The sequence below is a fragment of the Canis lupus genome, chromosome 2 (assembly GCF_003254725.2).
Source record: "Canis lupus dingo isolate Sandy chromosome 2, ASM325472v2, whole genome shotgun sequence".
NCBI classification, from domain to species: Eukaryota; Metazoa; Chordata; class Mammalia; order Carnivora; family Canidae; genus Canis; species Canis lupus.
This window is the reverse complement of record NC_064244.1, coordinates 77,356,453-77,419,944: the sequence shown is the minus strand read 5'-3', so window position 1 is coordinate 77,419,944 and position 63,492 is coordinate 77,356,453. Positions and strand designations below refer to the sequence as shown.

The 63,492-nt window shown below is 46.4% G+C and overlaps 2 protein-coding genes across 5 annotated transcripts; one reads left to right on the top strand and one right to left on the bottom strand.

Moving 5' to 3' along the window:
* Positions 1-6,061: 6,061 nt before the first annotated feature.
* OTUD3 (OTU deubiquitinase 3) lies at positions 6,062-37,668 on the top strand. Of its 4 annotated transcripts, none has more exons than XM_049106424.1 (8): positions 6,062-6,323; positions 14,560-14,708; positions 19,069-19,181; positions 23,608-23,730; positions 29,360-29,491; positions 29,991-30,087; positions 31,423-31,607; positions 32,595-37,668. In XM_049106424.1, exons 1-8 carry the CDS (start codon positions 6,169-6,171, stop codon positions 32,769-32,771), a joined length of 1,131 nt encoding a protein of 376 aa, XP_048962381.1. In that variant the 5' UTR covers positions 6,062-6,168; the 3' UTR covers positions 32,772-37,668. The 4 variants fall into 4 exon arrangements, with proteins under 4 accessions (XP_048962381.1, XP_048962375.1, XP_025302860.1 ...); XM_049106418.1 differs by having other exon boundaries at positions 6,062-6,389; positions 31,429-31,607; XM_025447075.3 differs by having other exon boundaries at positions 6,062-6,389.
* Positions 37,669-43,575: 5,907 nt separating this feature from the next.
* On the bottom strand, positions 43,576-46,458 carry PLA2G2E (phospholipase A2 group IIE). Its single transcript, XM_025447836.2, has 4 exons — positions 46,419-46,458; positions 45,571-45,709; positions 45,349-45,455; positions 43,576-43,718 (listed from the first exon to the last, which is right to left on the bottom strand). Exons 1-4 carry the CDS (start codon positions 46,456-46,458, stop codon positions 43,576-43,578), a joined length of 429 nt encoding a protein of 142 aa, XP_025303621.1.
* Between the last annotated feature and the right edge of the window lie 17,034 nt (positions 46,459-63,492).

The window sequence follows — 63,492 nt, the reverse complement described above, 5'->3', positions numbered from 1 at the left end:
TGGAAAATACTCCTGGCCACAGGGGTTTAAGCAGCCAAAATGGAATTTGGATTTGTAACAATCTGACCACTCCCAGACTCTTTTCCTTTTGGTCCACCATATGCTAAGTGAGTGAGACAAGGGGGCCAGAAATCCGGAGAAAGATGATAAAGTACAGGTGGGGAAGCAGGACACACAGAGGTGGGCAGTGGGACTAACTCCCCCCTGAGGGCAGGAGCCAAGAACAGAAAAAAAGACAGAGGAGTGACAAAGCTCCCCCTGTGTGCGTGTACCTATGCTCATGCAAACACACACACACACACACACACTCACACACAGAAGGACAACAGCATAAAATAAAAGATGCAGAAACAAAGAATGACCGAGAGAAAAGAAAGACTTTTGTTGAATAACATTCTTCCCGCTGGCCTATTACAGGACTGCCACAGGATGGAAACAAACTGTGTTGCATTTTCACATGGGTCTGTACAGGGGATGAAGTTAAAGACCTGCCTTTGGTACCAGAGACTCCCCACCCTGCTTTGTCCTTCTCGGAGGCTCTGCTAGTCAATCAGCTGGCATCAGTCGTCCTCAGCCAATCACAGCTCCTATCCTGACCCAGTTCACTTGCTCAGTGGTTCTGGGTGGCAGGGTGGGCTGACGCTCTTTGTCCTGAGTATTTGATGTCTATGTAGGTCCTCTATGTCCATCCAATAGAGTGACATATCATTAATTCAAATTCCAGTCCTACATAACCGGTGACAGCTTGGACATGGTTGAGTTGATACCTCATTTAGCTTAAAAGCCCTGTCATCACTGGAAGAGCAAATAGACAATAAAAGAAGATGGATCTGAGGGTGATTTGGTGACAGAGACAAGACAGCAAGATGCCAAGAACTCTAAAGACAGGAAATACTTCTTGGGAAAAGCAATATGCTTATTACAAATTCATGCCAGCTAATAAAGCAGATCCCCAAAAGAATTCTATAGGGCTGCATTTTGAAGGAAAGAATAGATTTTGTTAGTCCAGTAAGAATAATTTAATTAATGTAATTATATGCATCCTACACACACTGTCCTAATATATATATTAGGTTTCCTGAGTCTTTATCTATATATATTATATATAAAGATAATATATATAATATATATTAGGTTTCCTGAGTCTTTATATATATAAAGATAATATATATAACATGTAATATATAATATATATAATATATAATATATAATATATATAATATATAATATATATAATATATTGTAGTATATATATTCATTATTATATATAATGAAAAGGTCTCTTTCACTCTTCCCTCCCTCCTTATTTCTTATCAATTTGGTATTTATCTTTCCAGACCATTTCTTACAAGTTTAAGCCCATATAATACCTGCAGAAAACGTAGTTCTGTTTTGTTTTATGTTGCTTTTGTGTTTTAGGTAAAGGTTACTTGGAATGCCTTGCTCGGCCGCATGGTTTTCCATTAGACCACATGTTCAGGAGAGCTGTTTATGTGAGTTCTAGACCAACCTCATTTCCCTCCACCTCATCCTCTTAAACTGTTTCAAAGTATTCAATGGCTGCCTTATAATTTAAGAAGAAATTTTCCTGTGAATAGTTATATTGTTTCTAATTATTGGCTTTTTACCTACCATGATGCCTTAAACATCCCTGGGTATACCTCTAGGGGCATGTGTGCAAGATTTGTTTTAGAATGGGTGGTGAGATGTGGTATCTCTGGGCCATCAGGTATTTAAAATGTTACCAGAGCCTGCCCCATTGCAGTGGCCGGACTCCAAAGCTGCCAGACTAGTGCCCCGTGTGAGATTCCTTATTTTCCCACACCCTTTATGGTACATTCTGGCAAGTAAGTCCTAAAGCTGCATTTCTTCACTAAAAATCTAATCATTTTTTTTTGGGGGGGGGGACTAATTTTTCACAGTTTCAGTTACCTGTGATCAACCCCAGTCTGGATCCTCTTGATCCTCCTGATGATGTTAATGGATTGTCAGAAGGTAGGTAGTAGCCTAAGGCTATGTGCTATGCCTGGTCATTCGCCTGCACCTCACTACATCTCATCACAGGGCATCTTATCATCTCAGGTCATCACAAGAAGAAGGACGAGGACAAGATAGCCTGAGAGAGACAAACTACATTCACATAGCTTTTATTATAGTATCTTGTCATCATTGTTCTATTGTATTATACATTATATTTACACGCTGTACTATATACATATATATACTATTTTATACTATATATACTTAGGGTAAAGTTTAATTTACAAATTAGGCACAGAAAGTGCTAATCTCTTTCTTGCCTAATCTGAAAATTAAACTTTACCCTAAGTATGTACGTATAGGGACAACATAGTATATTTAGGGTTTGGCACTATCTACTGTTTCAGGCATTTGCTGGGGATCTTTGAATGTGTCCCCCCTCAGAGAAGGGGGTCTCCTGTACTACATGGCACTCAGTGAGGTTTCCTGAGTCTTTGAACTAGATCTGATGAAGTTGGAAGAGCAACTGCTTAGTGTACAAGTCCTCCTTCCCTTTGGCCTTTCGATATAACACAGAAGCAGCCTTTGTTTGCACTCAAAGGGTGACATTGTCTAGCAGAGGTCTCTGCTGAGAGAAGAGCAATGAGTTCCTTCGAAATTCTAGGCATGGCCCAAAAGGTCATGGGCCTTTGGAAGAAAAGAATTTTACAAGAAAGGCAAGCGTTTGTATTTCTGTCACTGTTTGCACATGTTCTGCATTTCCATGTTTCGCGAAGACAAGTCTTCCTCTTCTGGTTTCTGAAGTTTGCAACGCCAGGCTTTGCCTTCGTCCCATGGGCTTTCCACCACAGAGGAAGGTTTCAAGCAACTTTGTTAAGCCTGTGGGTCTGGGGCTTTGTGTTTCTATTAATGTTTAGAACTCTCCCTCCTGTCCCTACGTTGGCATGGACATTTGACAGAATAGCAAACTGAGGTTCAGAAGTGAAATCACTCACCTGAGGTGAACCCAGGATAGAAATCCAGGCCCACCAGGCTCTAAATCATTGTGGTCTGCTTTAACACGGAAAAAGTTAAATAGAAAATCAGACAACGGTGATATGTGACAACAGGGGTAGAAAGACTGTATCAGCAATAATATGGGATGCATGGGAGAATTAATGATGAAATAAATGAAATAAAATGAAATAAAAATGAAATAAATTCAGGTGTTATGTAGAGTTTTGTGCAGTTTATGAAAAGTTATGTGTGTAGTTTGATACAGTGGTTCAGAGCATATAGTCCTGGGACGCCTGGCTGGCCTAGTTGGTAGAGTGTGTGACTCTGGATCTCAGGATCGTGAGTTCAAGACCCATGGTAGGTGTGGAGCTCACTTAAAAAAAAAAAAAAAAAAAAGAGTATATAGTCTGGAGTGAAATGGCCTGGCTTCAAATCCTGGCTCTGTCACTTTGTGACTTTGGGCAAGTTACTTGACCTCTCTGTGCCCCAGACATTACATATTTCATTAGGTTGTTATAACAATTAAACAAGATAGTACTTGCAAAGCAATAAGAACAGTGCCTAGCACAGAGTAACACCACAGAAGTTTGTCATTACTGTCATTACTGTTGCATTTGGTCTTTGCTGTTTTCATTGCTAATTTCCAGATGAACAACAGGAACTTGGCAGGTGGAGGAACTAACCCAAGATCATGGAGTCTGAAGGTGATAGATCCGGACCAGAACCTCGGTCTCTGCCATGCTGTCCAGTGGGTTTGCACTCCCAGCACTGCCCAGCACCCTCCCCTTACTAAACATAACAGAAGGGGTCATCTAAAGCCTCAAAATGTCTGTGCAAGAAAAGGCAGGTCCAGGAACAATTCACACTCATTCTTCCTGAGAACAAAAGAAGGATCTGTAGGGGAAGAATTTCAGGAACTTCAGTGAAGCATGTGCAACATTCCAAGACAAGTCCAATTCCCTTCTAGGCACTTGTATCAGCATGTTAATCTCTCTTTCCCATTTCCCTCTCTCCCCCTCCACCCCGGACTTAGCATCACATCACCATCATCTGTCTTTGGACATCTACAGGAGCCTCCTATGTGGCATCTGCCCTCAGACCCATTCTCCTCACCAAAGCAGAAGACATGTTTCTAGACATACACCTGATCATGTATGTTCCCAGGATGGGCCCCCACAGCTCTAAGGGCTTGGGCTGAGCCCCTTTATATGCCCTATGAGATTGGGCCGGAGCTGGGCTTTCCTTCCACTTTCTGCTCAAGCCCCCTAGTCCCGTCAGACGGCACTTCCTTCAGTCTGCAAAACGGACACACTGTCCCCTCCCTCTGAACTTTCAATCTGCCCAAGTCCTTCTCATCCTTTCAGATTCAGCTTGTCACTCAGCTCTTCCCAGAAGCCTTTTTGCATCTTTCACTCCACTTTTTCCCCCCGTGGCACCCTGTGCCTCTTCCTATAGCATTTCTCATGCAGTATTATAATGGTGGTGTCCTTGCCTATAGGTCCCACTAGAACCTGGGCTTCCTGAGGACAATCCCCCTGTCTCTTTGGCTCAGGGTGATGCTGGTTACCTGACACAGAGCCCAAGATGAGAGTTACTGATCGAAGATAAATACAGATGCTGGTTGAAACTGAGCATTCGGATGCTGCTTTTGGTCATAACCCAAGAGGAACTTGTAGGTAGAGGGAGGAGATAGTTATTAAAGGCAGAAACATTAGGAACATTTCCAGAGATGGTGAGATTGCTTTAGAGGGCCATGAGGAGGAGAAAGCAGTAGCATGACTATGGGAAGGGGAGGAGTTAAGAAAGAGGGACTGAGATGAGGGAGGAGAGGATATTAAGGTAACTGAACGAGGAGGCCATTAGACCGAGGTGGCTCGTAACTACAGAATGCCTTGTAACTACAGAAGCGCACCAAACCCTAAGCCAGAGTCAGTGCACTCAAATCCCAGAAAATGAAGCTTAAGAACCAAGCACAGTCAAATAGGGTTTCCCAAGTACGTCAACTGCTCATGCTACAGCCAATCAAATAATTTCCTTGCTTGAGTTCCTGTCTTCTCTATAAAATCCTCTCCCCTAGCTCCTGTTGGAGGAGCGTCTCCAACCACCTTGGGTTTGGCTCTGCTCCATTCTAATGATGCATGCTCAAAATAAACCCTTGAAAATGTCGATGGGGTACCCGGGGGGCTCAGTGGTTGAGCATCTGCCTTTGGCTCAGGTCATGATCCGGGGTCTTGGGATCAAGTCCCACATCAGGGTGGGAGCCTACTTCTCCTTTTGCCTGTGTCTGCCTCTCTCTCTGTGTCTCTCATGAATAAATAAATAAAATCTTAAAAAAAAAAAAACAAGAGAAAATGTTGATGTGTCTCATTCTGCCTTTGAGCTAAGGGATTACTGCAGGAGAGAGGGGGGTTACAGTTGGGGTTAAGTTCCAGAACGGGCGGGTGTGAAGCAGAGTGACCCAACGACCCTGGGTCACCAAGGACTGCAAGCCCTGCGTCCCAGGGAACCCTTAGTTCACTGCAAACCTGGGTGGGTCACCCTAGAGTGGAATCCAGATTCCCAGAGTTGCCACAAGTTTTGAACGAGGACAGCCTCTCCCTTGAGTTATGAGGATGGTAGAGGGGTCGAGAGAGGGGCTGACTGAACAAACAAAGCGGATGGGCTTTGGAGCCTGCGCAAAGCTCTTCTTGCAATTCCTTAACCTCTCCGATCCTGTTTTCCCCTAATACGGGGATAATTAAACAAGATTGGGCCATGTGAGCGCGCCCACCCCAACTGTAGGCTCCCGAAGCGAGTTCGGTTTTTAGCTCCCTTTCTCCCCTCGTTTCTGTCGCTGCTCTTGCGTCTCAGGTCACTTCTCCATCCTCCTCCGTTTCTCTGCTTTGACCTTCCCGGGCTTCCCGGTCTCCGCAGCCACCCGCTCCCCGCGCAGAGCACCACCCGCCGCCGGGGGCAGAGCGGAGCCAACGGAGGCGGGGCCCCTCTAGCCCTCCGAGGCGGGCTCTCTATGGTGCCTGCCGCCGGAGCCGCGCGGAGGGGGGGCGGGGCGGGGCCCCGTCACGTGACCCGGGTGCCCGGCGCCCGCGCAGGCGCGGTGGGCGCGTCGCCGTCGCCGGGCTCGGTCGCCCGCGCTGCTTGGCTCCGGCGGCCCGTGAGTCCGGCGCGCGGCGGGCGGCGCGTCTCGCCGCGGCCATGTCCCGAAAGCAGGCGGCGAAGGGCCGGCCGGGCAGCGGCAGCCGGAAGGCCGAGGCCGAGCGCAAGCGCGACGAGCGGGCGGCACGCCGGGCCCTGGCCAAGGAGCGGCGGAACCGGCCGGAGTCCGGCGGCGGCGGCGGCTGCGAGGAGGAGTGCGTCAGCTTCGCCAACCAGCTGCAGGCCCTGGGGCTGAAGCTGCGGGAGGTGCCGGGGGACGGGTGAGGCGGGCCGGGCGCGCTGTCCCCTCGCTCCCCCGGCCGGCGCGGGGGGGGCGGGGCGCGGGGGCCGCCCCCATCCCCTCGGGGCCCTCGGGGCGCTCGGGACGCTCGCGGCCCCGCGTGACACGCAGCCCTGGAGCCGGGGTCTCCTTACGTCGTGCCCGGGAGGGCGTCCCCGAGAGGTGACGTCGAGCGGAGACGGACCGGAGGAGGGGGCGGGGCCGCGAGTGGGGAGCCCCGGGGCCGCCGACGCCGGGCCCCTCGGAGAGCGAGCTGCCGCCTCGGGCTCCCGCTGGGGGCTGCCGCCCCGCTCCTCACTCGTGGGGACTCGGTCTTCGCCGGGCTGAAGGGAACTCCTGCAGCGCTCGCCTGCTGGGGCCTCAGTTTCCCCGCCGAGGCTTCCCCGAGCTTGTGCCGGGGCTTAGACTGCAAGCTAGGCCCAGTTTGCTCGCATTCATTCATTCACTCTGCATCTAGGGCCAGTTTTATTTATTTATTTATTTATTCATTCATTCATTCATTCAGGAATCTAGGGCCAGTTTTATTTATTTATTTATTCATTCATTCATTCTAGAATCTAGGGCCAGTTTTATTTATTTACTTTTTCATTCAGGAATCTAGGGCCAGTTTTGTTTATTTACTTATTCATTCATTCATTCATTCATTCAGGAATCTAGGGCCAGTTTTATTTATTCATTCATTCTGGAATCTAGAGCCAGTTTTATTTATTTATTCATTCATTCTGGAATCTAGGGCCAGTTTTATTTATTCATTCATTCATTCTGGAATCTAGGGCCAGTTTTATTTATTTATTCATTCTGGAATCTAGATCCAGTTTTATTTATTTATTCATTCATTCTGGAATCTAGGGCCAGTTTTTATTCATTCATTCATTTATTTATTTGTGGGGAAGTGGGGGAAAATGCAAGCTAAATAAGTGGGGTAGGGGATCCCTGGGTGGCGCAGTGGTTTAGTGCCTGCCTTTGGCCCAGGGTGCGATCCTGGAGACCCGGGATGGAATCCCACGTCGGGCTCCCGGTGTATGGAGCCTGCTTCTCCCTCTGCCTGTGTCTCTGCCTCTCTCTCTCTCTCTCTGTGACTATCATAAATAAATAAAAATTAAAAAAAAAATAAGTGGGGTAGGAGGGAGAAAAAAATGGGGAAAGGGAAGAGGTTATGGATCCAGGAGCATGGATGACAGAAGGAAAAAGAGGAAAGGGGCTCATTGCAGGGGTTAGGGTAGGTCAGAGGGGGGGTTCTTGTTGCCAGAGCCTGTTGCTCCGGAAGAGAGAGTGTTAGTTAACAGCCTGGCTGCCGTCATTCTTCCCTCCATTTGAGGGCTCAGAAAGGGCAGAGGGAGGAATAAGATGAAGTCAAAGGCCAGATAGAATTAATTGCTTTACTTACTAAGTGTGGAAGAAAGGGGAAGCACATGTTTTTTGGATTTCACATTCGGTTGTAGCTTATGGATTGAGACTATTTATGAACTAAGGCCCTAATTTATCTTTCCCACCTTTCCTGCAGATCTTCAGTGCTTAGACACATGGCCTTACTTAGAGCTCGGTTGCATTTCACTCACCACCACCTAGCATAGCGGCTAGTACATAGAGGACATTCAGTGCATTTTTGTTGTATGAATAAGTGGTAAAAAAAAAAAAATATTGTGGAGGCCAACTAGACCCTCAGCAAGGCTGCTGAAAGGGAGGTTTTCTTAGTGGAGTTGCTACAAGTAGAGACTCGCTTTGCCATGTCTTAGTTTTAGCCTGGTACCTTGATTCTGTCAAATATAGTTTATTCACTCTTCTGGGCCTTACTTATCCTAGTCAGACTGAATAAGCACAAGACACTGCTGTATAAACCAGAATACTTTACAGCTGAATGCTGCACACTTGGGTTGAAGCGGGGCTGTTCCTAGCAAATGATTGGATTGCTTGTGTCCGTTACACTGGATATGATATTCTCAATGTCAGGGTGTCCAGGAAACCGGAGTACTCAACAGAAGGTTGCTTCTGAGCAGGAATTGCAGCGCAGGGGACTGTAAAATCTTGCAGGAGCTTTCATTTTGGGTGTACTGCCTCTACTCTGCCCTACCCCCAAAGGAACATACTTCTTTAGTTAATTCAGCAGACATTGGTTGAACAAGAGCTGGGAATCCATTGATGACTAAGGTACTTAAGGAGTTCACAGCCTAGGAAGAGACAAATGTATAAGCAGGCTCAGACGTTTTGGCCTGGGGGCCCTTTATACTCTTAAAAATTACTGATAACTCCAAAGAGCTTTTTTTTTTTTTTTAAGATTTTATTTATTTATTCATGAGAAACACACAGAGAGAGAGAGAGAGGCAGAGACACAGGCAGAGGAAGAAGCAGGCTTCATGCAGGGAGCCCGATGTGGGACTCGATCCCGGGACTCCAGGATCACACCCCGAGCCGAAGGTGGCGCTAAACCACTGGGCCACCGGGGCTGCCCAGAGCTTTTGTTTATGTGGGTTATGGCTACCAATAGTTACTGTATTTGGAATTAAAACAGAAAAATTAAAAACACGAGAATACAGGAGCACACATTCCATTAACTGTCAGAGTGATAGCCCTTATGTATCAGGTGGGCTTTGAAAGTTTCCACTGTACACTCGTGAGAGAGTAAAAGTGCAAAACATAGGTAACATCTTCGTTTTGAGCTCAAGAATACTCTGAAAGGGTCTCAGAGCTACCTCTCCCTCCCCAAAACTGGGCCACACTTTGAAAATGGATGATGTAAATAATTATAGTTTGGTATATATAACAATTAGTGACTGATTATAGTCCTATTGAGAAGGAAGCAGCCAGTACCCCCTGACGCGATCAAGGAGGCCTCGTTCGTTCAGCCAGCGTTCAGTGAAACTTACACTGTGCCAGGTGCCTTTCAGAGGAAGTCATACCCAGACTAGGTCATAAAGGACCAGTAGGAATATGCCAAGAGAACGTTCCAGGCCGAGGAGTAATATATGTAGAGGCGTAGGAGTGCATTATTTTTGAGAGAGCCACGAGTTGTTTAGGATGACAGGAGTATCGGTACAAGGGTAGACCAGTGGCAGTGACCGTGCAGAGGCCAGAGGCCAGAATGTTCATCTCTCTCCCTTCTGAGGTTCTTATTCTTGAGACAATGTTAGATAAAATGATGATAATTCCTTCTCTTTGGGTTCCATGAAGCTCACCTCTCTCTGTTCACACATTCTTCCCATGGGTACCATGAGATGGGCTGTGGCCCAGCCCTCTAGTACTGTGGCGCTTTTGGATATGATGATGACAGGCTTTGTTACTGTGCAGTGGATGGTGTTTCCTGTGTATGTGATTGTTTACTTAGTAAGTATCAACAGATTCTTTATTAATATTTATTGTGTACTCTTGGTGAAATATGATAAAGTTTTGGTAATGCCGAAAAGTTGACAGCCTCCACTCTTGTCTTTCCATTCTGGTCTGATTACAATACTGAGTAGCCTGACATAGCATCTCGCTATGGAGGCATATTGATTGTAGGCGGTATGGTACTCGTAGCATCCTGGAACCTCTGGGCGCTTGGGGATAAATTAGCTGGTATCCTCTAATGTAGCCTTTACATGAGTTGAGTCAATTTAGCATAGATTAATCACAGAGCTACTTACGGGCTTTTGTCATGTGTCATGGGCCACCTTCGTGTTTGTCATGTTGACTGGAGGTGGACCCATACATAAATTAGATTCAGGTTCAAAACAAGAAAGAAACATTCTTTTTTTTTTTTTTTTTTTTTTAAGAAATAAACATTCTAACCTTGGTGTCGTCCTTAAAAACATGATTGGCTATAGCGTGAAAAGAATCTCTAATTGGATCGCGCAGTACAATATCAGCATCTCTCTGAACTGTATCCAGTTGCATCTTACTAAATGTTGCCCTAAGTTACATTGCTAATTACATTACTAAAAACATTAAAGAATCACTAATTTTAACCATTTATCTCTATGCTAAACAAGTTATATTTTGACTTTAGTATCATAGAATTTTAGTGCTGGAAGGGTATTCACACATCATCTTGTGTAATTATCCATTAGTACCTGCATCCTGTGTACAGCAGCCTTGTGTCTAGCTCAGTGGTATTCAACCTTGCTGGCACAGTAGAATCATTTAGGGAACTTTGGGAAAAATAGTATCTGGCCTTTCCTAGATCAGCTATACTAGAATCTCAGGCAGTGGGACTTGGTTATTGATAATCTTTAAAACGTCCACTGGTGATTCTAGTGTGCAGCCATACTGGCAAGCTACCGAGTTAGAGTCTAGATTCTAGGCTAGTGTTTCTCAAACTTTAGAATGCAACAGAATAGTTTGGAGGAACTAGTTGCTTGACTTTAACCCCAGAATGTCTGACTCAGTAGGCCTGGGTGAGGCCTGAGAATTTTCATTTCAAAGTTTTCAAGTAGTCAGGGATCATACTTTGAGAATCAGTGGTCTAGACCATTGCTGGTCCAATAGAAATAAAACAGGAGGCAGTATGTAATTTAATGTAATTAATTTTTTTTCCATTAGCCACATTGAAAAAGAGGGGTGCCTGGGTAGCTCAGTTGGGTAGATGTCTACCTTTAGTTCAGGTCGTGATCCCAGGGTCCTGGGATCGAGCCCCGCATTGAGGTGCCTGCTCAGCAGGGAGCCTGCTACTCCCTCTACACCCCGCTTGTGCTCTCTCTTGCTTCTCTCTCTCTCTCTCAAATATGTAGAATCTTTAAAAAAAAAAAAAAAAAAAGAAACAGGTGAAACTAATTTTAATATATATGTAAGCCGTTATATGTTAAAATACTATCATTTGACATACAATCAATATAAACATTTTTAATGAGATATTTTACATTTTTAAAAATACTGTTCAAAATCCAGTATCTTATTCTTAAAACACACCTCAGTTTTTTTTTTCTTCACACCTCAGTTTTGATTAAACACGTTTTAACATGCTCAGTAGTCACATGTGGCTATTGGCTACCGTTGTGTACAACACATATGTAGACAATTACTGGGGATTGCCAATAGATAGAAGTTTACAAGATCCTTAGTTTATAATCTCATTCCATAGAGCTAAAATTTCCTTTCATTTGCTCGAATCTGTGTCTCTGGAGCTCCCATGTTTTAGTTTAGTTTTAGTTTTATTGTACAAATACAGCATCCCTTTCACTGTGACACATAGTTGGACGTAGCTCTCATGTCCCACTGAGCCTGCTTTAGGTTAAACACTAGTTGCTCATGCTCTTCATATTATGTAGTTTAAAGCCACTTCCCATCTGAACACATCTCTCGTAAAATGTGGTAACCAGAATCACATCTAGTGCTCTAGCTGTGGTCTGACCTCAAAGAGGACAAAACCTGTCCCTCCCCCCACCCTGCCCTTTCTGCACATTTACTACTATTATTGCAGCCTTGGTGGCCATTAGTCCTTTCGGTGGCTGTTACGATATTGTCTCCTACTAAGCTATTATTGAGCACCCAGAACTCTTCCTCTATTTACGTAGTTGCTTATTTTTGTGAACTCAAATACAAGACCTTACATATAACTTGGTAGTGCAGTGGTTCCCAAGTGGAGATGATTTTGTCGCCCCCAGGGGACATTTGGCCATGTCTGGAGACAGTATTGGTTGTCCCAACTGATAGGGAAGGAGGTGGTGGAGGTGCCATTGGCATCTAGTGGGTAGAGGCCAAGGATGCTCCTGAACATCCTGCAGTGTACAGGGCAGCCCCCACAACAAAGAATCATCCCCAAATGTCAGTAGTATGGATGTCAAGAAGCCCTGCTGTAGTTTAATGGGTGAAGGTGTGGGCTCAGGAAACAGTTGGGTTCACCTTGAGGGCCTTTGGGCACTGGTCATATGTTCTTGTGGGTGTTATGAGTGCTTCTGCTGGGCTCCCTAAGGGTGCCCGCTGCACTAAGGATGTAGTATGTGTTCACTTTTCCTGTGTCACTGTCTTGTAACTCTGTCAGAAAAGAAAGCAATTTGTCTATCTTGATTTTTCATTTTGACTAATTTTTAGTAAGCTCCAGAAAGTTTGGTAAATATAGAAAAATATATTAAAATACACTTAAGAGTTACTCCTAATTCCACTGTCTAGGGATAACTACAGCTAACCTTTTGGTGCCTGGGTCTGAATCCTGGGCCCACCATCTGTTGGTTTTGTGACCGTGGGTTAAGTTAACCAAGGGGGATAATAATAGTACCTGTCCCATAGAGTTGTGAGGACTGAACATATTTAATATGTATAAAATGTTTAGAACAGTCCCTGGCACATTGTAAGAGCTGTGTAAGGGATGGTTGTAGTGTTTTGCTTTGCATGCATTTGTGTGTATTTCTGTGTCTATGTATGTGATGTGCAGACGTATACGGTCAAGCTCATGCAATATACTTAATTTTATTCCTGTTTTGGCTTATATGGAGGACATTTGCCCATGTTACTGAACATTCTAAGAAAGCATGTTACTTTCTGTAGAATACTATGAATTTAATGTAAGGATAACTGAATACATAATTTTGTGCTAAATCACACCTTAAAAATTTTTTTATATATTTATTTATTTAATTTATTTATGAGAGGGAAAGCAAGAGCACTGGTGCCCACAAGCGGGGAGAGTGGGGGAGAGGGACAAACAGACTCTGTGCTGAGCACAGAGCCCAACGTGGGCTTGATCCCATAACCCTGAGATCATGACCTTAGCCACTGTCGATGCTCAACCGACTGAGCCACCCAGGTGCCTCTAAATCATACCTCTTAAAATCAATCAATCAATCAATCAATCACACCCCTTAAACTAGATTCAAGAATAGACTGATTAGTTGTGGCAAGTACTAAGGGTTTAGAGAAGTTTGAGAAAAAGGCTTAAAATTGAGAACATCTTATCCATTAGTTTGCTTTTTTCCCTGTGGGTGAGAAAAGGCAGCTATTGTTAAATTTTAGCAAAAGACACCTCAATGTTGTATATAGAAATGCTATATTCCAGTCAGTTCTAGAATTTTACCCCAAATTGATGCATAGTTTGTTTCTAGTTTATAGAATCTGCATTCTTTAAATTCTCTCCTCCTCCTTTGCAAAAGCAAACAAAACGAAAAAACCCAAAAGGTATACATTCTCATAGGTTTGAAGAGATTCCTGTTTTTTCATAATTTTCTGTTGAAAACTCACTTTTCTGAGTTGGAAAAAAAAACAAAACTTTTTTCTCCTACACAGTTAGGTCTGAAGTTCTGAAAGTGGTGAATTTATGTTTTGCAATGAGTTTACTCTTCATTTGGAAAAGTGAACAGTTTGGTATGAAATTGGGCAGCTGTTAGGCTTCAGAATGGCTTTTTCCCTTAGTTTTAAGGATACTAGATTGTGTTTGTCTTGTTCAGTTTCTGTGTATCTGGGCTCTGTGATACAGTTTGGAATTTTAGAAGCCTTTGAGGAGTTTCCAAGGAAAGATAGCTCTTGAAGTTTATTACCAGCATTTTAATTTGAGAAACAAAAAATGGTATTTAAAATTCTCATTTGGCAGGAAAAACAACGGTGTTGTGGCTCCCTGGGTGGGAGGAGAGGAGCCAAGGAGGGAGAGTGTCATTGCATAGTACAACTATGTGTTGTCTATGGACTTTTCCTTCTCATAGTCTTCTCCAGTATGTTTGGAGGACTCAAACAGGATGTAGGTTCACTTTCTTCTACTAGGAGCTTAGCAAGTTGCTGTCTTTCTGGTACTCTTTGTCAGATGAATGATTAGTTAGCTGGGCAGCCCTAATGGAGCTTGTTTCAGAGAAGAAGCAGTTGATAGGATTTATTACTTTGGAAGGGGCTCTGGGAATCACAGTCCTCACGTGTGGAACGGCCTGTAATGTCTGGACCCTTCAGGCAGTTAGTGTATTACCACCTCCGTGTATTGAAGCAGCTGAGGCCTGGGAATTTAATGTCTTTCTTCAGCCAGCCAGCTGGTAAGTGGGGAATAAGGTCCTAGTTTGTTGCCTCTTAGGAAGGTGATGTGGTTAAATGTCTTCCCTAGTGCTCTCCCCACGGTGTTTGAGAAGAATCCTGGACTGTCAGAGTTGAGGCTTTATCTCCACATGAAGGATTTCCATGGGTGGCCTTACACGAAGCATCGTTGCTTCAGATGAACTAAGTTCATTTCTAAAAGGTCTTGACCAACATTTTTGTTTTGATAGCAATTGCCTATTCAGAGCACTTGGTGATCAGTTGGAGGGACACTCACGAAATCATCTCAAGCACCGACAAGAGACAGTGGATTACATGATAAAGCAGCGGGAAGATTTTGAACCCTTTGTAGAAGATGACATTCCTTTTGAGAAACATGGTAGGTTCACCGTGGGACACTGGATCCTCCAGGAGTAATGCATTGGGTAATTAAATCCATCAGCATTCCCCACCCTCCCAGCCAGGGGTTTGATTGCATAAATTATGGCATTCATTTATTCAACAACTATTTATTTGCTCTGTAATAGGCAGCATGCTAGACAATTGGGAATCAATAGTTTTAGGTGTCTGTACCCTTAATAAAAATGATGCTGTTAATTAACCTGAAAAGCTGTTTATGGACTTCTTTATTCAGTGAGGGGTAAAAGCCTATAAAATGTTACATAGACTGATCTTCATTTTGAAAGGTATACGTACACAGAAACACACAAGGGGAAAGTGGATAGGTACTAACATTTTATGGTTGTTAATTCTTGGCTCCACTTATTTTCAGAAACCACTCACTTTGGTATGAAATTGGGGATAGTAATAGCACCTAACTTGGAGATAATAATAACACCTAATTTATAGGGTTTTTGGTACAGACTAAATTAGATAATACAATTAAATTCCTAATAAATATCAGCCATCTGGGGATGGCGGAATATGACGGTTTTAAATGATCTTCTGCATATCTTTCTGATTTTTAAAATGACCACTTATTGCTTTTATAATCAGAAAAAGCAATAGTCATTTTAATTTCTCACCAGAAACCCAAACACAACCACTTTTCTTTGAGGCAAGTCAATTAGTGATTTAAATTAGCTCAGATCTATTTAAAATATCTTTATTTATTTATTTTAGGGAGAGAGAAAAAAAGAGCACAAAGATGGATGAGCAGAGAGAGAGGAACAAGCAGATTCCCCGCTGAATGCAGAGCCTGGCGCGGGGCTTATTCCCAGGACCCCAAGATCATGACCCTGAGTTGAAATCAAGAGTTGGACACTTAACTGACTGAGCCATCTAGGTGCCCTAGTACATTTGAGCTTTTATTTTTATTTTTATTTTTTTTTTTGTTTTTTTTTTTTTGTTTGTTTTTGTTTTTTTTTTTTTGTTTTTTTGTTTTTTTTACATTTGAGCTTTTAAACTTTAAGGATTGGGGCGTCTGGGTGGCTCAGTTGGTTTAGCATCTGCCTTTGGCACAGGTCATAATCCTTAGGGTCCTGGGATGGAGCCCTGCATCAGGCTCTCTACTCAGCAGGGTATCTTCTCCTTCTGTCTCTCCTCCTGCTCATGCGCGTGCTCTCTCTCTCTCTCTCAAATAATTAAAACCTTAAAAAAAAACAAAACTTTAAGGATCTAGTAAATGAGGTGTTGATATATTTGTGCTCTATAGCTAACATTTTCATCATAGGGCTCACATAATACCCTTATTAAAAAGCGGCAGAATTGTTGTGTGTTTAGAGAACTAACTCTGGAAATCCTGTCAAGATTGGGCAGAGAGGGCAGCCTGGGTGGTTCAGTGGTTTAGCGCCGCCTTCAGCCCAGGGCATGATCCTGGAGACCCGGGATCGAGTCCCACGTCGGGCTCCCTGCATGGAGCCTGCTTCTCTCTCTGCCCGTGTCTCTGCCTCTCTCTCTTTCTCTCTCTCTCTCTGTGTCTCTCATGAATAAATAAATAAAATCTTTTTTTTTTTTTTTTTAAAGAATGGGCAGAGAGAGACTGAGAAGGAGGATGAGTTAGAAGGCTCTCCACACTGGCCAGATGAAAGAATAAGAGGGTCTCCATCAGCTCCCGGGGGTGACGAGTAGGGTGCAAACCAAGACACAGTTGACAGTGTAATTGATAGGCCTCATTGGAGATGGGAAGGAGGGGAGGGGGAAGAGGAGACAAAGGTGAATCTGAAAGTTCTGGAGAATGGCTAGGTAGCTGTATCCTTGTACCCTCTATCAAGATAGAGGGCCACAGGAGGAAGACCTTTGGGAAGGAAACTGTCTATGACCCCAAAGCCTTCCTCATTCCTCAGTAGGAAAGGACTTATTCGTTAGGTGCCAGAGGCAAAGGGACACAGCAGCACCCCACCCACCCAGTCACTGAGTTCTGTTCTCAATGGTTCCTCTGGCTCACTTTTTGAGCAGGTACCAGGTTACCAGATGGTCAGCTGTTTACAAGTGTGGGTCTATAGGCCAAGTTTTGCAGTTTAGTGCTATATAAAATGAATTGTGTCATTGGTCCAATTAAAATACCATTATGGATGTTGAGAGTTTTCAGTTTGTGACTGGAAATTCTGCTGTGAATCTCTGCGGTGGAGGTCGCATGGCAGATTTGGGGGTGTGGCAGGACAAGGGACCCAAGCTGGCAGTTGCTAGTGTGAGAGTCACTATAGATGTATGGCGGGAAGGTGTTTTTTTGAAATGCCACTGTGTTTGCCTGATGGTTGGTTGGTTCTCTGTAAGAATTTGAGCCTCAAAAGCCTGAGAGGTGGCTCTGACTGCCATTGCAGAATGAGAATGAAAGGAAACCGTGAAGTCTCTATGTTCCATTTGCAGGTCAGTGGAAGCCTAGATTTACTATTATTACTCTTCTAGTTAATGTATGTTTAATGCCTGACACATGATAGGCACTCAGAAGATATTTGCAAAGTGAACAAATGAATGGCTCATTTAGCTCTTTAGGGCTTGGTTGCCCTGGCATATGGCTGTATTGTTTAGAATTCTTCCTTTCCTTTAGACCCTGGCCCCTTCAGCTCTTTGAAGTCCCTGCTCCTGCCCCATTGTTCATTAAGTCTTGTCACTTCTACCTCAATGTTTTTTCTTTCATTGCTCCCTCGTAATATCCAGCTTCGGTGGCCATTTGCCTAGATTTCTTCGATACATTTTGGACTGATTCCATCGCCTCTTGACCCCCTAGAGTTTGTTTTCCAAATTGCAGCCAGAGTGGTGATCTAAATGTACATCTAAGACATCCCTCCCCTATGTAAAATCTGTTGGCAGCTCCCTACTGACCTGAGGATAAAGTCCAAACTCTTCAGCTCTTCTTATTTCCCCACCCTTGTCTCTTGCTGCTTCCCGCTCTGTTCTGTTCCCCCCTTTCCCTGCCCACTCCCCCGCAGCTCTCAGCAGTCCCAAGTTCCCATGTACTGTACAGCACTCAAGCTCATTCTCTGCTTTGAATGTCATCTCTTACTCTTCTGTCTGTCTCCTACTTGCCCTTTGGGTGTCAGTGCAATTGTCTCAGCTGAGAAGCTCGTCTGATTTACCGTACCTCCCTCTCCCACTACCAGACTGGGTTGTGGTCCTGATCTGAAGTTAGCCAAGTGACAGGGTCTGAGAGCAGTGTTCCACAAAACTTCCGTCTCTTCTGATACCAACTGCAAATTTGGGGTTTCCCAAAACCACTCTCAGGTTCAATAATTTGTTAGTAGGACTTGGAACTCACTGATGGCTATTAGACTCACAGTTATAGTTTGTTACAAGGAAAGAACACAGATCAAAATTAACAAGGGGTAGGTCTGGGCAGGTTACACAGTCACAGAATATTGTCATACACAAACTTCTTGTTTGGATTATTGGGGTTTCATTATGGATTAGTTGTTAATATTATTGATTGCCTAAGTGGTTACACTCAGTATCTAGCTCCTAATCCCCTAGGTTTTCCTAACATCACATGGCCAGAGAGGCCCCCTCTGAGTTACCTCCTTTGCATAAACTGTCAAATGTGGCCAAGGGGCCCATCATCCTTTCACTTGGGAAATTTCAAGGGCTTAGGAGTTCTTAATCAGGAGCCAGGGACAAAGGCTTGACCTCTCTGGGCAAGGTTAAGGTCTTTACTGTATATCCCTTTCCTGCAGCACTTATGCATCACTGGTGCCTATTTTCTTGCTGTTTGTCCCCTGTTGGTTGTAGACTCCTTGAACTCAAACTGTGACTGGCTGCGTAATGGAGTGGCCAAGAGCCAGGTCTTGGAGTCAGGCTGCCTGGGATGCAATCTCAGCTCTGCTGTGTACTGGCTCTGTGACCTTGGGTACTATTATAAACTACTCTGTTCCTTGCTTTCCTTATCTATTAGGTGGTATGCATGATGATATCTCTTTCAGAGTTTTGAGGATTAAAAGTAATCATCTAGAAGTGAATAGGGCCATGCTTATTTAATACATGATAACACTCATCAAGCAAACTGAAAGTTACTCTGGTTATTGTCCCGTTTCCATGTCTCTTACAGAATTAAGAATATAGGAAGCAGTCAGTAACTATTTAATGAAGGAAGAAATGACTCCTTTCTTTATGAATGATTGGTACTCTGAGTAGCAGTTGATGTACTGTTGAACCAGCTGAATTCCTAGTTCTGACTAAGCTAATGGACTTCTCAGATGTATCCTTCCATTTCTTATCATTTAGAACTAAGCAGATACCAAAGCATGTTTACATTTGGGTTTTTCCATTATAAAGAGTTCATTTCTCTCTCTCCTATTTCTGTGCAGTGGCCAGTTTGGCAAAGCCTGGCACCTTTGCTGGCAATGATGCAATCGTAGCCTTTGCAAGAAATCATCAGTTGAATGTGGTGATTCATCAACTTAATGCCCCTTTGTGGCAGGTAGGTCACCTACTGAGGGACTTATCTTAAGCTCTTATTTACAAATAAGCATTGGGAGTGTCCTAAGATGGTGATATTGAACTGTATAGGGTCACTTGAACTGCAGGCCTAACCACAGCCAGGAAGCTGCTGGGGGCTTGGAATTAAACCCTGTGCTATGTAATATGGAGTCTGAAGTAGAAGTCAGAGACCTTAAAAGGTTAGCAGTATTATTCAGCAAGGTGATGCGGATATAGGAGGGCACTTGAGGTGACTACTAGGTATCTTACGGAAGTGTTGAATCATTAAATTGTACACTTGAAGCTAATATTACACTCTATGTTAACTAACTTGACTTTAAATAAAAACTGTAGGGACTCCTGGGTGGCTCAGTGGTTGAGCATCTGCTTTTGGTTCAGGGCATGATCCCAGAGTCCTGGGATTGAGTCCTGTATCGGGCTCCCACAGGGAGCCTGCTTTTCCCTCTGCCTGTGTCTCTGCTTCTCTCTCTCTGTGTGTCTCATGAATAAATAAAATCTTAAAAAAAATTTAAAAATTAAATTAAAAATTAAAAAAATATATAAAAATTCACATACACACCCCAAGTCAGTTAACTGGGTAATTTGAGGGCAGAGAGCCTAATATGGAAATACTTTAGATAATTTTGTAAAAAAGTACAGTGGAAATCTAGAGAATTAATGCCTACGAATTCTGGTTGTAGGTACGTCTATCCCATGTGTATGTTTTGTTATTTTAGGTGGAGGGAGACAAGAACCAAATGCACTTTAGTAAGCATTGCTAAAAAGCGTGTTCTGAATAACAAAATTTATTTCACAGCCTTGGATGTCAGGCTCTTTTTCTGTGCTCTGTCTAGCCATACAGAATGGCTTTAGTGGTTTCTCTATGGCAAGTTAGATTTTACAACATACGTTCAGGATGGTTCCTTAACCCCTGTCGTGAAATACAGGTCCATCCAACAGTTTTCGCCTTTCTTTACCTTTGGTATCCTAAATTAACCTTATCTCCCCCGAAAGTCCATCAAACCAGGCATTCTGGAGTGTGGAGGGCCACAGGTCAGGGGGAAAGTGTTCTGCAGGCTACCAGCCCCTACTCTCCATCCTTGCATTCAGAGCACTGCTTCTCATGTTGTGGCTCAGCTCCTAAAGACTGTGCGTAGGATTTCTATCAGCCCTCCATCCCTTCTTCCCATCACTCTTCCCTTTCTAAGTTTTCTTTTAAATTAGCTAAAACACGTTAATCATAGAAAAATTTGAAAATTCAGAAAAGCCCATAAAAGCAAATAAAAATCACCCAGAGTCTCATTGCCCACAGATTATTACTGTTAACATTTTAGTTATGCCATTCCTGGCATTCACATATACTGTTAGCTAGAAACATTCATACACAACCGGGAAGGGATGTATCACTTGTAAATCACATGTAAGTGGTTTCTTACATACTTGAAGCACATCTACACATATGTAGACACATCCATGTATATGTGTAGATACTTATGTATTTCTGTTATCATAAAGGCAATGATGACTTTTCATTTTTTTAAAAAAGATTTTATTGATTTATTCATGAGAGACACAGATACAGAGGCAGAAACATACGTAGAGGGAGGAGCAGGCACTATGCAGAGAGCCTGATGTGAGACTCGATCTCAGGATCCTGGAATCACGACCTGAGCCAAAGGCAGATGCTCAACCACTGAGCCACCCAGGTGCCCCTTTTTCCCTCATTTTTAAATATACCACCTGCATATAATATTCCTTTGTAAATTGTTTATTTCTAGCCTTTGCTCATTAAAAGTAAAGTTTATAGAGACAATTTGCAGATAGTAAAATTCACCCTTATAAACTTCTGTGTTTTTGTCCGTCACATAACTACCACCGCTGTCAACACACAGAATATTTCCACTACTACAAAAAGTCACCTCATGCCCCTTTGTGTCACAGTTCCCTCTCCCCATCCCTAGTTTCTTGTAACCACTAATATAATGTATGATTTATCTCTTAACAGTTTTGCCTTTTCAGAATGTTCATATAAATGGAAGTATACAGTCTTTTGCACCTATCATAATATCCTTTAACAAAATTATATTACAACAGAATAAATTAGATACTCCGTGGGTTGGTGCAAGATATAGGGAGACAGTGATTGTATGTGTGTTGTTTTTTGGGGCAGTGTTGTCAGATGTACTGACACTAGAGAACACTAATATTTTGTGAGATACTCTCTTTCTAGGGATGTTCTTAGAGCCAATTTGTCATTGTCCCAATTTTTTGTCATTAATGTTTTATTGTTTAGCAGAAGTCATCGCGATCATTTGAATATATAGCATAATGACCCTATTCTTGAAGAGAAATATTTTGTGCCAACTTAGTAACCACAGCCTGCCTTTCCCTCCACTGATAATTATTTTTTTTTTACAGATTTTATTTAATTATTTGAGAGAAAGAGAAAGACTGTGGGGAAGGAGCAGAGGGAGAGGGACAAACAGACTCTGCACTGAATGCAGGGTTCGATCCCACAACCCTGAGATTACAACCTGAGCTGAAATCAAGAGTTGGATGCTTAACTGTCTGAGCCATCTAAGGGCCCCCATAACTGTTGTTTAAGGTTTTTTGGTTATCTAGGTAGTTGTGGAAGATAATTTCTTCATAGTTAAATTTTTTTTTCCCAAATACATTTCTGTAGTGTTTTTTCATGCATTGCAAAACATTGAAAGTATATGTTTTTAAAATAAATATACTTCCTGTACAATGGAACTGTGCACTGGATCTCCTCCATCTTCCCACTCCCCATTGAAGCATTTTCTAAAATTTAAGAATTGAAACTACATTGGTTGCTACTGTTTTGGGTAAGAGCTCTTGCATGAATAATGAGTAGGCTTGCACTAGCAACATGGGGATACTGAAACCTGCATCGTTTCCTGGTTACGCATGGAGTATATGCTTCTGTGAATAGTGTAGACTCCTGTAGCGTAGAAAGTAAAAGTTCCCTGTAATCTCTTTCCCTGTAACATCACAGTTAACAATTTGGTGACTATTTTTCCAGGCTTTTTTTTTTTCCTATTCGTAATGTGTATATAGTACTATTATTTAAATAAGTGCGTGCTTTAGGGATAATGTCATTCAAAGATTCTAATCAACTAGTTTTCTAATTGATTCTAGTTTTCCTTTTCTAGTACTCTTCCTGGGAGGTAAATGGTACTCGCTCTATTATGTGTCAAAACCAGACTCTCTGTACTTTGAGACCTAAGCATTCTACCTGGAGGAAATTTCTGTGGTTCTGACCGCTAGACTTGCTTGGTTCCTGCCTGTTCCATGGCTTTTGCTGTGTCTTTAGAGCAGATACTGTTTGAATTATAAGGGCAGTATCTTCCTAGGACTTTGAGTAGAAACAAGAAGGAGGTGCTGATGTTTTGGAGCTGTAACAAAGAAACAGTTACTGGGCTTTTAAAGGCAGAGATTGGGAATTGCTTCAGAGTTTCTGTGGAGGTGGTGGTTTCTTAGGGGCAAACCCAGGCTGGCCATTAGGGCTTCTGTACGGCTCGACTCCAGGGGACACCATTCTTGTTGGGCTGTGCTCCGTGGGTACCATTCACATAGACTACCTTGGGAGCAGTGCCTTCAGAGTTGTGTACTGTGGTAGTACTGTCTAATATTGTTTTGAAATTGGTATAAGTGGGAGATTTTTGAGTTTGTTCTTGTTAATGTTTCTTAGTATGTAGTTGATGGAAAATGCCATTTTTGTTTTAATGATGAGTGGGTTTACTGTGAAGCCAGTAAAACATGAGTGTCAGGTCCCCCATTTTTATAGTCGCCTTTCAAGGTCTTGGGAGGGGTTCCAGCAATTTAATATTTGTAATTTTGTATTCTTTTTCTGAAAGAGGGCCGCAAGTTGTTTGAGATTCAAGCTGAACAAATCTGCCTCTGGCCCTGGGCCTTCCATCCTAGAAAGGGTCTGGGTGTAGAGGGGCTGAGGGGTGCAGATGCCTCTGAAACATAAGCTTCTTTAACTTCCTTGTCTGTCTGTCCCAGCTTTTGACTATGTGTTTTCATGTGGATGAATTTCTGTATAGTTACATGTTAAGCATATTGAAGCATACATAACATGGGTGGGAGAAAGAATTCAGAAGTTGCCTAAGCATTTTTTTTTTTTTTTAAGAGAAAGTCTTTATTTTTTTCCCCACAAATTAAATCAGAGGCTAAAAACAGGGCCCAGAGTCCAGGTGTGTAGCACCAAATCTCGTAGCAGATGCTTGTCCAATACCTGTTCTTCTGGCCCAGCCCTCTGGCACATCCAGGCCTCTCCTAAATTCGTGTCTTCATAGAGCCTGCTGACTGGGCTTCCCGGACAACTCAGGGGACATTTCCCTCCCTCAGTTGACACTGTCCAGATCCTCGCTGGCATCTGTCTTCCCTTCTTTTGCCTGCAGATTCGTGGCACGGAGAAAAGCAGTGTGCGGGAGTTACATATTGCATATCGGTGCGGAGAGCACTATGACAGCGTTCGGAGGCTCAATGACAACTCGGAAGCCCCCGCACACCTCCAGACTGATGTGAGTGAGGCCCCTATTTTCTTCCCTTTTCAGCCCTGGAGGAACCAGGTCAAGAGCTGTATGCCCTGGAGCTAAAAACTAGTGATTTTTTTTTTTTTAAAGATTTTATTTATTTATTAGAGAGCATGAGCTCATGTGTGAGTGGGGGAAAGGGCAGAGGGAGCAGTAGGGAAAGAATCTAAAACCAATACCCCGCTGAGTGTGGAGCCCTATGCAGGGCTTGATCCCACGACCCTGAGATCATAGCATGCGCCAAAAGCAAGAGTTGCTGAGCTGCCCAGGTGCCCCCAAACCAGTGATATTTTTAGGGAAAGTTGTCTTTAAGAATCTGTAGGCTTGATTTTGAAAATACTTTTATTAACCTCAATGATAGATAAAATTGTCATTCTTTTGCTCTTCCGAATAGCTGATGACTGATTGCATGAATAGAATTTATATAAAATTCTGAAATTACTTCTGTGTTTTAAAATTAATCCATGCTTCATATCTGAAGTTCAGAAAGCACAGAAAAAGGGGAGAAAATAAAAATTACACAGAGTCAACCACAGTTTTTGTTATCGTTTGATTCTTATGTAGCTGTGTTTCCTGCTGTGTTCTGCTAACATGATTTCATGAGCCTCTTCTAACTTTATTATAAACTTTCTTTATAATTTCAAAAATAAAATGAAATTGCTCTTCCAACCTTGTTCCCCTGCCTGAATGCAACCAGTATTATCAGCATGCCATAAAATCTCCTGGGGATACTTCCCATCTCAAGCCGATGTGTGCGTGTCTGCATGTGTATTCCACTTTTGCTGTCTTTACACACTGCCTGTCCCCGGTTGTAGCATCCTGCATGCACTCTTGTCTACTGTGCCTTTCACATTGCTCCTAGCCTGGAGTTTTGCTCATGGCGGTCTGTAAGGCTACGTAGTGTTATAATGTGTTTGACCAGTCTCCCTGATGAACTTTGAGGCCATTTTCATGCTTTTGCTTTTAGAAACAACATGTGGTGCCCTTATATATACACATGTTCTCACACTTGTGCGAGTGGGCCTGTGGGATGGATTCCTAGAAAGTCCTTCCTGCATCAAAGGACATGTGCATCTATAATTGTGACAGGTATTGCCAAACTGCTGTCTGTGGAGGCTTTACCGGTTTGCACTCCCACTCTTGTCACACATCTCTTCCTGCATCTTTGCTGGTGCAGCGTGGCGCCACATTTTCCAACCTTTGTCAGTGCTGTGGAAAGATTGTTTCCTTAACGGTTTTAATTTGTGGTTTTCTTATTAGTGAGTGTATGCATCTTTTCCTGGGTTTACAACCTATTTGTATTTCCTTTCTTTGTGAGCTGTGTTCATTTTCTTTACCCTTTTTTTTTTAAAGATTTCTTTTATTCATTCATTCATTCATTCATTCATTCATGACAGAGAGATAGAGATAGAGAGACAGAGACACACACAGGCAGAGGAAGAAGCAGGCTCCATGCAAGGAGCACAACTTGGGACTGGATCCCAGGTCTCCAGGACCACGCCCTGGGCTGAAGGTGGCACTAAACTGCTAAGCCACTGGGGCTGCCCTTGTTTGTTTTCTTAAGTGATTTTTCAGGAGCCTTTACATATTAAGCCCTGTCTGTGGTAGGATCTGCCAATATTTTTTTGCAGTCTGTCCATTTGTCTTTTTATTCCTTCTCCAACAATCTTTGCTGTGGTGTTTTAGGTTTTTATGAGGGTAAATATCAGGTTTTTAAATTTTATTTATTTTATTTTATTTTATTTATTTATTTTTTTACATATGTCTTCTGAGTTTTGGGTCATAATTAGGAAGGTCTTTCATACTCTGAGGTTAAAAAGAATTCTCCTATAGTTTATGCGGTTTTGCTTTTTTTCAAAGAAAAAACCACTTTTGTGGTTTTGTTTTTTTCAAAGAAAATTATGTATCTTGTACCTCTTTGGAATTTATATTCCCATAAGTATGTGAGTGTATGGATCCAACTTTATATTTTTCCTTGTGGTTACTTACCTAGTTGTATCCAAGCCATTTAATTATTACATATCTTCTCCACTGATTTAAAATACCACTTTTTTTGCATATAAAATTCCCATATGTAGTTGGGTCTATTTCTAGATGTTGGTTCTATTTCACTGGTTTCTCTGTTCATGTGTTAATGTGTTTGTTGTTTTGATTAAGAGCATATTTTAAAATCTGATAGAGATTTACACCTGGTGGCTCAGTTAGTTAAGCATCTGCCTTCAGCTCAGGTGGTGATCTGGATCCTGGGATCGAGTCCCACGCCAGGCTCCCCGCATCGGGCTCCCTGTTCGGCTGGGAATTTGCTTCTCCCTCTGTGTGTGTGTGTGTGTCTCAAAGAAGTGAAATCTTGAAAAAAAATCTGGTAGAATTTTTCACTTATCATTACTTTTCTTTCTTTATAATTTCCTGCATATTCTTCCTTTTCTTGTGTGTTATGTATAGATATTAGAATAAGGTTGTCAAGTTAAAAGGAAGTCCTCTTGATTTTGTTTTTATTGGGATCTCATTAAATGGATAGATTAACTTAAGGAAAAAGTGACATCTTTATGATGTTGAATCTTCCTAGCCAAGAGACTGATAAGCCTTTTTTGTTTTGTTTTGTTTAATTGACTTTTTTGGTGATCTGAGGAGCATTTGCTTCCTATGGATCTTGCCCATTTTTTGCAGAGTGTGTTCTTAGGTGTTTTGTGTTTTTGTTTCTATTGTAAGGAAAGAATCTTTCCTTTTTATTTCCTAGCTGCTTATCATTTGTGTATATGAGAGTTAATAAAATGTTAATTTTGTGCACGCCCAGCTATCCTGCAGAATTCTTTTTTTTTTTTTTAATTCAGGTAAAATTGGGATGCCTGGGTGGCTCAGCGGTTTAGCACCTGCCTTTGGCCCAGAGCGTGATCCTGGAGTCCTGGAATTGAGTCCCACATTGGGCTCCCTGCATAGAGCCTGTTTCTCCCTCTGCCTGTCTCTCTGCCTCTCTCTCTCTGTGTGTCTCATGAATAAGTAAATAAAATCTTTAAAAAAAATAAATTCAGGTAAAATTCATGTAACATAAAATTAACTATATATATATATATATATATATATAAATTAAATTAAATATAAATAAATTAATTAAATATATATATTTAAGTAGGCTCCATGCTCAGCATAGAGCCCATTGCAGGGCTTGAACTCAGGAGCCTGAGATCAAGACCTGAGATCAAAAGTCAGACCTTTAATCGACTGAGCCACCCAGGTGCCACCCACATAATTTTAAAATGTACGATGTACTGTCACTGCGTACACCCACAAAGCTGTGCAGCTCCTTCCTCCATCCAGTTCCAGAACATTTTCCTTACCCAGTAGGAAACCACGTGCCAATAAAGCAGTCACTCCCCATTCCTTTTCTCCCTGAGCTGCCACCAGTCTGCTTTATGTCTGTGTGGATTTGCCAGTTCTGGATATTTTCCATAAATGGGATCATATAGTATGTGAGCTTTTGTGACTAGCTTATGTCACTTAGCATCATGTTTTCAAGGGTCGTCCATGTTGAAGCAGGTGTCCGTATTTCATTCCGTTCTAAGAGTGAATCCTATTCCATAGTGTGGATAGAGTCCATTCCATCATCCTTTCATCTCTTGATAAGCATTTGGGTCATTTCCACTTTAGGCTCTTGTGAATAGTGCAGTTATGAATATTTGGGTGTAGTATTAAGGTCCCTTTCTTCAGTCTTCTGGATACGTACCCAGGAGTAGAATTGCTAGGTCATGTGTTTATTAACTTCTTGAGGAACTGCCACATTGGTTTCCATAGTAGCTGTACCATCTGACATTGCCACCAGCACTGTATTCAGGGTTCCACTTTCTTCACACTCTTACCAACACTTGGTATTTTTTCCTTCCATCTTTTTAAAATTATGGGTATCCTACTAGGTATGAAGTGTAATCTCATGGTTTTGATTTGCATTTCTTTAATGACTAATGATGTTGAACATCTTTTCATGTGTTTGTTGGCCATTTGTATGTCTTTGGAGAAATGTCTGTTCAAGTCTTTTGCCCATGTTTTAATTGTGGTATTTGTGCTTTTGTTGTTCCATTATGAGAGTTCTTTATATATTTTGTATACTAGATTCTTGTATATGATTTTCCAGAATCCTTTTTGTTTGTGGTAGATTTTTGGTTGATTCTCTTGTTTTTTTTTTTTTTTTTTTTTTTTTTTTTTAGGTGTAGAATTATATCATCTACAAATAATGGTAATCTTTCTTCTTCCTTTTCAGTTTCATACTTTTGTTTTTTGGGGGCCAGGAGGGCCAGTTGCATCGGCTGTTACCTCCAAAACATTGTTAAATAATAATGGTAGTGAAAATGTTTATTGAGCTCCTTACTTTAATGGAAATGAAGCATCATTGTGTGGATTTTCCATGGTTATTTAACCATCCACACACCGTGAAATCCTCAGGTTGTTTGCAGGTATTCACCACTATTAGAAGCGCTGTGGTGAGCACTTTTACATGAATCCTTTCTATAGTTGACATGATTTGACATTATTTCCTTTGGATAAATTTTAAAGACTTGATACACATGGCCAGGTTGTTTGGGTATAATTTTATAATGGATGGCTTTGATTGTAAGGAATGGACTGTACACTGCTGGATTCCGCTTATACTTTTGCATGCAAATGAATAGGAATTTGTCCTTGCCTATTTTCCATCTACCCATGTTAGTGGGAAAGGAAGGGAGAAGGTGGCTGATCAGCCCCAGAAGGATGATTTTAGCTATTCTTAATAAGCTTAGGTTGGGAAAGGCCTTATGGATACCATGTGAACTGTTCTTTGTGTTTTTAGAATTTGGATGGCCAGGTTCCCTTGCATGTGGTGGTATGCATGTGGTTAGATGACGTCAGGTGAGGTTAGATGAGTCATACTCACCTGAGACTGTCCAGCCGGGACAGGAGCTTCAGCACACTGAAGCTTGCTGATAGTCAGGTAGGGCCTAGGGACCCAGATGAGAGATGTATGAATGCTTCTTCAAGACATCTTGTCTTGCTGCAGAAGTCACTGGGTGAGCTTCTGTTACTAAGCTCCCAGCTCTAGAAATCAGCTGACACAAATGTGTGCTGCTTCAAGTCAGTGGTCATTGCAGAATGTTGGTATCTAGGAACTACATAGGAATGCTAATGCTATTCTTACAGTTTATCCTATTTCTTTTTTTTTTTTTTTTTTTTTTTTTTTTTTTAAATTTTTTTTTTATTTATTTATGATAGTCACAGAGAGAGAGAGAGGCAGAGACACAGGCAGAGGGAGAAGCAGGCTCCATGCACCGGGAGCCCGACGTGGGATTCGATCCCGGGTCTCCAGGATCATGCCCTGGGCCAAAGGCAGGCGCCAAACCGCTGCGCCACCCAGGGATCCCGTTTATCCTATTTCTTGATTCTTTCTTTTTCATACTTCTGTTGTGGTTTTGGAATCTCCATGTCTGGATGAAATTTAGCCTAGTCATTACTAGTCCTTAAGATTGTTCCTGGAATCTTTTCCACATAAATACATATTAGAATAATTTTGAAATTTGAATGTCTTCTTGTGTTGAAGATGCTGAACATAATTTGTATGTTCCATGATTATTACTCTTTATATTTCCTTTAGTTTCAGATGCTTCATCAAGATGAATCCAATAAAAGGGAAAAGATCAAGACGAAGGGCATTGACTTTGAAGATGACCTGAGAGATGAAGTAGAAGATGCTGTCCAGAAAGTTTGCAATGCAACTGGTTGTTCAGTGAGTATTTCTGTCCTGTAGTAATGACAGTGGATGAACAACTGTTGCTATCCCTAGTTTACCTGCCAGTTTCATAGTACCAGTCTAGCTGCTCACACCCAGTGGGCCAGAATAGGTTCATGATGTCTGTGGTTTGATTAGAAGACTTAAATGAGAGCTGTTTATTCATTTATCTCTTGTTTGTTAGACTTTACCCAGTGCTGCTCAAAATCCTAAGAAGTATGTGGGGTTTATTTTTTTATTTTTAATTTTTTTTCCTGACTAGCTAAACATTTACCCTAGTAAAAGTGCAGTCTTGTAAAGGAATTCATTTATATTAAATGGTTAGTTATTTCAGATGACCAGCCTTATTGAAAATTAAGACATTTTCTAAATGGAAAAGGTCTTGAAACCATGCCTCAGTTCTCACTGTTACCTCTTCTTGTGTATCAGGCTGTTGACGTAGAGGCAGGTAGAAGAGTATACCCAGTCTTGAAGTGTTCCTTTGTTTCTTGGATAGGATTTTAATTTGATAGTCCAGAACCTGGAAGCTGAAAATTATAATATTGAATCTGCAATAATTGCCATGCTTCAGATGAACCAGGGGAAAAGAAATAGTAAGTCCATGATTGATATTTATAAGCTTTCAAAATGGTTGTATTGGTGATTCTCCAAACATTTGTTTTTAATCAAGGCATAGGTAGTGATTACACTGTCATTTATCACTTTCTGCATGTGGGCATGTTGTATGAGATCCTAGCCCTGCCTTAGGGAGAAGATAATCTGGAGTTGAGGGGGGCAGAGGGGAGATAATAAACTGGTATAATAATACCTACTGGAGTTGAGGGTATAGGGAACTGGGGAAATGGATGGATAGGCCACCTAACTAGTCTTGGAGGGATGGAGAGTGTCAGGGAAGACTTTATTCTTTTCAAAAGAAAAATCCCTTAGAAAACCAAAATGATAACTGAAATAGAATAGAGAGAGAAATAACTTATTTTTCTAATGGAAATATTTAGATACTAACATCTATCAGCTGGTGATAAATCAAGATTTTTTTAAACTTTTTTTTTTTTTAAGATTTTTATTTATTTATTCATGACACACGCACAGGCAGAGGGAGCAGGCCTCCTGCAAGGAGCCTGATATGGGACTCGAACCTGGATCCCGGGATCAGACCCTGAGCCAAAGGCAGACGCTCAACCCCTGAGCCACCCAGGCATCCCGGATTTTTTTTTACTTGAATTGGGTTAAATTCTGTGCCTCAGGAGATGGGAAAAAAGATGTAGAGTCTTAACTGTTTTTACAAGTTACTTATTAAAATGGTACAGTATTGCCACATACAAAATACATATTGCCAGTATGTGTCAGATACTGTTCCTGGCATTATAGTTTTCTGTGTGTTTGAGTATTTTATTATCCTCTTTATATTTTTGCTGTGCTTTCTTAGAAAGCTGTCAGGGACTCGGTCTTTGTGACAGTAAAACACCACTGTCTAGTGTCTCTGTCATTCAGTATAGTGTGTATTGGACATGTGTGGCTCAGTGAGTAAGGAACTAAAGTTTAAATATCATTTAACTAATTAATTTTAACTTAAATGGCCACATGTGGCTGGTAGCTGCTGTTTTGGGCAGTACAGGTTTGAAGCCTGTTTCCTTTCTGGGCTTTAGGTGCAAATGAAGGATTTCCTCCTAAAAATACATGTTAAAAAATAGTTTAATAAAAACACTCTGTAGGTGGGAAGCTGATGATTAGGCTGGTCAGCAGGTTATTTTTAAATTTATCTTCCAGATACTACTGGTTATTTCCCCACTAGGTTCCCTACTGTATGGTCTGGGTGTTAGAGTTTTGCTTCAAGGAAACTTGTTCTCCACATGACAGGTGATATTGGAGTCACTTAACAGTGTGTGTTGTTACATTCTCAATTTTAATTAAATACCTTTCTTTGGAAGATACAGAGGAGAACCTTGAGTCCGGCGGCCGAGTTCTGAAGCAATGTGGCCCTTTATGGGAGGAGGGTGGCAGTGGCACCCGACTCTTTGGAAATCAGGGTGTAAATGAAGGCAGAACTGAAAACAATAAGGAGCGGGCCAGCCCTAGTGAAGAAAACAAAGCAAATAAAAACCAGCTCCCAAAGGTATGAAAGGTGGGCTGCTGTAATTCACTGGCAGTGGTGGGGAACTTGGAGCTCATATTAGTGCCTCTTTTTTTCCTGAGTTCTAAAAAGAAGTTACTGTAGAAAAAAATACGAGAGTGCATATGGGGATGTCAAGAAGCAGAAGGAGGTCCTTGCTTGTCTGTTTTGCTATGTGCGGTGCTGAATAGAACTATGCCCTGAAATCCTCCTCTATGTACACACACACAGCCTCCCTTTCCTGCTCAGTGTCACTGTGTGTCTGGGTGCTTCGGTGTTAATCTGTTACACAATCCCCATAAGTCATCTCCATTGAGAAACTTTGTGTATGAATCTTTGTATTTTGCATTGTTGTTACTATTTTTTTTTTTGTGGCTAGAGTCCCAGAAGAGGAATGGACAAATTAAAGGGTATGGATATTTGAATCTTTTTAAGGCTTTTTGGTAAATTGTCAGATGGTTCCCAGAAGGGTTATCTGTCTCCCTCCCTGCCCCTGACTCCTGCAAGTAGGTATATGACACCATTCTTTTTACTGACTTTGGAATTCATTTTAAAGACTTTCACCAAGCAGTTCTAAGCCCAACATGCAGCATAATGTAAAAAGCCACAGGCAGAGGTAAAGATGCAATAAGCTTCTGAGGATTTTGTTAGGATTACCTGGGGCATTAAATTATGTAGAGAAAGGTGTCCTGTGGCATGTTGGAGCATTATCTCTTGCAGAACCAGGGTTAATGTTTCTCAGGTCATTGTGTATTGGATTATGAGGAGAATGAATTGATTTCATTTACTAGCTCAGCAAGGGGATAGAAACGTAAGTGTAAATTTGAGCCATGGTGGGAAATCACCACTTCTGGTCTGTTAGGTGGCTTTTCTCTGTTCTTGCTGAGAGGCAGTCTGTGCCCCTGGTAACCATTAGCCCTGCAGCTCCCTTCAGCAGGCAGCATCTGAGTCCCCTGTGCCAACAGCTCACCCCGCAGCCTTCTTTTCCAGGTCACCAACAAACAGAGGCGGGAGCAGCAGCGCCTGGAGAAAAAGAAGCGACAGGAGGAGAGGCACCGCCACAAAGCCCTGGAGAGCCGGAGTGGCCATAGGGACAGCAGCCGCAGTGAAGCGGAGGCCAACACGCAGGTCACCTTGGTGAAGACCTTTGCTGCTCTCAACATCTGACTCTCTGGCCTTTTGGGAGCTGCACGAAGCCAGTGGAAAATGGAGCGCTGTGTACTAGGCTCTCCAGTGAGGCCGTCCTCTCCCCAAAGACACACAACCCACAAAACTCACACTCAAGCTCACACACTGAGTTAGTCTACTTCAAGCTGCCTCTGTTTTGCTCAGACTTTTGTTAGTGATGTGTTTTATTTTATGAAAGTTCACTGAAGCCATTCATGTTCTGTAATTAAAATATTGAGTTCTAGGGTTGGATAGTTCAGGCAAAACCTTTTAAGTGTGGTTTTATTTGTCCTGAAAATCAGTTCAGTGACCCTTGGATTTTTCTGTAACACTTGGGGTGAGTTTTGCTGTAATTGTTCACGAAGTAGTTTAGATTAATTGCTAGAAATTCAGAATGTCAAGTTTCCTTTGTTTCTCTTTGACTTTCAAGCAGATATTCACATACAGGATAGTTTATAAACGGTCTCCAACTCAGGAACATGTTTAGATTTAATTTTCTACGAATTCAAGTTAATCAGAAATTAATTCAGGAAGTATTTTTCCCAAAATAATAGGATATGGGGGTTGTGGCCTGTAGTCAGAGTGGAAATTCAACACCTACGTTTTTCTCCTTCCTGATTCTGATGCTATTTCAGATGGGATGCAGGTGCTGTGAGGTTTGCCTGTGCTCAAGCCATATGATAAATATGCCTGACGACTGTTAATTAGGCCTGGACTTTGCTGGAAAATCGGTAGTGTTGTTGAGATTTTGGTACTGGTTTCTTGACACAGAGAAGGTAGTATGTTACTGCTTATGATGTAATTCTGATCGTGTGAGAGCAGAACCTCTAGTTGTAAAGGGAGAAATGAAGAGATTCCTGAGTCTTTGTACAGGGAGTGTCTAAAGAGTTACTTGATGCTGTAGGGGCAGAGGAATATCTAAGGCTTTTCAGGTTCATGTTTTAAGTAATTGTGTTTTCTTCCTTGCTGTTCGAGACTTAGATGCCTTCAGAGAAGTAGTTTGACCTGTTGCTCAGTTTTCTTACTGTTGTGAAAATGGAATCCCATAAAATGCTGCATTTCTTTCTTTCTGTTCCAGCCCTATCTGGGATTTTGATGTTGGAAAAAGTCTTGTGCACTCTAGCAGTTGTCAGCGACTTAGGTTAGACCACCAGGGCAGAGGCTGTGTGACTCCACAATTCTAACACGGATTTGGGAGTTGGAGAGAAGTCAGTCCTAAGACTGATCAGTGGGTGTGGACTTTGAACCTGGAATGTATGAAGTGGACAGTCATGGACAGTCTTGGCCTTTTGGGGATCCAGTACTTGGACAAATAAAATCTGCTGAATCAAAAGGTAAATTAGTTAGTTCTCCATCTCAGATTTCAGAATTATAACAGTTCTAAGGGGAAGGAAGAAGCATAAAGAAGTGTTGAGAGAATGGGTGAATCATTATCTGGGCTGGCCCTGGATTCATTGAATTGCTCTTATCAGCAGATGATTTGCTTTCTTTAGTTTTAATGACGTGTTTTAATTTTTTGTTCGTTGACTTCAGTGACTTTTTTCTGGTTTCTTGAAGCTGCTCTCAGGCCATTGCAGTTTGGGCTTCTTCCTGGTATAGTGCTTTGTAATGTTAGCAGATTTGGAAAGTGCGGAGTATGTTTCCTTTGCACGTTGTGGAGTCCTGAGTCTGAGGCTGTAGGAATCAGTCCCTGCAGGGGCAGAATCTCCATTGCCTTATTGTGTCTAAGGGAGTGAGATCTAGGGCTCGAGGTTGATCGTTCTCTTGGCTTTCTCCTCTGGACACTTTCCTGACTGTGGCCGATCTTTCCTGAGCAGATACTCTTTCTTGTCTGTCTGGTAGCGTGAGAGTGCAGGTGACCAGATCCTCTTGGGTAGGTCAGGATTGTGTGCCAGAAACTCAGCAGAATTTGGAGTCCAAAATAGCATAGGGGTACCCCTTGTCAGGAGCAGTAGACTTGCTTTATTTAAGTGGTTGATTAAGGTGGTCTTGGGCCTGTTGGGATTTAAAGGTTTAACTAGAAGCTGCTAAAAAGTTATTAAAGAATATTGGGCACATTTATTAACAAATGAGCAAATTCTGATAATAGAGTTCAACATTTCTGAGGTAAAATAATAGTGGTTTTAAAAACTAATCATATGGCTTCGGTAATTTTCTCTTATTATCATTTCATAGTTTTCCAGTTAAAATTGGTCTGCATTTAATATGATAAATATTAGGAATGGGATACGTGTACCCAACTTCATGATCTCTTCTGCTTAAGGGTGTGAATTTAGATTTCACTGCCTCTGTCTCACTGAAGTATGAGTTAGATGGGAGACATATACTTAGTTGCCTTGTAGACACTTGGAAATTACTTTATTGGCAGCTAGCACGGAGGTCCCGTGTGTGTGGTTCTGGGATGACTACTGTCAGTGACTAGTGTCCGTACCATAGTCTTACGTGCACTCCCTGTTAGGAGGTGCTTCTGTGCTGTGTCATGACCATTAGAGGTTTATGTTACATGGAATTGTCTCGGTAGCTTTTTGTGAGGTCAGGAGAAAGGGGATGGGGCTGTGGTCTGTAGCTGCTTAGTAGTCTTATAAACTGTATATAAAGGTTTTATGGATTTTAAAACAAGATTTTTTAAAGGTCAAAATAAATAAAATTTTAGTGGCAACAGCTTTGTATTAGAGAGGTAGATGTAGTAAAACAACGTAGAACCTTCTAAATAACACAGTTGCCATCGGGAGATAGTAGAGAGAGAGAACACATATATATATTTAGTTTTTTAGTAGTGTGCACACATTTTTTAGGAGCAGAGCCCAGTGGAGGGATTGTGGCAGAGAGAAGGATCTTGAACATCGGCTGAGGTTGTTGTCTGTAGTTTCTTTTATAACCTCTGCAAACACTTGCAAATCTATTTTGATCCCGAGGGCTGGTGAATTGGGGTCTCCCCTGAGGGGCGGCTCGAGTGGGCATCCCGGGAACCTTCGAACAAGTCATGGGTAGCGTGCTGCCCTGGCTCCCGGGGGTGTACAGAGTGAAGTGATGCGGTCCTGGGGGCAGGGGTGTGCGACGTGGGGGAGGGCCGCTTGCATGTTGAGTAGGTGGGCATCTGATGGACTTGGGCACTGCACCGTCCTGCTGGTGAGGCCCTGTTGTCAGTGTGCAATTTCTCTCATTCTGAGAAACTCTAGACTCTGCCTGGGTTTTACCAGGTCAACACAGAATGCTGTCAGTTTACCTCTGAAGTGGTCAGCTCGAGCGTGCGGTCGGTCACTGGAAACTGGCATTTCTAGTCCATGCTGACGACCGGTCACCCTGAGTGAAGGGATGAAAATGGAGCTCTTGCTCTCCATGGGTCACCTCTGGGACCCTCTCTGACCCCCATTTTGGGCAGACACGTGGCTCTTCACCTTTTTACCTTTTTACCTCAAGGCTCTGTATGTCTGTAGCAAATGCCTAGATTCAGAGTCTGCTGCTGTTTTCCTGTTGGGTCGTCTTCACTAGTCACTGTTCGTTCACCTCTGCTTTCAGAACAGGCACTGCTAAATCTCTGGGGCCTTCTGGCTGTTGTTCTGAGGTGATTTAACAATGGCACTTTTTTTTACAAGGTGTGTTTTCCTGACTCTAAAGCAAATTGTATTTTTCCGCTGATGTTGAAGCAAAGATCTTCTAGGTGGCGTGTTGAGGGACATCTCCCGCTGTCCCCTATTAGAGGGGGCATGAGTGACTGGTGTGAAGTGGAGGTGGTGACCCCAGTCACAAAGTGCTTGCACAGCATGGGGCACTCCGCCTGCACCCCAGGGACCAGCCCACGGTGAGGAGCTGGGCCTGTGGGCTGCCCTGCCCTGCCCCGGCCCCGGGTTTCACTCCCGGTGACCTCAGGCCCTTAGACACATCTTCTAAGCTTCCTAGTCTCTCTCTCCTGGTTAGGAGTACTTTCTGGCTTGGTTAAAATGGTTAGCATCCTTGCAAAGCTGCTGGAGAAGGGGCTGCCATCACAAAGAATGTTTCGGTAAAAGCATGAACTTCTGTACAGTGGCTTTATTTTCAGCAAGGCAGGCCCGTGCCACAGAACTGCTGCCACTCACTGTGCTGGTCGTCAGGGAGGGCGATGACCCCTGGACGAAACATCTGAGGTCCGCCTCCGCCCCTGTGCATGTCAGCAGCTCCCAGGTCACCGTGACCAGCCGTCTGGGACCGTCATTAGAACTCAGCCAGAAGCCTCAGCCTGCAGTTTGATCCCCTGGCAGGTCCCTTGACCAAAACCTGAAGAAGGTTGGTGGGCTGCCCACATCTTCTCACTCTCCTTGTTCATTTTCCATGGCGGGAAGGGCCCTTGGCCTCCCCTGCCACCCTTCCAGCAACCTCCAGGAGCACTGAGCTCAGTGAGAAGGAAGGGAGGAGCCGGGAGTTAGACTTGAGCCCCGCGTGTTCCTCTTGTGGACATAGGAGTACAGATGGGCGTGAACCCCTTGTGCAGGAGGGCAGGTGTGTCTGTGGAGAGCACGGGCCTTTGCAGGCTCAGGAACCTTCTCTTTTTTCTAATTGCACTATGCTTGTTCTAGCTTCAGTCTGGAGATATTTAAGACCTCCGTGGGGTCACGATCCATAGACTTAGCAAGTCTTGCCTTATTGCTGGAGCTCGACGGGGAGAAATGTGACCATTGTCTGACGTCCATAGTTCGTTTCCTCTCAGTTGTTTCTTTCACAGATTGTGTTCATCTGAACCATTTTATTTTTTATTTACCAAAGTACTGTACTTGGCTATTTGCAGTGTTTTCAAAACCAAATGTTTCTTTTTTTTGTGTTTTTAATCTTCCATACTTGGTGCAATAGAAGCTGCAAAGATGTGCCACTTTATCTATGAAATGGAGTTTTGTATACCAATAAATTCTAGTTTAAAGACAAAGCTTCACATTGTTTTTGCCAGTGTGACTGCCATTCGAGTGCATGAGCCTGAGAGAGCATGTCAGGAAGTGGTCTTTTTAGAGGCCTTGTGTGGGAGACGGGAGGGTGTGGCCATGAGGGGTCTCACCGGGCGTGGAGGAGCCGAGGAGCTTTGGTACAGCTGAGCGCTGCCACCAGGCTCGCTGGTAGAGGTGCCCTCGAGACAGAACACCAAAGATTTCTGCTGATACTAGGAACATCTCTGAGAATTTGGAGTTGTCTAGATGTGGAGCAGCTGTCTGTCAGTTGCCGCCTGGAAGTTTTCCTAGAACTCAGGGTTGGTTTGACCCCATTCTAGGAGGAGGCACAGCCCTCCAGCCACACATGGACAGCTGTGAGCAGAGTGCAGACACCTGGGAGAGGTCCTCAGAAGGGGACAGGGCAGCGAGAAGGGCAGCCGCAGAAAACCAGCCAGTGGGGGGTTCTTTGTGCTCCCAGGGCCCAGCCCACACAAGGGCTCTGGCCGGTCACAAGGTCCAGGCCGGTGTGCGGTCTCACTGCGGCTTGTGGGGTGCTTGGGATTTTGGCCTTGGGACTCCCACTCTCTCTTGTTCTAATTTTATAGTCCCCAAGCAGCCTTTGAATTGGCTCCACAGTACCAGAAGGTATCCAGTACCTCCTGGATGAAAGATGTGGCTATTGGTGAGGACGTTTCTCCTCGGTCAGTGTCCTTGTGTGATTTTCACCTCTGTCCACAACTGAAGGATCCCTGGATGTGTGAATCCTGTCCAATTCCTGAGCCCACAAGGCCTGGGTTTTGGACCCTGATAACCCAATGGGTGATCTTCCTGTAAGATCCTACTGGAACCAAAGTGATGTCCCAGTTTCAGAGCTCCCTCAGCTGGAAACCTCCCATGGCCTCAGTTCCATCCCTGCAGCGATTCCCTGGGGGCCAGGGCACCCTGCTAGGTTGGGCAGTGGTCAGGGGGCTTCCTGCCGGGGCCCAGGTGACCTGTACGGTCCTGTCTGTGAGACAGGATGAGGCTGCGAGGGCCGAGAAGCATTCTCAGACCAAGCAGGGGATGAACAGAGTACGACTACATTTTCCTTCAGGCTCCAGCAGTGCTTACTTGGGGTGAATGACAATATGATGCCAAAGATCGAGATAACATAAGGGGAAAGTGGCTGTTGTGTCCCTTTTTGGTAACTTCATGGTGGCCTAGGAGAAAGTTGGGTTGGAAGCCTAGGTTTACAGTCTCCCATTTACTAGACACCCCACAAGCCATTACCTCCAATGCGCGGAAAGTATGTGTGCCCTGAGATAATGATAAAAATTTGTCATAGATGCTCTGCACCAGTGTGCGTTCCGGCCGGGTCGCTGGACAAAGTGGGCGCTCAGATCGTGGTGACTCAGTGACTGAGGACCTGTCTGGTTGTAAAGGATCAAGATTTAGAACTTGTTTGTTTGTAAGGGGCCGAGACCAGTCCTGCCACTTCATAGGTTCTGGCTTGGCAGAAGGAACACGTTCCTGGCTTGGAGAAACTTGTCTGAACCTGCCTGTGTCAGAGGGACTTAGTAGTCCCCCAAGGTACTCTGTTTCCAACATTTACTGAACCTGCATGGTCCAGGGGTTCTTATTTCTGGGCATAGAGGTATCCTCCAAGTTTCCAGGAGTGAAGGAGGACACACACACACACACACACACACACACCATGTAGGAGTACTGCTAGGAGGGCTGTAAAGTCAGAGGGAAATCATGGAAAGTTTGGTGGAGGAAGCAACATTTGGACGGGCATAGGGAGGAAACCCTAGAGTGGGGTGTCCCATGTGCTAAAGACAAGGTTTATTAGGGATATACCATTAGTTTGGGGAAAGACCGGGAACTTCTTCAAACGTGTCCTGCGGCTTTTGTTCCCAGAAGGCCAATGCCTGCTGAGCGAATCCCTGAGCCGAGGCAGACTTCGCCCCTCCTGACTGCTTCACGGTGTCAGGAGTTGACCCCTGGATGTGCCCTGACTTTGGAACTCAGCACAGGTAGCGGCCCTCCAGGAACAGTGCTGCGCACGCTCTCTCCAGCCAGCTTTGTCCCATTTCCTTCACAGGACATCAGCCCGGGGCACTGAAGGTCAATGATTTTCAAATGTGTGTCTGCTTAAGACAAATGAACACTCAGAGTAGCGAGCCCAGGGGCTACTTGAATAAATGAGCATAGTCTTTATCATATGCATGATGCCACTTCCCTAAAATAATTCCGATTATCATGTGTCCATGGATTCAACTGAACAGCTACTTATCTTGCATGTACTGTGATGGATGAAGTAGGGGAAGCAAAAATACCCAGTGACCTGGCAGAGAGAGAGCTTCCATAATGCTCCAGGCACTCTGAACGTGTTGTCTCACTTAAACCATTCAAACATCTCGTGAGGCTGGTGGTTCTAGCCCCATTTTACACCCAAGGGAATAGATAACTGGCCCAAGATCACAGATTGGTAGCAGGCTTGGAATCTACAGCAATCTGCCTCTAACACATGAGAACCCTCAACAAGGACCCCAGTGATGGGGGTAAGTGGACCAGGAAAGGTATAAACACGTTGCCTGAGAGTTCAGAGGAGGGCGAAATCTTTAGCGGGCAAAGTATGGAAAAGGGGGCATTTGAGATGTACTTAATGTGTGTGGATTTTCACATGTGGACAGGGAAGCTTCCAGGCCGAAGGCAGCTTCGTACAGAGCTGTGAAGGCTGGAAGGCAGGGGGATAGGGTCAGTGTGTGTGTGTGGACCATATAAAGAAATATATATGGGTGGCTCAAGGAGGCCGGAAAAGCAGATGGCACCATGCTTGAACGCCAGGGGTTAGTGGACAATGGGAGCTACTGACGGTTCGGGAACAGAGGAGGGAGCGACAGTCCAACTGGGCGAAGATAAAGCTGGCCTCGGTGGACAGGACGGGGACAGGCTGCAGGATGGAGGTCCTGATAGTCTAGTCTTGCTCTGTGGACGCACTGACTAGTGTAGAGTAAGTAGCGCCTGTTGGCCGGTTGGCCGCATCTGATGTGTCTCCACCTGCAGCGTTCAGCAAGGACCGGCCGCGGAGTCTGCATACGAGTTCACTGCAGGAAAGAATGAACACGAATGCAGGGTTCAGTTCTCCAGCAGTGAGGCTGCCAAGCACCCCAAAGAAGCCGACGGATGTCCGCGAAGAAATCATAATTGGAAATTCCAACGTGATTTGATTTCTGATCACTCAGCGAGGTATTTAATCAAACATTTCGTTAGTGGCTTGTTAGGGGGTGGTGGGAACAAAGCAAATCAATCCGAGTCGCGTGGTCCACGTTGGGAAGAGGCAGCCCATGACCGCTCAGGTAAGCCCTGCTGGGGCCCCAGGCCTCATTCATTTCAGGGTTCACTCAGGGAAGTAATAAGCCGACAGTACTTAGAACGGTGCCTGGTGAAAGCCAAGGCCTAATGAGGCGCAGGTGGGTACGGTTCCCAGGGAAGCGTCATTGTTCCAATTCGGGCCACTTGTCAGCGCTTTTTGGATTTTAATGTGGGGGGGGGGTCTCATTCACCCACAGGCTCAGCCTCAGGGGGCCTGGGGTCAGGTCCGAGACTCTGCATTTCTGACAAGCTCCCAGATGATGCTCCCGGTGACCCCGGGCTACACGGACCCGCAGGCCCGGGACGGATGCACTGTTGCTGACTGGCTGAGCGGAGGGGTCTCGGCCTGGAAGCTGTGACCTCAGGTTCGGGGATGTTTTAGTCCTTTCTACAAGTCTGGTGCTGCAGCTGGCGATGACGCGTGTGCAACCACAGACACATCTGTGGAATTTAGACCCACTGATTCATTCACCGAACGTTTATTGATCACTGGGAGAACAGGCTGCAGGCCAGGTCTAGTTCCTAAGTGCCCGATGGCCGCGCACCTGCCAGGTGAGCAGGTGCCGGTGCCCTTGCTGCCTTACACCCATCACGCCCACCGCAGGACCCCTCTCCAAGTCCCTTCCCCTTTCCTGTGCTGCTCACTGATGCAGGGGCACCTGTCACTCTAAGATGTTCGTAAGGGCTTCGTGATTATTTCTCAGCATATGTTTTTTAAAGACTTCATTTATTTATTTGACACAGAGAGAAAGTAAGTGAGAGAGAATGCAGGAGGGGTGGGGAGAGCGGCAGAGGGAGAGGGAGAAGCAGGCTCCCTGCTGAGCCAGGAGCCTGACGTGGGGCTCAATCCCAGGACCCTGGGCTCACGATTCCAGCTGAAGGCAGACGCTTAACCGACTGCGTCACCCAGGGGCCCCTCTCCGCGTATTTATTATCGACAATGCCAAAGGACCCAGTTCACTAGCCCAGAAGCTGCTTTCCCCCACCCCATGAAGGCCAATCCAGGTTTCAGCAGAATTTTGGCTTCCCCCCCGTAGCCTGAGCTAAACAGACACCAGAGGGCGCCTCAGGACCGCGGTTCCCACAAACGCACCCCCTCTCTTCCCCAGCCCCACTCGTGCTTTAAGGTGCTTTAAGACCTGGTCTTCGGTGGGTGACTCTTTCCCAAGGATTGGCATCAGTCACAGCGGCAGAGCGCGCACACCTGACCCCCGCACCCCCACCCCTTGGTTTATGCTAACACAGAACCTCTTCACCTTTCAAAGTTTATGATGATCGTCCCTTTGATTTCTTCCCACTCTTTCCTGCCCTCAAAGTCCTGAAAGTTGCACACAAGTCGTGAAAAGGACAAAGAGAGTGAATGTTTATTGCGTGTCTGCTGGGAGCTTTGTCCCCTCCCCGCGTAGCACCTTTTCCCGTTTTACCAGCTTATTGTAGACGGTGGAGATACCACGTCCATGGTTAGTAGAATCTGCTGGAAGTACACAGCTTCCAGGATAGGCTGCATCCCACTCGGTGGGGCGCTGGAGGGGGGAGGGAATCCTCTGGTGCATCAAATTCTTCATGTCCCCAGAGGCAAACGTTGGGAGGCTGAAATCGTTTCTCTTCCCCTCCCTGTGTCAGGAGCCCGATCCAGCCTGGGCGCCCTCGCAGGGGACCTTCTCAGAGCGCTAGGCTGTCCAAGGTGAGAGCCAGAGGGTCGGGTCCACCTGGCCGTACCAGAGCATCACTGGCTGATACCAGCTCGTGGAGAAACAGAGGCACACGGGCTGGGAGTGAGGACATCCCCCTCGGGGAGAACTTCCCCCCTCGGACCCCTGGCCGTCGCCTGTCCATCAAAGGAGGGGTTTGGATAAAATGATTCTAGAGCTTCTTTTCATACTCAGCCAGGCTGCTAATGGGAGGGATTTGGGGCCCGATGACATGGTGGGGACAATATTTTTAGGTTGGTATTTTTCATGCTTCTCAGATTCCACCATATGGGCAGATACATTCCTTCTGGAGATTGCCATTATTGTCTTGCATAAGATTGTAGAATGTTAGAAAAAAAGAGTCACAGAAACTTACTATAAGGGGAAATGAAAAGGAGAGGATATTAGGATCACACACAGGGCGGGGGCCACCGTGTCAGACGGGTTCCTGCTGTATTCCCAGTGCTCAGCACGTGGCTGGCACATGGTAGAGGCTCAAAAAAAAAAAAAAAACAAAAAAACAAAACTGAGTGTATGAAACCATAAACTAATGAAATCCTATAATAGTAGAGTTTGAGAATCAGAGAATATTAGAATTATGGGACAACCTTATTCACTTATTCAGAAGAGGGAGCTGAGATCTCAGGGCCAGGTGATAGAATCTTCTGGGTGCTGAAGGGTCCCTTGGCTCTTCCTCGGGGCAGCGTGCGGCCTGGGAGGCCAGCGATGGTCCAGGCCGCAGTCCGAGAGCTCTCGGGGAAGGATGGGTTTGCGGGAAAGGAACCTTCTGGAGGGAGGGCCTTTGGTGTCTGCGTTGCCCCGGGCCCCTGGGGGCGGGGTGTGGGGCGGGTGGGCCCGGCCCTAGCAGGGCGGTGTGGGGCCGCTGCACAGCTTGTTGGGGTAACGGACGAAGTTGCGGTTGTAGGTGCCCAGGTGGTGGCGGAAGCAGAGGGCGGCCTTCCGGTCACACTCGCAGGTCTGACGCTGGCAGGCGGTTTTCCCGGCTGATGGGGACAAGGTGAGTCAGGGACCTTATGGCTCGGGCCTCCCGCCCTCGGGGGCCTCTGTCCTATTCTGCTGGAAGCCCAGTGCCACGGGGGACGTTGGGGTGTGGGTGGGAGCCGGGGCAGGGCGCTGGGAAGCCTGGAGCCGTTGGCCCTTCGTCTCCCGAGCCCACGCACGCCCCTCGGCCCTCTGGCCGGCCCCGAGACCGGCTGGTTCTCTAGGGCATCTGCTCCAGCGCCGGGGGCACCTCCAGGCAGCCCCTTCCCTGTGTGACACGTGGCTGGGGGTAGAGCGCAGCCACCAAGGTGACAGGGCAACTAGGAAATGACGGCGGCTCAGTCCCAGGTGGCCCGTGCACCCCGGCCGGAGCCCGTTGGGAAGGAAGCTTGGGGCCTGCTTGGGCCTTGGGCCTGCCTCCACCCGGGGGGGCAGAGCCCATTTCTCTGGCCTTTATCTTAGGGCCCCCTCTTGGCTTGTGGGCTCACACCCGGCCGGGCACCGCTCTGTGGGCGCCGGGGCCCCAGAGCCTCCCCAACCCTCCACGGCCTCTGTCTGCCCTCAGTGGCTCTGGTGGCTCCTCCTTGTTCCCAAGAATACATGTCACGGAAATGCCCAGGGCTCCCCCTCAAAGGTCAGCCTCCACTTGCCACCAGGGTTCTGCTCCCATCTGCTCTGCCAGCAGAGCGCCTGGATTAAGCTGGGGGAGGGAGATGAAGAAACAGAGGCTTTCGGGAGGTTACCTCTCTTGCCCAAGGTCACACAGTGGGTAGAAGGTGAAGCCCTGAGCCTCTGACCCTATTCTCTGGACACCTGTCCTCAGTCATCCCCTCACGGCCATCCCTGACAGGTGACCTGTTCCTACGTATAAACCTCCAGTGCCGGGGAGCTCACTACCTGTCAAAGCCGCCTTGCTGAGTCCATAGAGGCTGCAGGAGCTGGAGACTGAGTCCAGTCTGCCTTTAGCGGTTCTGGTCCTGGCCCGGCCCCGCCCCCAGGTCAGACCTTAGAGACCTGAGCTGTCTGACCCTCCTGGGTCCTTCTGCCTCACTCGGCCCTGCCCTCCCTCCAGGCTGCTCCTGCCTTTGCAGCGCAGAAGCTCGGTGCTCTCTCCACTGGGCCCGGCAGCGCGGAGGCCTCCACACTGTCACGTGGTCCAGGGACCAGGGGACACCTGATGGGTCCGAGGGGGCCTTGGATCTGGCAAAGCTGAGCAAACAGGTCCAGCCTGACAGCCCCACTGGGCGGAGTCAGCCTTTGGGAACAGGGTCTGCTGTCCCAAGTGGCAGCTCCAGCTCGGGGACCTCGCCCTGGAGAGGACGCGTGAGTCCAGCTCCTCTGGGCCTGCTCCAGCTCTGCCCCTTGGCTCTTCTGCCCTGAGGCTGGAGCTGGGAGGCCCCCCTGGTGGAGAGAAGCACCCGGGGCTGGGGCAGGAGCCCTTGGGTGCCCGTGAGCGTCTGGGTGGATGGACAGTCCTCTCTACGGTTCGGTGACGGAGGAAGACCCACCTTCCCGTCTCTCTAGCCCAGGGCCGGGCCTGATGACGAACCAGGGGCCACCATCAGGAGGGCTTCCTGCCTGGACCCCCCCCTCCGCCCCCGGGTCTGGGGCACCCCAGGGCCGTTCACGTACCGCAGAAGATGCTGTGCCTGCTGGCGGAGAAGAGATACCTTTCCAGCTTGGGTTCGCAGCCCAGCTTCTCCAGACGCCCGTAGCAGCAGTCGTGGGCATGGCAACACCTGGAAGGGTCATGGGCGACCTGGAGGGGCCTGTGAGCGGCTGCGCCGGGCCAGGGGCTGCCGGGGGCCCAGCCCCTCCCCGCCCCCGGGCCCCCCTGCTGGGCCGGCCGCTCACCAGTCGGTGGGGTCCACGGGCCAGTGGGAGCCCCCGACGCCACAGTAGCAGCCGTAGTCGTTGTACTGCAGCGCCGGCTTCCCCGTCATCCGCTCGATCATCACCCCAAACTGCACCAGGTTCCCGCCAGCCGGGGCCACTGCGGGGTGGGGGGGGCAGGGCCGGCAGCGACGTCAGGGCCCCACCCTCAGGTCCCCTCACACCTGAGCCAGACGCCTCCCCTCCTGGACCGTGCAGTTAACCCCACCTCACCAAGCACCTGGCCCCCAATAACAGCGATGCTAAGCAGTAATAATATTCCCACGACGTCCACCCACCCTGATCCTCAGTGCTCACCCCATCGTGACGACGCACGCAGTGCCCTCCCCCCGGCTCCCCTCCCTCCCGCTTGCTCCCCACTGCTCCTCAGAACCCAGACGTCAGCTCGGTGCCCCCAGAGCACTCTGTCCCCACCGATCCCACCAGAAGCCAGGGGGTGGGCTTCATGACCACCTGGGGCTCCCCGGATGCCCCCAGACCCTGCTGCTACAGCAATGGGGGGGGGCTGCCCACCCCGGGCAGGTAAGGACCAAAAATGGAGGCTAATGGGGAGCAGCGGGTGGAGCACAGGTGGCAGGAGCCTCGTGGGTGCTATCTGGGGTCCCCACTGACCCCTTTCCCGTGCCCTCCCAGGCCACCCAGCCTGCATCCCCGCCTCCCGAACCCCCATCAGTGCTGGCTCGGGCATGACCTCGCCATGACCCACCACACCTTCCCTAGAACCTGGGTCCAGGCCCTCTGGGGCCTCCAGGGAGCTCTGGGTTTCCAGCTGGGGAGGAGGAAGAGGGAAGGTCACATAGGTCACTTACCCAGGAGGCAAAGGAAGGTCAGGAGAGGGGGAGGCTTCATCCTGGGGGAGGGGGAGGTGAGCAGGGGGCAGAGGAGCTGGGCTGCAGGAGAAGGAAGTGAGTGGGGTGCTCTGATCTCAGGGCACCTCCCCAGTTAGTTAAATACTGGGCCCTGTCCACTCCCCATCATTAACCCCTGAAAGCCCAGTGATGCAACTACACTTCCCGGCCTTTGGTCAAGTCGCCAGGGGAGGGGCCAGCCTGGGGCCCCGTGGACTTAGTTTCCAGGTGGTTTGCAGGATCCAGTGTGTGGCTCTCTCTTTTCCCGGCCTCTCCCTTCACCCGCTCCCTTTCCAAAAACCACCGGCTGGGCTGTGAGCGAGAGGCTGTGCCAAGGGCTCTTCATTCTTGGCCTCTTTTCCTCATTCCCATTTTACTGATGCAGCAACTGAGGCCCAGAGAAGCTGAGAAACTTAAGTGCGCATGGCCAGGTGTGTCGGTTTTCATGCGGCCAGCTACTGCAGCACGGCGCCCTGCTCCCCGTCTCCCACCCCTGCCTCGGTGTTGCCCAGAGGGAGCGTGTGGGGAGCAGCCTGACTGCGGGGCAGGACCCTGGGGACCCAGAGGGCCATTTGTCCAAGATCCAGGAGGGCCATTTGTCCAAGATCCAGTAGGTCGGAGGCTGGGAGCTCAGCCAGCTGAGTTTCGGGATTTTTCTTCATTGTTCTTTTCTGGGCAGGTTCCTGCTTGTTGACAAGCAGTGAAAATGCTCCCAGATGTGACTGTCTCCCTGGATCCCCTGGTGCAGTGTGTGGCTGCCGTAGAAATAGGCTCTGAGTCAGCTGGAAAACCCACATTCCAGCATGGACTGGAAACTTCCATCCTTTTGATGTTCTCTTAGGGGATGTGGTGGGGAGACAGTAGCCCCTGGCCCAGGTCGGGTCAGAACACGGAGGCCCGACTTCAGAGCTCGGCCACAGGTCGGGTGGGGGGGTTGCCCAGGAGAGGCCCCAGCTCTGTCGTGGTCAGAAATTTCAAAGTCCCACCAGTCATGGGCTCACAGTGGCTTGTTTGCTGGCTGCTGCCCACACCCCTGGGTCCAAGCAGGCAGCAGTGGAAGCAAGAGGATGCCCCCGTCCTGGCCTGCGGCTTCCTGCCACCTGCTTGTTCCTGGTCTGCAGCTGGGATAACTGGACCAGCCACTTCCACCCGCAGGGGACCTGGGAGCTGCGCGACCTGCAGCAGCCTTGTGATCCTGCTTCCACCACTTATTCCATGGCTGTAGGCAGGTCCTTTGCCTTGCTCGTCTCCTCGGTTTTCCTGTCTGCATTATGAGGCTGGAAGGCATCCCACCTTGCCTCCTTCCTGGCAGGATGGGAAGCTTAAATGCAGCTGGCGGCTGTCCCCCTTGGGGTGTTCACTATGCCCCAGGATGGTGCCGAAAGCCCTCCTCAGGCAAGATCTCAAGGAGCCTTCAAACAGCCCCACGACACCACAGCTCTGATCATCCCCATTTTGCAGAGAGGCAAACTGAGGCACACGCCTAAGTCCACGGAGAGCCAGGATTTGGGCGCAGGCAGTTCAAAGGGCCTACCTCGTGCCTCCGGGAGGGCTGGTGCCTAGCATGCGTGTTATTTTTAGGGGCTCCCAAGATGTTTTCATTTCTTTAAAATCAGGATGACTATCATCCAACCCGGATTATATTTGTTTTCCTACCAGTGTGGTCCTAGCATCTGCTTTTCACTTTTTATTTATTTTTTTTTCTATTTTAATGGAGGAAAGCGCTCGTGAAAGCAAAAGTCATGTCACCACCCGAGACTGACCCTGGGAGCTGGCCCTTGGGAGCTGACGTGGTGCGGAGGCTGGGTCTCACACCGCACACCCCACGCAGGTTCCGTGACACAGTGATCGGGATTGGGATACAGGCCCTGGACAGGTGCCACCCACGGAAGGGAAGAGATGCTGGGTGGCAGGACGACCGCCAGTGATTTGGGATGAAAGGTTTTTAACCCAAGTGTGAAGCCGGGTGAACACTGACCTAGCCCGCCTGCAGCCCTGCCTCGCGCCTCTCCCATTTCCTGCTCCTGACTCCTCCTGGAACTCACCCCCCTAGACGAGACTTGGGGGGGCGGCGAGTGCACCTGGCTGGGATCACCCAGCAGCCATGAGTCATGGTCTCCAGAGAGGGGGCTCCCCTTTGCTCACCACTACCTTTTGATTTTAACGAGGGCACCTCCTGACAGCCCCTGGCTCCCGGCCTGGGTCATGGGAGCCCAAACGGTGAGTCACTGAGGAGCTAAGTCTAAACAACTGGAAATGAGCTTTGATTCCCCAGCTCTTCCCGCAGCAGCAGAAGGGTGTTTCCCGGGAAGGGCCGGGTTTCGGAGATAATTTCTTTGGTGAGCCATCTCCATCCCAGGATGGGGCCCCTGGCGGGTCCTGCCTATGTGTACCTGGGGCAGGAAACCGAGGACTGGGGCGGCGGGGGGAACAGAGCCAGGCAGGGAGATCCAGCCAGGCCGGCTGGCAGCGGTGTCCCCAGCTGAGGCTCCGGGGAGGGCGGGGGTTTGGGGAGGTCTCGGACCTGGAGGAGAGTTTCAGGCCTTCGGGAAATGTGGTTGGCTTTAGAGTTTTCACACAGTGACACATGTGCTTGACAGTGCCAGGGTCTCTGACTTGAGTGTTTGCTCTGCCACTTAGGGGCTGTGTGACCTTGGCCAGTCCTGTCACCTCTCTGGGCTGGGCTTTGTCATCCATAATAGGGGCATGATTGGAACTACCTCTCAGAGTTTGGGACCAGACAGAAAGGAAGTGAAGGGTGGAGAGTTCTCTGCAGGATGCCGTGCCCACGGGAGGCTCCCACAAATGCCGGCCCCTCCTTCCCTTGCTCCTTACCTGGTCACTGGGGAGGCAGCTGGTGTCTCAGGAGCTCCCTGCACTTCCCCTCGTGGGGGTGGAGCACGCGGGCAGGCCAGGACCCCAGCGCTTGAGCCAGGCCAGGACCCCCTTGTGGCAGATTTTAACTTCCCTGGTGGAGGGTGGCCGGGGGGAGGCGAGCAGAAGGAACAGAGCCCAATGTCGAAGCAACGTCTTCTCTCTCCTGGTGTCGACTTGTTCCTTGTAGCAGAGAAGCTGTCGTCGTCATCATCATCATCACCATCATCATCTTACTATTTCCCGAGCTCCACACTTGCTGCAGGCACCGGGCTGACAGCCCTTCATGGCCTGATCTCGTGTCCTCTGCGGCATAGACGGAAGAGCCATACGCTGTGATCCCGGCCCGCATGGGGCCCACAGTCCATCAGGGAGACAGACCTTAGTAATTATACACCGAATAGGCCTAAGTGGTTTGACAGGCTGTTCCACAGGCCTAGGGGAGCATTTATGGGGGCGTCTGATCCGGGCAGGGGGCCAGCGAGGGCTCGTCTGTGGAAGAAGTGGTTTAGCGGGGATCTCAACAAGTTAATCGGGGTGAAGAGAGAAGCAGAGAGAGTGTACATAGAGAGAGCGCCTGTGCAAAGGCCCTGTGGTCAGAGGGACATGCATCCATCCGGGAAGGGCTGAGAGGGGGTGAGGTCGCTGTACTACTGGTGGGCGGGGCTCAAAGGGCATGATTCACTGGGAAGCTGACCCTGGGAACTTGACCTCCCACTCACCCCACGGTGAGCCTTTTCCCTGAACCTTGGTGGGCAGGTGGTCTAGAGCTTGCAGAATGCTGGAGAGGGCCCCGGAGCCCCCCCGTGAGAATGAGGCCCCTCTCTGAGAGAGATCTGTGGTATTTTCATCCCAAGGGGGAGAAGCTGTGAGCACCCGGAAGCCAGGGAGAGACCCGTCCCTCCACTGGGAGCAGGCTTTGCGCAGCTGTCATCACAGAGCTGGGTTCTCCCATTTGTGCTGGACAAGGGTCCCCGGTGTGGGCTGCTGTCATCTTTTATGAGGTGCTGACGTCCTTGTAAAATGGCATAGCTGCGCCTTGTTGCTCTTTGTTCAGGGGCCAGGGGAACGACGGTGAGGGTTTTACGCCAGGAGGTGTCCTGCTCCTACCTGTGTTTGGACAGGACGGTGCTGGCTGCCGAGGGCCCCGCAGGAGGGTTCCCAGCAGGAGGAGCAGCTCCAGTTAGCAGGTGCCGCAGGCTCCGGGACAGCTCGGGCCACACGCATGGGGACAGGAGGGGCTGTGCCGTGGACGCTCGTCCCATCAGAGTTCCACTGCCCCAGGCTGACCCCGGGAGGTCAGGGGAGGGGGAGCAGAGGGGGACTCCGGGCAGTAGGGCCGCTTGCACAGGGGCAGGCAGGTGCCTGGTGGGAAACAAGCACCCATGCCTGTGTCTCTGAGAGCCTGGGGGAGCGGGGGCACACGTAGGCCCCGCCCACTATGAGGGACACCCCCCCCCCCCTTACTCCCAGGTGCCATAGTGTCCCAGTTGAGAGGACACTCTGGGCTCTGCAGTCAGACTGCCCGCCTTTACCCTTGGCTAACGGGATACTCTTGGGCAAACGACTTCACTTCCCGTGGTCTCAGTTTCCCCACCCGTACGATGGGGATGTTAATGGCACCGTCAGTGATATGGTTGGGAGTTAACCCAACGGTGCCTGCAAAGTGCTTACACCAGGAACCTGCAAAGCACAGCGGTTATGCCTGTTGTTGCTGCTAGGAGCAGCTGTACCAGTTAGCGCCAGTTAGCGCCAGTTAGCACTGGCGGGCCTCCCCTGCAAAGCCCTTTCCTGCTTGGAGCCCCCCCTCCCCATCCCTTCCTTCCTGGAAGCCTCCAGAACCTGTTCTGGGTGGTGGTGGTCAGGCTCGCCCCCAACACTTTAACGTTTGTAGGGTCTGGGTCAAGAGTACACGTGGGGACCCCCATGCCATGTGTCTAAATATTTAAAAGTTGTCAATCAAGGGACGCCTGGGTGGCTCAGTGGTTGAGCATCTGCATCCGGCTCAGGGAGTAATCCTGGGGTCCTGGGATGGAGTCCCGAGTCCGGCCCCCTGTAGGGAGCCTGCTTCTCCCTCTGCCTGTGTCTCTGCCTCTTTCTCTGGGTCTCTCGTGAATAAATAAGTGAAATGTTTTTTACAAAATTATCAATCCAGATGCCAAGGTGAGAAGTAAAGTATGTTCTATCCTCCCATCTAAATATGCTTTCCTAACAACAGGTTAAAGATGTATGGAAAGCCACAGCTCATATATGGCTGAAAGTCAGAAGTTATGTCCAAATTGCTCGAGTTTAATTATTATTGTGCGTGTCTGGGTGTTCTGTTGATGAGGCTGGCCATGTTTGAATGACGTATTATGGAGTATAGACATATGTACTTTCATAAGTGATTGTACCTTTGTCCCGTACTTTTCCTTTCATTTCAGCAAAATCTCCAATTACATTTTAATCACAGTTTTACATGATTTCTGCTCCTCTGACCGTAATGATCGTAATGATCTACACGATTCTTAAAGTGTAATTGTATTCAAAGTCTGTAAAATCTATGTTTCGCAAAAAATAAGCAAAGCTAAAGAGAAAAAATTATTTTGATATGCTTTTCAAAAAGATTTTTCTTCTAAAATACTCTAAACTCTTGGGGATCCCTGGGTGGCTCAACAGTTTAGCGCCTGCCTTTGGTTCAGGGCGCGATCCTGGAGTCCCGGGATCAAGTCCCCCATCGGGCTCCTGGCATGGAGCCTGCTTCTCCCTCTGCCTGCGTCTCTGCCTCTCTCTCTCTCTCTGTATCTATCATAAATAAATAAATAAATAAATAAATAAATAAATAAATAAATAAATCTTAAAAAAATACTCTAAACTCTCTAGAACAATTAATAGGCAAAATACAAATTATAGCCAATGAATATATAAAATTTAAAATGATTTGAGTAAAGTTGACTCTTTGGAAGCATTTTTGTTGAAAGTTCATCACATCTTGCCCAATATTTTTTAAAAAGTGAAACTATTGGCCATTCTAGTATTTAGGGTCATGTAGCTGCCAGTGTAAAGCACTATCACCACCCAATGTTACGCGTCGACCTGCATTATTCAAATTTCCTAGTGATATGCACTGTTTCATATGGCCCAGTGTCCCTTAGTCACCTTGTGAAACTGTGGCCCGCAGGCCCTCAACACCATGAATTAGAAATGACCAGGCACAAGAAAATGAGTGGAGTGAGTGGGAAATGATATTTGCTCGGCATGACCTGGCATGGCTCCCAGAGGAAGGGTCTGACCAGGTCATCCGTCCCGGAGCTCCTGTGCCCACCCGTGGCCTCCAATGACCACGCGACCACGTGGTGGCAGCACGGCTCACAGCCTTCTGATATTTCGAGGCAGGTGGCTTCTGTTGCCAGGACACAGGGCGGGAGATGCCAGGACGTGGTTCACCGGGCTGAACGGTGTCAATTATGAGAACAGAGGAGAGGACTGCAGACGAGGGGCCGAGGGGCCAGGGATGGGGCTGACCCAGTGCTGGGTGCTGGCAAGGGGTAGAGGCACGCACGGGCCTTCCAACAAATGTGGGGTGTGCTTGTGTGTGCATGACTGTGTGCGCATGCATCTGTGTGTCTGTGTGTCTGTGTGTGTCTGTGTGAAGCGTGGGTCCTCTAGAGCACGGGACCCGGGGCGGTGCAGGTGGTAGTGATGCCACCATCCGTTTAGCACCTATGTGTCCTATGTGCTCTAGCGGCCTTACATTTAACCTTTGCCCCAACGCTGTGAAGTGGGCATTGCTGTTTCTGTCTTACAGATGGTGAAACTCGGACCCAAGATTCTGCCAACAAGTGACCAGCCAAGGCCGCATCTGCCAGATGCTGCTTCCCAGTGGTGAGTTTAGGAACAGGCCTGCGGTCCTTGCTTGCTCAGATGCAGGAGGGTGAGGGAGGGTATCTGGGGTTCTGGAAGAAGGTGTCTAGTTCTGTGGATGAATGAGGTTGACCTTGGCTGCCTCTTCTGATCATTTGTGCTTGGGTTTTCCACAGCCTGCTGCTCTGTCCTCCTTAGAGGTACCCAGATACTTGGGACCCAGTCCTCTTAGGGTTTCTTGGGCTCCTGACCTGGGTTCCTCGAAACTGAACACCAATAAAAAATAAATTAAAAAAAAAAAAAAAAAAGAAGAAGAAGAAGAAGAAAAAAAGGAAACAATCTAACTGCCTGCCAATAGGGGACTGGATAAGGAAATTTTAAAAGTCGTATACCACAAACTATATTAAGGTGAATGAACCTCATCAACTTGTAAAAAAGGTGACTAGATCTCATAACCACATGTTGAATAAAAGTAAGTTGTAAAAAGAAAAAAAAAAAAAAAGAAACTGACAAGTTGTTCCCCCCCCCCTCCCCCGCTCTGAGCTCCATCATCTGACATCACCACTGCCCCGGGGCTCAGGGATGCTGCTCCTCAGAACTTCAGAAGCCTGGGACAGAGGCCAGAGGAAAGAATTCCAAACAAGGAGGTGAGAGCACTGTGGCTAACCCACTGCACCACCTCCAAACCAATTCAGTTAAATGGTGGAGCTGAACTACTCCCAGAGAAAGCCCAGAAGAACCCCAGTTGGGTCTGAGCAATTCTGGAGGTATTTTCTCTAAGCCCTAGAATCTTACTCCAAAGGATATGAATCTTGCTGTCGTAAGTCATTGGAAGATACGTGTGATACCCAGGAAGTCTGCCTACCGACAGTCTCAGAGGCTGGGGTGCCTCCCTGTCACCCGGGGCACGAAACAAACGACTGGATTCCCTTAAAGAGAAACTCAGGCCCTAGGTAGGGCGACAACCCAGCGAGATGAATGTGAAAACAAAGAGCACATCTCAGAAACAAAGCAAAGCAGCTTGGCTGCTCCCAGCGAGGCTTACAACAGAAATAATGGAGCTGCCAGAGAGAACTGCCAGGGCAGCAGTGAACGCCCCAGGGTTGCCTGGTGATCCCCAAAGAGGTGCAAATTAATGGTTACTGAGTCCCCACAAAGAGAGAAAAGAATCCAACACCTCCAATGTGGCAGGCCCTAACATGCATCCACTGCCCGGATGAAAAGGCCCCACTGCGGACCCCAGTGCACAGATTAGCATATGTGTGAGCAGCCCCAGCAGCAGGTTGTGGAAGGTGCCAGGGAGCCCTGGAGGATGGAGGGGACAGTTGACTCTACCTGCATGGCCTTCAGGAAGGGCTGCGGGGAGGAGATGTCACCTAAGCCCGGGCCTGGAAGGGGGACCGGTGTCCAGATGATGATAACCCCCCGGGGAGGGAGGAAAATGCAGTGAGAGGCCCAGGGTCTCAGGAGTCCTGCAGGCATCTTTGCTTTTCTCTGCTCAGAGCCCTTTCTCCCCACCTGATTCCATCATCTCCTTTGCCCCCTCATTGTAGGTGGTCCCGGTGGAACTGCCAATCACAATTAGGCCCCACCCCCAAAGGCAGGCACATGACTCAAGCAGGCAGGGACTCCACTCCTGCAGAACCAGGCACTAGCTTGAGGCAGGTGGACGGAGCCACAATGTCCTTTTTTTTTTTCACTCTGTCCTTAATGTCTTTTTCTTCTTCTTTTTTTTTTTTTGACTTTCTTTCTTCCTTTCTTCCTTCCTTTCTTTCTTGCTTTCTTGCTTTCCTTCTTTCAGAGACAGAGAGAGAGAGCAAAGGAGGAGGGAGGAGCAGAGGGGGAGGGAAAGAATCTCAAGCAGACTGGTGATGAGGGGACCCGGAGCTGAATCCTACTCTCCTGAGATGGTGACCTGACTCAAAACCAAGAGTCAGACATTTAACAGACTCAGCCACCCAGACACCTCTGTCCTCAGTGTCCTAAAGAGACTAAAAAGGTCTCTTTTTAGAGACCTTAGGGTCTCTTTAGAGACTCTTTGCCTTCTGTCCTTCCCAAGGCCTGCTGGATCACCTTTTTCTTCTATTCCTTGAGACACCCAACTTCTTTTAACCAAATTCTTTTTTTGACTTTGGTTGGGCAGACTTGCAAACTTTGTTTTGTGCAGCTTGCAAACAAAGATATTTAATTGATACCAGGAAGAAGGCTGCAGGCCACCAGCCCTGAGGGGAGAGGTAGAACTGGGCTACCAGTTCTCTGGGGAGAGGTAGAACCATGCTTTGGCACACTACCTGCCCGTGATACCCACAGTTGCTAAACAGCACCTGCTCAGCAAGGGTAAAGCTTGGAGGACTGGATGTTTGCTGACATAGAGCAATTTAAAGTGGATGAGGAATGGGGAGGCCTCATGATGGGATGGTTGTTTACAAAATCAGAGTAATTAAAGAGGGATATATTTATCGTACCTGGCACCACCTGAAACAATATATGTCCGGTTTCTTTGTTTATTTTTCCTGTTCTCCCCGAAGAGAATGTGAGTTCCCTGAGGGCAAGCACTTTGTCTTGAGCACAGCTCTATCCCCAGTTCTAGAACAATGCTGGGCACACAGTAGGCACATTCGATGGGCAAATGCATGTGTGAATAAATAGCAAGCTCAGGCTTAGGATTTTCAGAGTATGAAACAGAGTTATTCCAGGAAGAATTGACGGGATTTGCTAATTCATATTATCCAGAATCTGGGGAGAAATTGTGAGCATGGAGGTTGGGGCTCCTCCACCAAGAATGAAATGTTGGGTCAGGTTGGACATATTGCTATGGGTGCTCAGGCCATGGTTCTGCAATTCAGGGTGCTAATTTGGGCAGCCCTCCCAGTCTAATGTTGCCTGGTTGGCAAATTCAAATGCTGGTGTGCACCATACAACATGCAAAGCCAGATTCGTTGTCTCAGTGTGAGGGGAAGTGACATGAATTTCTGATTGTTATCTATGCCGTGCACCCTGGTTCCATCTGCTCTCTCATTTATCACCCCCCCTCTAACCCCCCCCAGAGTCCAGATTTCTCTTCCGTCACTCTCACTTTGAGAACCTGACTGGGGAGGGGAGCATCATAATTTTAAGAAAGTTTAACTTGGGCTTTTCTTTCTTGGCCCGTGACGCTGATAGAGGGGCTGTAGCTGAAATTATTTCTTCTTCTTCCTCTTCCTCTTCTCCTTCTTCCTCCTCCTCCTGTTGTTGTTGTTGTTGTTGTTGTTGTTGTTGTTCTTCTTCTTCTTCTTCTGTTGAAACTATTTCAAAGAGGTTGAGGGATGCCCAGGGTGGCACAGCCAGGAGGCAGCAGGCAACCACTGGGGTAAAATGAGTGGGGTCATCATGATAGGTAGTCAGTGGGTGAGGTGATGGGATCTTAGAGCATGGGCTGATCCACATGGGATGGGATCCACTTATCAGGGATGAAATGGGTTGGTGACCCACTGAGTCTTGTTTGATTTGTGTAATTGATGCACATGAATGATTGGAATGAAGTCCCCTGAAGGTCCATGAGCCTGTCAGAAGGAGACCAGACTGGCATTGGATTTCCGTCAGACACAGCTGTCATTCATTCTAGGACTTCTCTTTACTACCTTTGTGAGTTTGGTGAATTGTTTCTTGGACTTTATGTTCTCTCCTTAGCTTACCTTTTTTATTTTGTTGGAATGCTCCTCAGATAATTTTCTGGCTGCATTCTCATCTACATTTAGAGAGAGAGAGATAGAGAGAGAGAGAGAGAGAACAGGAGCAGGGTAAGGAGCAGAGGGAGAAGCAGAATTCCTGCTAAGCAGGAAGCCCGATGTGGGGCTGAAAGCAGACACGTAACTGACTGAGCCACCCAGGCACCCCAAGAAGCAAGCTTCTAAATCTTCCTGTGTTCCAAAATATCTTGGCTGCCTCATACTTTCTCTGGATGTAGAACTCCAGCCCAGGGGTTGTCAGACTAGGGCAGACCAGGACCAAACCCAGCCTTGTGCCCGATTCTTGTTCTTTTGTAGATAATCAGTTTAGTTCCCCTTCTTTCAGAGAGGCTTTTAGGATCCCTTCTTTGTCTTTAGTGTTCTAAAAGATTCCAGTGATGGGGCTAGGCATAAGTGTTTTTCCCACCTGCATTTCTAGCATTCAGTGGGGTCATTCAGTCTGGGGACTTATTATTCTTCAGCTCTGGGAAATACTCATGTTTCTTTGAAAATTCCTATTGTTCTGTTTTCCCATTTATGGATTTCCTCAAAGTTGACTGTTGGACTTCCTGGATTGATTCTCTGAGTCTCTTATCTTTTCTGTTATATTTTCTCTTTTACAGTCTTTTGGTTCTACTTTTTGAGAATTACCTTTTAAATTTTTCTTTTATTTTTTATTTGTTTGTTTTTTAAGTAAGCTCCATGCCCAATGTGGGGCTTGAAGTAATGACCCTGGGATCAAGAGTCACAAGCTCCATCAACTGAGCCCGTCAGGCACCCCTCTAAGAATTATTTTGACTTTATTTTCCAACTCTTCCTTGATTTAAAGAATTACAGCAATCATATATTTCCTTAAAACTTCTAATAGCTCTTTCTTGTTACTTAATTACTGTTTTAACATGACTTCCTCTTGCTTTATGAATGCATTGTTTTCTTGAATCTCTTTGAGAGTAGCAATAAGAGATTAAAGAAAATTGTTTTCTGTTCCCTGAATTATCTCTATTTCTTCAAGGTCATTTCCCTACCTTGTTTGATTATGCGGCTTCCTTCATTTTGTGACTTCCCCCCTCCCACATTTCTGGTGGTCCTTGATTATCTGTTCATATCCACAAACAAGACAATAAACATCTTCATGCATGGAAGTGGGGCTTATCATCTAGTGGTTTCTGCTTTCAGATCAAAGGGAGCCAGCCTTTATGCCACCATAAAAAGTCTTTTATCTTGGGCACTAAAGTCCACACTAGTTGCCCTAATTATTCCCAGACAGCTTGTTGCAATACAGAAAAGTCCTCTGAATTTTTAGCTAGGAGAGTAGTGGTGGTGGCATGGCAGGGCGTGGGGAGATTGGGTTCAAAAACATTCGGCATTCTCTGTACCTGTGTGTGTGTGTGTATGTGTGTGTGTGTGGTATAGTGAGACACAATTTGTGTCAGTACCTTCTGTCTATCTTATTGGTAATAACCATTTTTTACTTTGAAAAACCATCACTCTGCTCCATTCCATGCAATCCTGCAGGGTGATCTGTCATGGTGCCCTGCACTTCCCCCAGGGATGGACTTGTGACCCAAGACGTCCAACCACATGTTTCATTTCTCCTGGCCGCGGGGATATTTCCAGGTGTAGGCATCCAGCCTGTACCACTCAGAATGTTTCATTAGACTTTGATTACGAGTCTCCTTTTTCTTTCCCTGGGGCCTTGTGCTATAAAGACCATGCAAGTCTGGAGTGGCCGGTGACCATCTTTCTTAACTACATGGAAGAAGCTGCCTGTAGAAGGAAGCTAACGTGCTTAGGGAGGCAGGGAGAAATTGAGAGGGAGAGAGAGACCCTTGGATCCAACATTGTTTGACTTCCACTCTGAACTTTCAAATCATGAGATCTAATAAATTCTCTTTGCAACCTAGAGTAGTTTGACTTGGGTCGTCATTGGAAACTAATGAGGATACAGACTGATCTGGGAGCTTTCCACGGGTGGCAGAAACCTAGTCTACTTGCATTCAGCGGACTCCTGGGTGGTATATGGAGGTAGGGCTGAACACCACGTTCTGTGGTTGGAAACTTCAACAAAGATCGGTGAGCTCAACCCTGGCTTGTAGAGAGTATAACCACAGCCTTTCAAAGAGTTCGAGTGACCACCAGGAAGTGCAGTGATAGTGTACCAATCTGGGTTGGGTGAACCAAATTGATTTGGTTTGGTTAAAGTCATGCGACATTTCTTCTACTTGAGCATCATGGAAGAAATCATACTGATGATTCCCCCTTCCATCCTATCATCATCATCATCTTTCTCATCACCATCATCTTCATCATATTCCTACACGCCTGTATGGGAGATACCAATAGCCATGCCCAGGCCTGTCCCTGTCTCATTTTTCTTCACCAAGGACTAAAACAGCTTTGAGTCTTTTCCTACCCAGAGTCACCTTGTTATACTTTGATGTTAGACAGAGAACATTTTCAGATCTAGATCTGAAATAATTCGTTAATCATATCCTTAGCTGCCTAGGTAATGGGGCAAAGGTGATCTGAGAACAGATAAAAGCAGACAAGTGACTTCAAACGTTAACAAAAGGCTAGCAGTGCATGATACAAGGAGAAATCAATCAGCAAATTAGACAACACGGCTTATGATGTGCAAGATAGAAATAATGTCAGAATTCCAATGTGTGGGAGAGGATCCGATCCAGGTGGGCTCACCCAGAGAACTAGAATCTATGTCACACTTGGAAAGAGTTGAAGAATTGCTTAATCCACAAGTAAAATGGGCCAAGGAGCATAGTAAAAAACAGTCATGATCATTCATGAGTTAAATGTTTGTTGAGCGTCTCTTATATGCAAGCTTTTGCCTGGGTGCGAAAATAAATCAAATATGGAGTCTGTCCTCCAAATTTATTATTCCAAAGAGGAGATAAGTGAGTGCAGAAATAACTTTAACTCTCAGTCAAAAGTGATAAGTAGCCTAGGAGAGGTAGTGTTTGTGCTGTAATGTTAAAAAAAAAAGATAAGATGGTCTTCGGGAATCGGTTAACAAAAGACAGTTTAAGGTCGACTGCAAAAACTACCTAACATGGGAAGGAGAAAAAATAGTACTTAATGCCTCCAAAACCCAAATCTGCTGTTGGCTAGGAATTGAAGAGATGGATAAAGAGTAGAAAAAGGGGCAAAGTGACAAGCTGCTATTTGCATACAGCGGGAGCTTCAGGTTTCAGTCTTGGCAGCCGTGGGCAGGTTATGGGAGGGACTTAACAGGAGCATGGGCCATGTAGGCCTTGGTGTGTAGGTTACTTCAACTTGACTTTGAACTGGAAGAGGCAGGCCCTAGCACAGTGTAAGGGACAGCAGGGGTCTTTAGCAGATGCCCCAGAGCTGTGGGAGCTTCAGGCATCCTGCACAGCCGAGTCATGGATCCTTTGGGGGATCTGTGGGGGGAGGAAAGAGGCTTCCCTAGGCAAGTCCTGCAGAGGCTGGGGGCAGAAGGACGATTTGCTGCATTTCCTGTTTCTTTTTTTTAAATATATCATTTTAACAATTTTAAAAAAGATTTTATTTATTTTTTCATGAGAGACAGAGAGAGAGAGAGAGGCAGAGACACAGGCAGAGGGAGAAGCAGGCTCCATGCAGGGAGCCTGATGTGGGACTCAATCCTGGGTCTGCAGGATCAGGTCCTGGACTGAAGGTGGCACTAAACCGCTGAGCAACCCGGGCTGCCCAGCATTTCCTGTTTCTTTAGCCAGGTTTCCAGGCCAGGACTTTAGCTTCAGCTAAATTAGAGTGTTTTTATGGGGCAGTGCTTCTCAAACTGTAATGTGCATATGAATCACCTGGGGGTTTTATTAAAATGCAGATTCTGATTCACTGAGTCTGGGTTGGATCATGCTTGGTGTATCCAGGTGGGTCCCACCCAGACCTCAGAATCAGGATCTGCACTTTTACAAGATTCCCTGTGATTTGAGGGCATGTTAAATTTGGAGAAATGCTGCTCTAGAGCATGGGGATTTTAGCTTTTAGCATTAAAGGCCTATGTGGTTGGCATAGATGGACTGGCCAAATTCCTTTCCATTTGCATTGTTTTGACTGGCCTCAGAGCCAAGGGATAGAACTGTAGAGGACTGTTCTCAACCAAGGGGGGTCTGGGCCTCCAGGGGGCATCTGGCAATGTCTGGAGATGTATTTGATTGTCACAACTGGGAGGAAGCTACTGGGATCCAGTGGGGTCAGGCTAGGCATGGGGCTAAACATCCCGTGATGCCCAGTACGGCCCCACAGCAGAGAATGATCCCGCCCCAAATATTAATAGTGCTGAGGTTGAAAATCCCTTCTGTGAAGGGATCGGCCTTGAATTTAGATGGCTTGTCCAATGTGGTCAGTCCCATTGAAAGTCCAAAGTTAGCTTTTATTATTTATAATTTATTAATTACAGAAGTCAGATCATGGCCAAACACTGGATTCACCCATGGACAGACGGTAGGTTCTATGGAAAATGAAAAAGGAGCACTCTTACAATAAACAGACCATCCACTTGCACTGAGTATAGAAATGATGCAACTATTCTGGAAAACAGTATGGAGGGTCCTCAAAAAGTTAAAAATAGAGCTACGCTATGACGCAGCAGTTGCGCTACTAGGTATTTACCCAAAGGAGACAAACATAGTGATTCAAAGGGGCACCTGCACCCCAGGGTTTATAGCAGCAATGTCCACAAGAGCCACAATCAGGGAAAGAGTCCTGATAATCCATTGACGGATGAATGCAATGAAGATGTGGTTACACACACACACACACACACACAGACACACACACACAGTGAACTATTACTCAGCCATCAAAAAGAATAAAGTCTTGCCATTTCCAAAGATGTGAATGGAACTAGAAGGTATTATGCTAAGCCGGGTAAGTCAATCAGAGAAAGACAAGTATCATATGATCTCACCCAAATGTGGAATTTCAGAAACAAAACAGATGAACATAGGGGAAGGGAGGGAAAAATAAAATAAGGTGAAAACAAAGAGGGAGATAAACCATAAGAGACTCTTAACTATAGGAAACAAACTGAGGGTTGCTGGGAGGGGAGGTAGGTAGGGGGACAGGGTAACTGGGTGATGGGCATGAAGGAGGGCACAAGATGTGGTGAGCACTGGGTGTTATTATTCAACTGATGAATCACTAAATTCGACACTTATGTGTTAATTACATTTAAATAAAAAAATAAAAAAGAGAAATGATGCAACAGAATTGTTGTCTACTTGAGGGGTAAGAAGACCGGTGAAGTGGTCTGTATTTATAATATTCTGTTGCTAGGGATCAGGATGGTTCGGGAAAATTTTAAGAGTCAGAATTATTTGGTTTTTGTTTGTTTTTAAATCTGAACAGGGGCAGTGGAAGAAGGGAAACAAAATAAAGACAGGCAGGTGGATGTAGGGGAGAGCTTTCCTTGGAATTGTGGTGCTTAGGATATGGTCCCCTAGCAGCAGCAGCAGCACCTGGGAACCTGCTGGAAATGCAGATTTCCAGGAACTCTAGGGATAGGGCCCTGGAACTCATTTTTAGAAGAGTTCCAGATAATTCTGATGCTCACTCTGGTTGGAGAACCACTGTCCTTAGGAGAAAGGCTGAGATGTCACGGGGGGCAGCTAGAAAGCAAGAATCATGCTGGGGAAGTTGCTCGAGTTGAGGATGAGCCAGTGAGGCGTTGGGAGGACGCATTTTGAACCACGATTCCCTTGGATTTTAGCACGCAAGGCAAAATCATAGTCTCTTTAATCTAATATGCTTTGATGCTGATTCTTCTTTGATCTTATCTGAAATGGTCAACAGAAGGTTTTTACTCAACTAGGTCAAGAAAATGCTCCCTGTCAGACAATTGTCGATTGACAGTGATTTTTTTTTTTGACATTGATTTGAAGATGTGTCTGGATTGCATTAATGCATCACGTCTGGATGCATTACAATGAAGGGCGATGTGCATTTTAGAATAAATGTATGAGGGTAATTTTCAGACTTCACATTTTTCCTGGGAGTTTGATAACGGGAGAGGGTTTGTATTCAGCTGAGGAATTTGTTGTTGGAGCATCTTTCTGATGTCTTTTTAAAAAAATTTTATTTATTTATGATAGTCACACAGAGAGAGAGAGAGAGGCAGAGACATAGGCAGAGGGAGAAGCAGGCTCCATGCACCGGGAGCCCGACGTGGGATTCAATCCCGGGTCTCCAGGATCGCGCCCTGGGCCAAAGGCAGGCGCCAAACCGCTGCGCCACCCAGGGATCCCTGATGTCTTTTGAACTCATTGTAGAACCTCTTTAATAGGCTGTACTGGATGATGAGGCTGAACAGGAAATGGGAAATAGAATGTGGAATGGATTTTTCAGCTTTGGGTTCGAGGTGGTGTATCAGAATTAGGTTCAGCTGTGAATGACAGAAACCCCAGATAATGATGATTTAAATAAGATGGAAGTTTATTCCCCTCTAGCCAGAAAAGAAGTCTGGAAATAGTTGCTCTTGAGTGTAAAAGTGAGTTCACAAGCATCGAGGACTGGGTGTCCCCTATCCTGCTGCTCTGCTGTTCTACGTGTAGGACCTCATGGTTCAATATATTTGCTTGAGTGCCAGCCAT

Bases quoted from the DNA above. Each gene is read 5' to 3' on its own strand.
- OTUD3 (XM_025447075.3), top strand. From the start codon at position 6,169: ATGTCCCGAAAGCAGGCGGCGAAGGGCCGGCCGGGCAGCGGCAGCCGG. The intron at 19,182-23,607 runs GTAGGTCACCTA...TTTTGCCTGCAG, and splicing joins TTAATGCCCCTTTGTGGCAG to ATTCGTGGCACGGAGAAAAG. The intron at 29,492-29,990 runs GTGAGTATTTCT...TTTCTTGGATAG, and splicing joins GCAATGCAACTGGTTGTTCA to GATTTTAATTTGATAGTCCA.
- PLA2G2E (XM_025447836.2), bottom strand. From the start codon at position 46,458: ATGAAGCCTCCCCCTCTCCTGACCTTCCTTTGCCTCCTGG. The intron at 45,710-46,418 runs GTAAGTGACCTA...CCCACCCCGCAG, and splicing joins GACCTTCCTTTGCCTCCTGG to TGGCCCCGGCTGGCGGGAAC. The intron at 43,719-45,348 runs GTACGTGAACGG...TGTCCCCATCAG, and splicing joins CAGGCACAGCATCTTCTGCG to CCGGGAAAACCGCCTGCCAG.